General features: G+C 42.9%; 1 protein-coding gene across 1 annotated transcript; it reads left to right on the plus strand.

Moving 5' to 3' along the window:
* The first annotated feature begins 4,797 nt into the window (after positions 1-4,797).
* On the plus strand, positions 4,798-45,204 carry PPP1R14C (protein phosphatase 1 regulatory inhibitor subunit 14C). The gene is made up of 4 exons (XM_035108767.3): positions 4,798-5,273; positions 41,217-41,300; positions 41,710-41,742; positions 43,944-45,204. Exons 1-4 carry the CDS (start codon positions 5,004-5,006, stop codon positions 44,016-44,018), a joined length of 462 nt encoding a protein of 153 aa, XP_034964658.2. The 5' UTR covers positions 4,798-5,003; the 3' UTR covers positions 44,019-45,204.
* The last annotated feature ends 26,885 nt before the right edge of the window (positions 45,205-72,089 follow it).

Raw genomic sequence — 72,089 nt, forward strand, 5'->3', positions numbered from 1 at the left:
CCCTGCTGTCTTCCAAATGTGCACTTTGTGGCCACTTCAAAGAAAGAGGGGAAATGATTTTCCAATCAAGCATTTTTAAAAATGAGATTAGCCATGGACAATGCTTAGCAGGAAGAGAATAGAGATGGAGCTGCTGATTTCACACCGGAATCGCCTCATCATTTCAGGACATCCGCCGAAGTGTATCAGAATGTTTATAAAGGCTTCTTATGAGACTTTGGCATCAACAATGCCACTAGCCAGAAATCATAGCTAGGGAATGTTCCCTATTTAAAACAGTACACTGATATGCACTGGACTGGGCTGTAAGTATTCCAGCTTGTAAGTAGCTGATCAGGACATCCTGTGTTTTTTTCAGCCAACCACCACCTGTCCTTTGTAAAAAGGTGGGTTTTACAGCTCTGAGGTGAACAAACATGATGGCTTCTTTTGCTCTGAATGCCTGCCTTTGCTCATCAAAATTAATAGGGAGCTTCAAGCAATCTTATTTCTTAATGCTGCTTCTATATTACTTCTAATTTTCCTAGTACCGTAGTATCCTCATTATTAAATGTCATCCTTATTAACAAAGTGTGCTGCTTTATCCGAAACGCTGGTCTTAATGTTTCATCCATTAGAGTCGAATTTTAACAATGACAGAATGATCTCTATCTGTTTCACGGTCTACAACCACAGGCTTTTCATTTTTACCTTGTGGCTGTCTAGTTAGGAGACCAGACTGTCTCGACTCTGTCCCTCATGGGGAAGTTTTTCCAAAAGGGAAAATTCCCTTATGGAATTTTCCATGGACACCAGGCACTTATATCCACTGCAAAGTTGTCCTGAGTCAGCCCCATTGAAATGAATGTGCAGCTCCCATTTGTTTCAGTGGGGCAATCAGAAATGTCTTTTCAGTGGATTCTGCTCTGTGGTAAAAGTAACCATTTGATATCTTGGTAATTCCAAAATGTTGCCAGTCCCCATTAACAGCAGAAACACCCTGTTCAGTGACATAACATCAAAACGGAAGTGTAAGTGTGTGTGTGTGTGTGTGTGTGTGTGTGAGAGAGAGAGAGAGAGAGGGCACTTCCTCAGCTAACATTGGGTCCCATAACTAGCACTACAAGGGTGGGGAATGTAAATCAAATACTCAGCCACTTATTATTGAGGGGAAGTGTGTGGAACAGGTCTCGGTGTTTCGATTTCTGGGAATGGAGTTGAGAGATGACCTAACCTGGGGAGAAAACAGCAAAGACCTGATGAGGAGAGGACAGCAGAGGTTATACTTTCTGAGAATTCTCCGGAAAAGTAATCTCTCAAAGAACCTGTTGACGGCATTTTACCATAGTACTGTTGAGAGTGTATTAACTTATGGTCTGTGTGTACATGCACATGCACATGCACAGAATTGCACTCCACGAAAAGTAAGCATTATACACTAGAGCCACCATATTGTGCAATTTGGTATTCGGTGCATGCCGTGGAAACAAAACAATCCAATTACACTTTGGCTGGAGATATTTGGTGATAACAGGCAAATTATCTTTTCGGCAATTCATCTTCCATTACAGATCTTTGTATCACAGGATCTTTGGAATAATGTTGTTTGACAACAATTGCAGCAACATATTAAGAACATACAAAGAGGTTGCTACATCAGGCTACAGTGGCCAACCAGGTGCCTGTGGAAATCCTGCAAGCAAGACCTGAGTGCATGAACACTCTCTCCTCCTGTGGTTTTTGGCAACTGGTATTCAGAAACACTTCTGCCTCTGACCATGGAGGTGGAACTTAGCTGTTGAAGGGCAGTAGCTATTGACAACTTTCTGTTCCATGAATTTATCCAATACTCCCTTAATGCCTTTTTATATTTTCTGTGGCAGCTCCTAACCTGTGGAGCTCCGTCTGCATGGAAGTTCATCTGACACCTTCATTGTATAGCTTTCAACATATGCTGAAGACACAGCACTTTCCTCTGGCATTTGACCCCTGAGATTACTGTATATGGTAGGGCATATCTTACTCTTCTAATTTTAATTGTTTAAACTGATTTTAATCTTGTATTTTTTATTGTTGAAGGTGGGTAAGAAATCCAATTAATAATAATACACCAGATCTCAATTTATGATTCTGGTCATACTTTCCTGTTGCATTATCAGTATTTAAAAATAGATTTGACCCCAATCAGATTGGAGATCCAGTTGATCTGATTCTGTCAGTAGTTCAGTACACCTTACTAGAAGCAGTCCAACTAATTTTGCAAGGAATTAGTTGAAAAGAGCTGCAGCTGGTGTTAGAGGGCCTGCTCTGTAGCCATAAGGTCTGAGATTCAGTCTCTGCCATCTTCGGTTTATAATATTCTGTCTGAAGGGCTGGGAGATACCTCTTCTTAAGACCTTTGAGAGCTGCTGCCAGTCAGAGTGAATTGCAGTGGGCTAACATGAACCAGCAGGCTGACTCAGGATAAAGCAATGTCATATGTTCAATTAGCTTTTCCCCTTTTCTGCCAAGTGAAAGAATTGGTGGTGTCACCTTTCATTGAAGGCTCTTTCTCCTTTAATAATGCATTATTCACAGGTGTAGTATCATCGTTTACTGTCACTGGGTGCTAAACTCAGACCAACTGCCGGAAGAAATCACATTTACCCACTCATTTTGCAAAGGTTAATACAGTACAAATGTGTTTGGCAAAAATCTGTTGAGAACACAATAGAGTTCTCAATACTGCAGTTACTGGGGTAAGGGAGATGAGAAACATGGATGAAAAGGTAATGCAGGGTTTGCTTTGAGACCCAGTTTTATTCCCCAAGTATGTCCCTGGAACGTGTGATAAGAACACTTTTGAGCATGTGCAGAGTGCTTTCCCCTCATCACTAAGTACCCACATGTCTGGGACTAGTGGAAGCCAAGAACTTCCCAAAAACATGTTTCCAGGTCCAGCCCTGGGATGTATGAAATGGAATATTAGTGTCTTTGCACTGTTGTGCCAAAGGAGTGCAGACTGATCGATATTATTATCACCATTTCCAGACATCACCACCACTATTAAGATTGCTATTTATCATTAGTAAAATATTCCCTGTGGCAATATTCCTGGTATCATGTAGTCGTTTTGTAATTATATTCTACCAAGACATACACTAGATTGATCCCTGACTTGAACAGATCCTCCATTTAGGTTTTGCTGTTAGCATTTACTTATTGGTGGCAGTTCCTGGAATCTGCTTCAGAAATGGCCATCAAGCCCTAGAATCAATCTCTGTCCCATTTATGCACATTTAAGGCCCTCTCCTTCAAAAGGCTAAAGCTGTGTGAGAATAAAAAGTGTTATAAAAATCCTCATTAAAACGGGATAAAAGGGTACCAAACTACAATTGCATTTAATATATAACATCCTCCACCTGTGACCTGGCGTGCTATGGTCCATGGGGTCACGAAGAGTCCGACATGACTAAACGACTAAACAACAACAACAACCTGTGACCTACAAAATCCAGCTCAAACAGGTCTAACTGGAGATGTTCAGGCTTCAGGCCAGCCAGCATGTTACATTACTACAGTCATACCTCGGTTTAAGTACGCTTTGGTTTGAGTACTTTCAGTTTAAGTACTCTACTACAGACCGTCTGGAACGGATGAATCCATTTTACATTACTTTCAATGGGAAAGTTCGCTTCAGGTTAAGTACGCTTCAGGTTAAGTAAAGACTTACGGAACCAATTGTGTACTTAAACCGAGGTACCACTGTACTGTATTGTGTTTTATGGCATGCTAGGCATGCCTCTTTCTTAACAAAATCTCCTAAGCTGGGATCCTGGTGCTAGCAAGGCTTCTTAAAATACCCTCCTGCCTAATAGAAGCAGGAGGGTATTTTATGGGGTGATTAACTGTAGGGAAAAGGAGGGCATGGAGGAGAGTGCATTTAAATTCCTGTGCTCCCAGCAATAGTGGCTGTGTACACACCAGACATTTAAAGTACACCCCCCCCCCCGCAATCCTGGAAACTGTAGTGAGAGGTCACAGAGCTGCAATTCCCAGCAAACTACAATTCCCTGGTTTCCTTTGGGGGGAGGGTATGGGCTTTATTGCGTGTGCAGGACCAGCCAATTGCCCGATGCCATATTCCAGTATACGACTAGTGTTATTTCAGTGGTTCCCTATAGTGACTGGTGGTGGCTATCCACATATGAGCCTTCCTAGATTTAGCGCTGCAGGGCGTTCTGGTATCCTTAAGCGCTACATCTTGATGGAAGTTCCATCAGATGTAGCTTGTGTCATCACTGCTTTTGTTTTCCCAGTATAATTCTCCCATGTAATTCAGTCTCATCCTACCCCTGTTTACTTGAAAACCCTCTGGGTGTCAGTATTTTAAAGGAACAGGGTCTCTTTGAGAAGGACCCACCTGCATGAACAACTAAACAACTCTCTGACTTTTAGAAGACATTTGAAGGCAGCCCTGTTTAGGGAAGTTTTTAATGGTTGATGTTTTTATCTTGTTTTTAATATTCTGTTGGGAGCTGCCCAGAGTGGCTGGAGAAACTCAGCCAGATGGGCAGGGTATTATTCATAATAATAATAAACAGGTGGGAGGAAATTCAGCAGGTGAACCTTGGGCAAAGCTTCCAGCCTAGCCACCATGCAGTCACGAATCGTATCCCAAAGTGGTAGCCTTAATGCTTAGTTAAAGGCACAAGAGCAGTGGCAGGGGGGAACGCTGGTGACCCCAAGAAGAGCTTGAGGGGGGCGGGAACCTGCCTGACGTCAGGCGGGCGGCGAGTTGCGCCTTTAAGGCGCGCTCCCCGCCCCGTTTCCAGGCCGCCCCTCCTTCCAAGGCTGAACCGGCGGCGAGAGCAGCGCGATGAGAGGCTGTGAGCTGCAGGTGCAGGCAGGGCTGGCAGCGCGCTCTCGCACGGCGGCGTAGCGGGCATAGAGCACTTCGGTGGGCAGCCGTAGCAAGAGCCCCTTGCCAGCCCGAGACCCCCGGAGGATCGGGTCTCCCCGCGAAGCAGGGGCTGAAGCTGACCATGTCGGTGGCGACCGGGGGCAGCGAGCCGGGGCCCGCCACCACCGGAGGAGGCGGAGGGAACCGCGTTTTCTTCCAGAGCGGCGGCGGCTCGTCCCGGGAAGAGTCGGTGGCCCCGTCGGCGGCGGTGGTGCAAGTTCAGCAGCAGCAGCAGCAGCGGCGCCACCAGCAGGGCAAAGTGACGGTCAAATACGATCGCAAGGAGCTGCGGAAACGGCTCGTGCTGGAGGAGTGGATAGTGGAGCAGCTCGGACAGCTCTACGGCTGCGAGGTACTCCTGCCCCGCTCCTGGCTGGGGAACTGATCCCAGGAGGGAGGGAGCCTTCGGGGAGATCGGGGCCCGGATTCGAAAGGCAGAAGGGAAGGGCACCCTGTCGAGGCCCCCCGACACACCCCACAGCCCTCAGCGGCTCCCGGTTGGCCGGAGATTGCCCAGAAAGTAGGAGCCACAAGTACCGGTACTTTAAATCTGCCCTCCCTCCCTGCCTCAGGAAGCGGCATCCTGGCGAGCAGAGAGGCTGAGCAACTCGCTGCCTCTCCAGCGCCTTCTACAAAACCGCTTTCGTGGTTTGAGCGCAATTTTTTAAAATAAAAAAATAATTAACCTGCATGCCATTTTTAATCCTCTCATTTGCATATTGGGGATTCCTTTTCATCACGGTCGTTTTATAAATTGCACCGGAGTGTGAAGAGCTCCTGGCTGAGGGAAACGCCGGGAGTGTGTGTTTGTGTGTGTGTGTGAGAGAGAATCTGAATGAAGCCACCTCTAAATGACATTCCCGTGTTCTGTCTCTCCTTCAGCTTCGCCCTCTTAAGGGTGTGTATGTGTGTGAGAGAAAGAGAGAAAGAAAAAAGAAGCTTTGCAAGATTCCACTTCCCAAAACCAAATAAAAGGGCACGTTGTTGCCCCTTAAAACAAATCCGTGTATATTTTGCCATAGATGTGCTGAGTGGGGGTTCTGGGGGTTCCTGCATGCGGCGCTTCTCCTCGGGATCATGTGATGCTCATTACCCTCCTCGCTTCTGCCTACAGCGGCTTAGCTTAAATCCTCAGCCAGCAACGAGGAGGAGCGCACCCACCTCTATGAATGGTTTATTTGCTGCTTTTTCTTGGCTCTAAACCCCACCTGACTGCCATACCACGTACTGTTGGTAATAATATTCATTAGTGTACGCGGAGCTGTCGGCTTGCTAACCTCTCAGTGTAATCTCGGATCGCAGGTTTAAAGTGCAAAGAGATGGAAACTGTTTTAATATCTGAGGCCAACCTTAATTTGTTAGGCTAAGTGGGCTCTCCGCTTTCGGTTAATGCGTAAAATGGGGAGGACACAATGCAACCAGTGAGTGCTTCTGTTAGGCTTGCATACTATCTAGAGATCATATGTTACTACGTAGATGTTTCTGTAAGGAGAGGAGCTTGGGAGGTGGGGTGGAGTGATCAGATATATTTTTAAATCGTGAGCGTTGTCTACCTGCCTTAATCTTGTCTGTAGTCAACTTAGTGCCAGAGGGGGGGGGGAATAGATCAGTGCCTTTGGGGGTTTATTTCAACGTAGTTGGCAGTTCTTTTCTCCTACAGAGACTGTTTCATGTTGGAGTTTGGTGGAATGTGTCAAGGCTTGTGCTTGGACATGTTAAATAAGAATGTTGCGTATTCCCTTACTTACATGTTGGGAATTTTCCTGGTGAAAGAACAGTGAGTGACAGTTCAGTATGTATAATGGGGAAAGCAAGAATCTGCTTTCCTTCTGGGATGATGAGTTGTCCCTAAGGAAGCCAAGTGCTCATCAGGTTAGCAAATAGTATCTTGCACAATTTTTATTTGATTGGAAGAATGAATGATTGATTTCTAGCAGGATTGAATTGATTTTGGACTTGCGTTCTTTTGACTTTGCTATGAAAGTTAGCTTCTGTTGAAATAGCAAATTGGGGAAAGAGTGTTTGTGTTATTTGCAACTATAAATTGCTTAAAGAATTAAATGAGTAACTATATTACCTTCAGGAGACAACTGAAGGCAGCCCTATATAGGGAAGCTTTTTAAGGTTTAATGTTTTACTATGTCTTTATATATGCTGGAAGCCACCCAGAGTGGCTGGGGCAACCCAGTTAGATAGGCAGGGTACAAATAATAAATAATTATTACTATTACTATAAATAGCAGCTGGGAAGGGGGGTTATGATTTAGATCAAAACCTTGGTTGTTTGGGAAATGGAGACTTGCAACTCTGCACTATTTTCCCAATGAAAACGATCCCCCACTCTCGAGCTGCTATTTTCCCAATACCTTGTCAAGGGGGACACAGGTATCATACCTGTAATATTGTCCTATGAAACAAAGAAGCTTGTGGTTGATAGTAATTGGGATTAATGGTGCCAAGGTGGGGCAAAAAGGTCAAAACTCCTTTCCTCATCCCACCCCGAGCCCCATGGTCCAGATTCAATTCTCTTTCTTTTCCCCTCCCAAATTTGTGTGCTATTCAGTTGTTGCCGCTTTTAACAATTTAAGAAATGGGCTATTTACCGACCTCCCATATCTAGTTCTAGTGATGACCTTGGAAGTCTAGTTGTCATTGAGGTGGCAGACCTGAATCTCTGAAGTATTTCAAACTCAAGGTGAGAGCTCATTGAATGTAACTCCATACAAAAATCCTGTGGAAACAGAAAACTAAGTTAGGGCAAAGGGTGGTAGCTTAGTCAACTCACTGACATGCTAGTGTTTTGTAGCAGCATATCACCCTGCTGCAATGCTCCATGTACACACACTTAAAGACCTCCCCTTTTTTGTCTCACTGAGGGCCAAAGTGGAGGTAGTCGATTGTTCACACAGTCAGCATATTAATGGATAAAGGTCTACTTTTGTCACAAAAAGAAGTATGCTAGGAAAGAGACTTGAACTCTTTACACTTTGCCTCACAATAGTTTCAGGCACTTCCCTGCCTGTTTAACTCCAGTACATGACGTGAACTTGGCTGGAGAGAGCAGTCATTGAATGGAAGAAGGGTAAGACATTGGGGGAGGTTCAGAATTAGACTGCTTAACATGTGAATGAATTTAGCAGAAGAGCCTTGTATCAGGGTGAAGACCCAACAATCCAGTATCATGTTCTCACAGAAGCCTGCAGGCAGCACCTGAGGGCGATATTGCTTTCCCTACTTGTGATCCCCCAGCAACTGGCATTCAGAGGCAAGCTGCCTCTAACAGCGGAGGCAGAACATAGTCATTGTGTCCAGTAACCAATGATGGTCCTCCATTATGGCACTCCACAGGTAGCTATTTCTATAGCATCTAGAAATAGGCCAGAAAAAGCATTTGGGATGCATTCTCCTCTGTTTTATGTTTTAATGGCTTACTGGGCATCTAGCCTAACTGAAAGCTAGTAAAGAATTAAGAACCCGAGGGCAGGCTTCATTAGAGTTTCTTGCAGCACATGTTGAAGGAAAATTTCTAAATGTAGAATATACATCTTCCATTGTTTTAAGTGAAGTGTACTGTCGTAGCTGGAAGAAGCTTTGTCAGTAAATTGTGCCAATTTAGATCTTGTTCTGATGGTTTTGTCTAATTAGCTGGAGCTGCATAGTGCAACACATGCACAACTTGTCAGGGACATTATTCTATACAGTGGTACCTCAACGTATGAATTTAATCCGTTCCGAACGGACCTTCGTAAGTCGGAAAATTTGTAAGTCGAAGCCAATGGGGGGGAAAATTTTAAAAATTCGAAGTCGAAAAAATCCTATCTAAACCGCATCCAAAATGGCGGACGGAACTCTGTTCGTAACTTGAAACATTCATAAGTTGAGGTACCACTGTATAGCTATGGTTGAGTTAGGTATGGTGTTAAGTGCTTTTGCAAGACTGGTCAATGAATCACCTGAAGTTTGCAAGATGCGAACGTGAAATGTCGCTGTGTTCTTGCCTTCTAACTTGAGTGCTTCTGTTCAAGGTGCCAGCCAGCCATTCCCTCCTCAATGATGTGGAAAGCTCAAGTGGGAGAATTCATGTCCTCCTGCCCCATCTTCCACTAAAGACTCTGTGGCTCTCGGGAGAGACATTGAATGTTGCTCATTCCTCATTTGATCGTGGTTTTTTTTTTGAAATTTTGTTTAGCCCCTTTAGGTGCATCAAGGCAAGTGGTAATTGTACTGACCATTCAGGTTATAATAAGAAAAGTAAAATATAAATATATAATTAGGGCACAAGCATAATTAATTTCAGAGACAGGAAATGACTTTGGATTCATACATGTGTTAGGTATAATTATTGTAAAATAAATGGTTAATGAAGCTGCAAGTTCTTATGCCTGCAGGAAAGTGAATTCTCAAACAGATTGTGGTGATTAAATGCTCAAGCCAGAAACTTGTTCTGATTTCTTCTTCTTGGCATTCTCATGGGGGATGAGAAGATTGTAAAAACCTGTCCTATTCTATTCCAGATAATATTTTCAGCAAGAAAGGTAGCATTAAAGTTGTGCATTTTAACATGATGGTGCTTAAATAAGCAAGTTCTTTAATCTGAATTTAGAGCTGCAAAAGTTCATATGCTGCTTGTTGTCAGAAGGACTGGCAATAACACACATGTGAATATTTGCAGCCTCAAAGGATGTTGAGGCTAGAAAAGTATGCTAGAAAAACCTTGTTGATACTTGTAAGATCAGCTTGACTAGTCCTCTTATTATAAAGGTTGCGCTTTGATTTCTTGGATCAAAAGTGAATACTATACATTTGCTAGATTCTGATCAGCCCCGAGGCAACATAAAGAAATACTCATTGGCAGGGTTTGAGTAAACAATCACAACTGTATACAACAAAAAAATAAGACTATATGTATTGGAAAATTTTTGGGGAAACACGCAGGGTGAACAATATGGAAATAAAACAAAATGGGAATATGAGGAAAGTCCAGGGGAGGAGGGTGGAAATATGAAAAATTGTTAAAGATATATTGTTAGAAGAAGTATACGTACTTGGAAAAATAAAAATATATTTATTTATTTATTAAAAGAATCTGATCAGCCCCAGGCTTGCAATGCTGGAATAGGTTTGGCCCAGCCCAGCTCCACACAGGCACTGGCACCCACAGATCATGAGAATTGTACATAGGAGAATGGGTGAATGGGTGAGCATTCTGGTGTAGGACTTATTCACTTTGTCCCAGGTTAAAAAGGTAAAGGACCCCAGACAGTTGCGTCCAGTCGCAAACGACTCTGTGTTGCGGCGCTCATCTCGTTTTACTGGCCGAGGGAGCCAACGTTTGTCCGCAGACAGTTTTTCCGGGTCATGTGGCTAGCATGACTAAGCTGCTTCTGGCGAAACCAGAGCAGCGCACGGAAACGCCGTTTACCTTCCACTGGAGCTGTACCTATTTATCTACTTGCACTTTGAGGTGCTTTTGAACTGCTAGGTTGGCAGGAGCTGGGACTAAGCCATGGGAGCTCAAACCGCTGACCTTCCGATTAGCAAGCCCTAGGCTCAGTGGTTTAGACAACAGCGCCTTCTGTGTCCCTATTTGTCCCAGGTTAGGCACAACTAAATGTTAAGCTTACAGGTCATAGCCATGGTAGCTGGTTTATAACAATGTGAAGGCTTTATCAGGTGGACCATTCTATGATGGCCTGTTGTATGGTCTGCCTTATCTACACACATCAAAATACTTGTGGTGTTATTTTGGTACTTGAATACCTCTATTGACCTCAAATGCTTTTGGACTTGTTTTAGATAAGCCTCACTGGTATGCCACCTCTCCTTCTAGCTGACTTCAAGGGCAGATGTGGTGGTGGTGGATTCAGATGGCTAAGTTTTCATTGGTAACCAAGTCCAAATAAGCCTCAATTGAGCTACGGTACCTTTTTTGTGGAACTGGACACTTTCACAAAAAAAAGGAAAACATTATTCAGTGCTGGAAAATTGTATTAAAATCCCCAGTACCATTAAGACTTTTTGGGCTACCAAGGATGCCAGGGTGATGTAGTAAACTGGCTTGACATTATGCAGTGTCTACATTTGGGGGAAGCCTTGCGTGTGGATGAGAGAAGGATAAGGGCTCTTGTGCAAGGATCTGAGCCCACATGGTAACGATAGTTTAAGACCCTGTGCTATGGCTCTGCATATTAAGCTTGACTTGCATATGTTTTTGAGGGATCTCTTGACTTTCTTTCTAGCAACTTCAACAGCATAGAGATGCAGACCAGTGCTCAACAAGAAGCCAAGTTCACACAGTTCTATAGCTTGTCATAACCCTTGCCTAAAGCAGTAGCCTTTGCTCCGATGCGGAGTTGCTGGCTGGATCAGTGGCAGATTTGTGGACTCCAACTTAGAACAGCAACCTAGGCCCCAACAATGAAGGGCCAGCCCAATCATTAGTCCAGTGGCACTGGAGGACAACCCAGTTCCCAGCATCATGACCAAGTCTGAGCTCTGCAGATCAGGAGCAGTGAAACATGAGACTTCCCATCCCCCACAGGTCTCGGGAGTTTGTACCCTCTAAGCATCATCCCTTGAGGAACTACCCCCCAACATCAGGAGGGACCCACATCCCCAAATCACTTTGTCAATTCAGGGAGCACACCTGGATGGACTTCTCAGAAGGGCTCTAAACCAGAGGCAAAGCACTCCTTCTGGTCCCAAGATGCAGACAACAGCTAGTATCTCATAGAAACCACTTTTGGCCACGTTAAACCAGTTTCCTAGATGCTGCATCAATTGTTCCTGGTGGCCTCATCTGGCCGAATTTGAGAAACCGTGACTTAGACAAGATAAATGCATTGCAGAGCAAGGTTGATGACTAATGTTGTGACTGGCTAACTTTGCCCTCCAGAATCTTAAGTACAGGTCATTCCTCTTAATAGATTGTAGTGGGTCTGTGGATCACTCACGCAACACAACTCCTAGAAGCTGCACTTTTAATAGGTTTAGTTTACGACAAAGCAGTTTGCAATAAAGCTTGCAAACAAAGTGATGTTTAAAGCTATAAATATTTTCTGACTTGACTCTTCAGAGAATGGATCATATCTGGAAACTGTTGGGTAAAGACTTTAAAAGCATTCTTTATGGTGCCTGTTACTTTAAAAATCTTGAAACCTGATGTGAGTGAGATGATGATCTATATTTAGAACATAAATAAATCATTATTCAGGGAACCCTTGTCTTTTCTTTTTTTAAAGTAATGGATATGGTATAACAGAAGGAAGTGATTTCAGGATGGCTAGTTACTACAGTAAGAATGCAAATTAATTACTACAGGAAAAGGAAAATGTTCAGTTCAGCGTGTATATGTTGAAAACAGCCCCCCGTCTGATCAAAAGAATTTTGAAACTTGATGAGGTTCATTTTTAAGCCAAGTCTCATACACAATAGTGTGTGTGTGTTTTGAACAGAGTCAAATCAGAATACATATCAGCCTGTTTCTTCCAGGGACTCAAAATGGATTGGCTTGATAGAAAAAAGCAATCTATACTTCATACATTCATCATTGTCTAGCATTTTGAGGTGGGATTAATATACAATGAGAGTGTTCATATTGTAGCTAATAAAAGTGGAATATTGAAGCCACTACTGGATAACTATGTTGTTCAGCCTGCATACCAAAATAAAAAAACTTAGTTGGTCTTTAAGGTTCTGCTGGAAGGATTTTTTTTGTTTTGATTTGACTACGTCAGACCAACACGGCTACCTACCTGTAACTAGAACCAAGGTTACCTAGTGAGCTTCCTGGCTGACTGGGGATTGCTCAGCAGTCCAACCCCACTCACCTGTGCAGTGTACTGACTGGCTGAGCAGCTAGGATATTACAAAGGATCCTCCTACCTCTCTCTGTTGAACAGTCTTGTGGCTTAATTTTAAAAAGGAAAAAAGTTGGACACCAGATGATAGTGCAAATAATGCTTTTAGATAAAGGGGAAAAGCCATGGGGAGAAGGGCAAAACTGACAAGGACATCATCTTTTGGTGTTGAGACAGGTAAGTGTGTCTCTTGAAGCATGAAAGTTTGGTAGGCGTATTCACAGGAGTAAAAAAAACAAAACCCAACTGTGTTGACTGCTGTTCAGTTGTGTATGCCCTAAATTTCACACTGACGTGATGGGGGGATTTGGTTTAGCTTTGGGATTCCTTCCAACTCCAGAGCCTAGAATTTGTTGATAGTTCTGGCAAAATTGCCCACTTCTTTCCCTTTGTTCAGGAGATTAGCTGATGGCTGTCAATAGCTGACCTTAGCAGTGACTAAGAAAATAGCCGGAGACTACTGTATTTGGAGAAGAGAATCCTGCCTGTCTTCCTCCTTTGCCTGGGGGTGTTGTACTATATATGTGAAGACATGGCGGTTTGGGAGGAAGGCAAATGGGAGCTGAGTTGGCTTTGGAAGCGTTTTGAGGTGCTGGTTGTCCGTGATGTGGCGCTGAACATTGGAACATGTGGTAGAGCGTTTTTATCCCATTTATTTGTATATAAGCAAAAATATTACAAAACACTGCTGGCCTCATTCCACAGTAGAATCAAACTTGAGTAAGCACTGCACTCCTGAAACTTCTCACCACCCAGAAATTGGGGAGCATGTAATAACATGATTAGTTTCTGCTGGATATTTCATTATTTCACATAGTGCTCTCACAAATTGTATATCTGTGTTGATGACAATTAACTTGCAGAAATATTGTAAACCCAATTTCCAGTCGAAGTTGAGCACATGCTTGATAAGCTCCTGGGATATAAAAGTGCTTTACTTTGAATCTAACCTTCTTAGAACACAAGGTTGAAGTATAGTGCCTTGGGGCCCCTCCATATATCCTGTTAATTGGACATTCATGTTGATTTGTGTTTACAGTGCTAGCTACTGCAGTTATTACACGCAGTCCTGCATTCAATGCTATTTGCACATGCAAAGGTGTTGGGATGGTCACACTGATTCATTTCCAATCAGTGCATATTCTGTAACTTCCCACTGAGATCCTATCTCACTTTATTAGGGCTTTTTTCAGCCACAACTTGCTGGAACTCAGTTCTGGCACCTCTCAGGTGAGCGCCATTGCCATTATAAGAGAACAAGGGAGGCCTTTATGGTGAGTCCCTGCACCTCTTCTTCCAGAAAAATAGCACACCTCTTTATACCACAAATGTTTGCTTTATTTTAGGGCTGCTTTTGTTGCACTCTAGCCCCTCTGAACAGCAGCAATATGGTTGCACTGTGGAAGTATTGCTGAACAAGCTAAAGCAGGATAAATCCAGCACTAATTCTGTTATTGTGTCGAGAAGATGTTGCAGGATACACATGTAATAAAACAGGTGGGGAGAAGCCCTTGATTTAAAGACATCATACTGAAATGGCTAGGGAAATGTTTTGTTCAGGTGTTGGGAATGTTTGGCTCTCCAGGTGTTGCTGAAATACAACTCCCATCAGCTCCAGCAAGCATGACTAATTGCCTGGGATGATGGGATTGGGAGTTCAGCAATATCTGGAGGGTCAAAGGTTTTCCATACCTGGTTTTGTTGGGCAGGTGCTTCACCCAGCGGCGGAGCAAGCTGATTGGGTGCCTGGGGTGGCACGTGTGCCTTGCACAAATGGGTGGGGCCAGCCACCCACAGGGTGGGGCGAGCCTAGGCAGGACACTCCGTGGGGCCTCCGAGGAGTCTGCCTGCCTCCTCCCACTCAGCCACCCTACAGCTGAAGGGGAGGTGGTGAGCGGACCGTTTGGGGGACCACGGAGCCTGCGGACGCCCAAGCTACAATGTCACTCCCAGGAGAGACGCGTGGCTTGGGCGCGCTGCAGGCCCTGCATTGAGTGCCGCCTGGCATTTAGTCACCCCCTGAGTGGTGACACCTGGGGCGGGCCACCTCCACTACATCCCCCTTTCTCCGCCTCTGGCTTCACCCACTACAACGTATTTTTGGAGTCTGTGCCAAAATTGGAGTAATTGGAGGGTGCTCCTTGCACCCTCTTGCCAGTAAGAAAAGAATGTTTTTTGGTGCACTGTTTCAATACATGAAAAGAGTTTAGTTGCAGAAACTGAAGTGATTCTGAATAGCATATTCTGAATCAATAGCAGACAAATTGCCATTTGTGCAGATGTGTAGGCTTTGCTTACACCTACATTCAGAATCCAAAAGACTCATGAATTTGACTGGATACTACAGATTCTGTCATTCAACGTCTTGTGCTTGGAGGGCAATGCTTTTTGTGACCATTCATGTAAGATAAACAAGGAGGCAGCTGTCTAATTCAAAAGTATATGATAGAAAAGTGATTATTGTAAAAAGCATATGAATATTTTTTATCCATTATTTTTGTGTACTGTACTTTATGCAATAAGTATTGTACTGAGCTGTTTTCAGTTGGCAAGGCAGGGAAGGGGTTAACTAAGCCAACAAACTTAAAGCCCCCTCAGAAGTGGATACTCCTCCCAGTTTCAGGAATTATTTCCTGTCTGCTTCCTCATCAGTAATGTAAGGACAAGGGAAGCAGTATAAAGGAATGACAGTAATTGTTGTATGGGCTAGTAAGGGTAAAAAAATTGTTGTCTATACCTGGTTACCACAGAATCTGAAATGAACAGATACTGTTAGCTAGGGATGATGGGAGTTGTATTCCCAAACATCTGGAGGGCCGGAGTTTGCCTATGCCTGTGCTAAACAGATGAAAGTTTTCAAGATGACATCTTAATACACATGCTGTGGCAAGATCATGATTAGACAAGCCTTCATTTCCCTGTTCATACAACATTTGAGGGTGGCTCCAACAGTAAAGCTGTGGTTACGTATGCAACATCTGGAATTGGTGTCTGCCATGTTAAAAATCAAGTGAACAACTATTTGAGTGAAAACTGTCAATCACCTGCAACCAGTCCTTAAGTGGCACTTCATACTGAACAAATTCCTCAATGCTGCTGTTACAGATTGAAATCTGTAAAATCTGCTGTACTACGGTAGGTGTAGGTCTACTTCAAGTAGCAAGGTTCTCCAAGTTGACAGCATTCTTCAGACTTGGAAGTGGCTGTCAAAGCTACTTAACCCATAATTAATATTGGATTGAGTTTAAAGCATGTATTTCCTCCTCTGGCATTCGGAGCATGGCATGCAAGAATGAGGCTATGCAAACAGTATGAATGAATGGCTGCAGTTGTTCCTTAGATCAGAGGAGTATTTCAGGCTTGATCAGTCTCTAATAAAATTATACTATATTGTATATTCTCCATGTTGGGAAAGCTCCTTCATGACACATAATCTTCTTCAGAAATTCAGAATACTTGCCCTAGGCAGCAATCCACTCATTCCACTCTTCTCTTCTCTTCTCTTCTCTTCTCTTCTCTTCTCTTCTCTTCTCTTCTCTTCTCTTCTCTTCTCCCCCCTTCCCTTCTCTTCATGATGACCCTTCACCTGCCAATTGGGGTTACAGTCCAGGTTTGGGGAAATTAAACCTTGGTGGCTTATCTTTATTTAAGCAAGGCCCATCTTGTACTAGGGTAGAAAACATACATATACTATGCATAGTTAGTCTCATCAGGCTCCTCCTTTTATATATATATAAAAATACATCTTATTTTTCTGTTTAAAAATGTACACACGTAAATACTAAAACATAACATTAAAAAATGGGTCACTAGGAGGGTAAAATACTAAACATATTATTTCACAGTACATAATAATGAGGTGATGAGAGTAAACCAGTTTATTGAATTCTTCTATAAATCAACTTGGAAAACACAGAATAATATGCTCTTGCTACTTCATATGTTTGTATTAATATTTTGTAGTTGTTGCTATTTCTGTGTGCATAAGAGTAGAGAAGAGGAAAACTTGGGGATTACATTCCTGTACTCTCCAGGGATGGGAATCCTCCTCACTGCACAATTTAGTTGTCCTCATGGTATAATTTAGCCAGCAGAAGTCCTAAAGTGATTTATAGAAATTACAATATATCATCAAATAATGATTAAAACAATTTAACGGAGAACAAATATTCTGCAGTGTGTATTGCTGTTTCATCTTCAGTATTTGGTATGTAATGAATCGGAACCTCAAAAATGTGATAATACAGACATTAATTAAGAAATCTAAACATGCAAATGCACTCTTTTGGGGAACATGTACACTAAAGTTATTCTCCAACAAGATGCAGGATACCAACTCTTATAGAAAGAGGTGAGTTATATATTGTTGCTCGCCACCCCAAGATTTAAGCAGTGCAACATTCAAAAGGGATTCCAGGCAGTTACCCAGGGTTCTGTTTTCCTCCAGAATGTGATATAAGGTAGTGGATACTGTAGTGTCTTTAGTATATATGGTTTATTTTCACATATATACAACCTTAACCTATGATGGAGGGGCTCACAACATCAACAGCCCAAGAGGATCTTGTTGTCCCAAAGCCCCAGCCTTGGATTCAAGCAGAAATCATACATCCCTCTGGCTTTCTCTGACTTCCCAGCCTGCAGCTCCCCCCCCCCCAGCTTCTAGTGCACATTACTCAGCTCTCAACTCTGCCTTTGTTCTTCTAGCTACCCATGAGTTGAATGAGGGGCCCCTTCCCATTTGTCTTCTCATGCATAGCCCCTCCTTAATGGCCCATTACCTGGGCTATCACCTCACCAGGCATCTATTCCATGAATGAGAAGGGGAGCCAGCAATTCCGCCTACTATTCCCCCAAACTCAAAATAATGTCTTGCATGCTGCTACTTATAGCAAACTAAGCCCAAGGCATTTTGGCATTACAAATGTTGTGTTGCTAAGCATATCTTGAGAGCAGATTTCATTGAAGCTAAAGAGGCTTTCAGGTAAAGGCTTCATGTGTTACTGTGAAATGAACATTTTCCTTTCAAGTGTTGCGTCTTCACAGGTTTAATAGTGTATCAACATAGGCTGTATGGCTAGATGTTAATGGCACCCAAGTGTGTGTAAACTCATTTTGTGGCCTACTTTAAATCTGGCTTGTAGTGTTTTTTCCATCTCCTGGAATTTCATTCATGTTAGTCAATGACTGATGTATTAATATTAATATTTGTCTGCACCTACTTCAGTGAATGCTTCTCACCTGACTTATCTGCTGTGCACTTCAGAATTGAGCTGGTTGCCATGGTTACTTACAGTCCTGGTTCAGAGGCTGCATAAACAATGTGTCGCAGGCCTTTTGCAGCATTTAGGGTGGGTTCTCATGTACTAAAATCCTCCCTGAGTTTGGAAAATCTAAGTAATTACTGGCCAGTGGCCAGTTCCTGAACATGGTTCTTGAGCAAGTGGTTGCAGACCAGATCCAGGCGCTCTTGAAGGCAACTGATTTTCTAGATCCATTTCCGTTGGGGTTTAGGCCCCGTTTTAGCACAGAAAGTGCTTTCATTGCCTAGTAGGATGACCTCTGTTGAGAGAGAGATGGGCAAAATGTGTCCCTCTTAATTCTCCTTGACCTCTCAACAGCTTTCATACCATCAACCATGGTATCCTTCTAGAGTTGCTGTCCGAGTTAGGGGTGGGCGAAACTGCTTGGCATTGGTTCTGGCCCTACTTGGACAGTCATTTCCAGAGGGTGATGATTGGGAAGTGCTGTTCAGCCCCATTGGGCCTTCAGTGTGGGATTTCTCAGGGTTTGATTTTACCCCCATGCTGTTTAACATTTACATAAAACCACTAAGTGGGGTAATCTGGAGTTTTGGAGTACATGGTCAAGCAATATGTTGATGACACACAGCTCTGGTTCTCCTTTACATCGGCAGGGGTAGCAGTAGATTTGCTAGACGAGATGATGGACAAGATGAGAGCCAACAAACTGAGGCTCAGTCTAGATAAGACTGAGGCACTATTCGTGGATGGTCAGACTGGGTGGATGGGAGGTGGCCTACTCTTGATGGGGTTAAACTCCCTCTTGAACAGCTTAGGGGTGCTTCTGGTTCCATTGGAATGCTTTTCTCAGGCAGGCTCGCCTTTGTTACATATCTTTAGGCACCAGGCAAAACATTCCTCTTCTCCCAGGCTTTTGACTAAAATCTATGGCCTTTTAAACCGGAGAGGTATTGTTTTTGTTTGTTACTGGGTTATGTATTTTGGTGTTTTTATCTAGTATAAAAATTAAATAAATAAAAAAATGTACTGAGACATGCCCAATCTACTTGCTTTTCTTTGTGGTATTTGATAATATACACTGCGTCTGTCATGTAGTGTTGGCAACAGGTCAACACTGTGTGACAGTATGCAATGTTTTGCTTCCTGGGCTTTGGGAAGCAGGTGCCAGGGGAACAGTTAGGGGACTAGCTTAGTCCACTGACCACATGCTACTGATGGCTAGCATTCTTTCAGGCAGAGAAATCATGCATCCAGAAAACGTACTATCCCATTTCTCTTATGTAAACCTGATTCTAGTGATAGATAACGAGCGTGAAAGCAGTGTGATGCTTGAGCACGCTTGTAGTATTCATTCATTCATTTTTATTACATTGTTTTAACATTTTAATTTTGCTTCATATACTTAGATTTCTGTTTCTGTTTCCCAGCCCCCTCCCCAAACTGGCTATGACATGCACATTCACACGCACACACACAGTTACATGTTTGGCAGTTGAGGATTGAAAGAGCGCCATGCTCTGAAACATCTTACAAAAGCATGTTTTAACTATACTTTATGCAAAGTGCTTGTGAACTGTGTCAGATATCGCTCTTTTGGAGCACACCCACCAGCCCCATAGCTTTCTAGGATGCTCGAAACTCCTCTTTCATTTTTGTGCTAACACATACCTGAAACAAAAATAACCTGGTTAAAGCAGACATTTTTTGTATGTAATGATTCCCTGTGTTTCAGAAATAGGCACAGTTACTAGGGAAAGCTGAACAAGGCTCAGCCAATTGCAGAGTAGGTCAGGCCAGTTTCTCAATACTGTAGAAAGTTACTTAGAAATTGATATAACTTAGTTTACCTCCAAGGACTCATGGACAAAGGCTAACATTTATTAACAACTGACTTTGTTTTCATGCTTCTAAGTAAGAAAGCAAATATGTACAAAAATGGAAAACAAAAAGACAGGAGGGGGAGCCACACAACTCGAAAGGGCAGGGTGCCTCAAAGATGTTCCAGTGATGGCTCAATGATGGTCAAAACTCTTGGGACACTTGGACAACAGATATATTCCATTCAAAGGAAAACCAAACTTTTCTTCTACAACAGTAATTCCCGGAAGATCGTTTTGAGTCTAGGGACCTCTCAGAAATTGGATTAGTACTGCAATGTAAGCAGCTTGTCCCTGAAGGTAAATAAGTTACCCATTGGTCCATGAGAAAAAGTAATTCATTTGTTTCTCAAACAATTAGCAAGGATCATTTCCTACTGTTGACCAAATGTTGCTAGTCTGAGTACATATTACTGGGCTAAATGGACTAATAATATGACTTGTTATAGAGCCTGTTTATATGAGACTGATGCTGGGTAGACTGCTGAGTTCAGAAACCAGGGCACTGCTACAGAGAAGGCTCTGTCCTGAGTTGCCCCCCCCCCCTGGGTCATACACATTGGCACTGTTCATGGCTTTAGTACACCAGTATCGAAACCTTGAATGGTGTGGTAGCTTACAGGGAGTGCTGTGCTTTCAGGACCAGTGATGTATGCTCCCATCTAGCTACCCCACTCAATAATCTGCAGCTACATTCTTCAGTGGCTGCAGCTTCTGGACTAAGGGTAGCTCCATGTTGGGAGCATTGCAGTAGGCCAGTCATCATGAATTAGAACAGGGGTCAGCAAACTATTTCAGCAGGGGGCCGGTCCACTGTCCCTCAGACCTTGTAGGGGGGCGGACTATTTTTTTTGGGGGGGGCGGAATGAGCAAATTCCTATGCCCCACAAATAACCCAGAGATGCATTTTAAATAAAAGGACACATTCTACTCATGTAAAAACACCAGGCAGGCCCCACAAATAATCCAGAAATGCATTTTAAATAAAAGGACACATTCTACTCATGTAAAACATGTTGATTCCTGGACCTTCTGCGGGCCGGATTTAGAAGGCGATTGGGCCGCATCTGGCCCCCAGGCCTTAGTTTGGGGACTGCTGAATTAGAACCTGCTTGAGCTACATTCTTTCATTTGCTCAAATTTGCTCCCTTTGTCAGTAGGAACACTGTAATGTTAAATAGGGTGACCTGTTGAGAGACTAATAACAGCAGTTATCCTTTCTTCTGCTGCCTATGCCTACCAAAGGCTAGCCTCCAGAACAGGTGTGAGGAACTGTTGGCCTTCCAGGTGTTGGTGAACTACAGCTCCCATCATCACTGGCCATTGGCCATGCTTCTGGGGACTGATGGGAGTTGTAGCTCAGTAACATTTGGAGGGCCAAATGTTCCCCACACCCACTCTAGAAACTTGGACCTGGCTTTCTCTAACCTCATCTGCATTGCAGGGGGTTGGACTAGATGACCCTTGGGTACCTTCCAACTCTTAAGTTTCTATGATTCTAATTCAATTCAGCTAGGTTCTCATAGCTTCTGCTTTGCAACATAATGTTGCCAGTCCTTCCAGGGAAACAATTTGTCTCTAACAGTCGACTTGTTCATTGAGCAATGTACATTTGGAAGATTTAACATTTAAATTGAATTTCCTAAGGCACTGCAATACACCACATAGCTTGGTAAAATGTTGACTGCACACTTAAATTAGTTGGAGTAGAACAGGCAGAAGGTTCCTTGGAGATCAGTTAGCCTCCCATTCATAAGTCTATTGAACATATTAGGAAGCATTATGAAGGCTGAAGGTCATACCATTGATCTCATTATAAGCCTTGTCTGTTTTCCCTTTATCTTTTGCATGCATCACTAGCCGCTAATCACCTTGGGTCTGGAGAATGGGCGAGAGATTCTGAGAATTCAGGGAAAAAGATTCAGGGTATTATTCTTCTCAGTCACATCCTTGAATTGCTAGTAATCAACACAAGTGGATGCAACCACCTTTCTCTCCCCCCCCCCCTTAAGTAAGATGGATCTTTCCATGCTGCAGTTTATGATCAAGTAAAAACACAGTCCCCAAAGACCTGAGTGGATTGCTAATGGGAGGATTTTAAATTTTAGCATTGTGCTCAGGACTTTACAGAATGACAGCACAATCAGTGCCTCCTAGTGAAAATCCTCTTATCAGGCTCTCTCAACAGGATTACTCTGCGGTAACTATAAGCTTTGCTTTTGATTTAAATGTTAATAGGGTAATTGTAGTTCTATAATAGAAAAAATGGATTCAATCTCCTTTGTGGTGTAAACCTATTTCTACCTATGCTTCAAATGACAGGCTTAATTATAAGCTGTTACGCCCTGTCCCTTTCTTCATAGACACATACTAGTAGAAAGCATGGGTCTGTGCATTGAGGAATGTGTGAATCAGGACAGTGTTGTGCTCCACACTTGTTTGTGGTAGAGCCAAATTAGCTTGTCCTGGCCTCTCCCTATTCTCCCCGCTGCCCCCCCATGTGTGTGCGCAAACTACTGAAGAGTCTACACCAATGTTGGAACTGGCATCATAGCTGGCTGTTTCCAAATTTTGCCCTTTTAAAATGGAAGCCAACAATGTAAAAAAAACAGCTAAAACCTTAAGACGAACCATTGTATTAATGTTCTCCTCTGATATGTGCAAGAGAGAAATGTATAACATGCTTACATTTTGAATTTAGCTCCTAGTAGCACCTGCTGTTTCCTTCCCAGGCAAAGTAATAATGATCTGGCAAGACCTCTGTATTTCATGCTGTTGAAAAGCTTGATTTCGTTCAAGAGCCAAACATATTATCTTCTGTGGGTCTTGATAAGCCAGAATTCCGAATCATGTCTAGAAACTTCCTTTTGAATAGTTGATTAGAACTTAGTGCAATTTTAATAAAGACACTTAAGGTTTCAATAGAACAGCTTGAAATGTAAAACTAGTCAAGCGGCTATGTAGCCCATGAAGCTGAATCAGCTTCCTGTTGCCTCTGAGCAGATGATATCCTAAATTACATAGAAGTGTGCAGACTTCTACAGAGCTCAGTTGGTTAGAGTGTGTTGCTGATAACGCCAAGGTTGCAGGTTGGATCCTTGTATGGGACAGCTGCATATCTAGGTTGGACTGGATGAGCCTCAGGGTACCAATGATTTTAATCCTTTGCAAAAAAAGAGTTGTCTCAAAGGTGCATCCTCTGTGATTGCAATGTGCTGACTAGCAGCTGAGCCTTGCTTGAACATCTGTTTGCTGCGTGGGGTTACTCAGCAGAAGCAATTACTGGAGCCAAGCTGCGAGTTCCTTATTTGAGGAAGTTCAGCCTACTCCTATACCACCACATTTACATCTTTACAGTCAGCCACAGGGTTCTAATTAAGGTCAGGGCATGGAGACCTGCCGCTGTGAGTGATTTGGTTTTGCTAGTAGAGAGATGGAGCCCTGGATCTAGATAGTTTGGTAACCCATGGAAAAGGAAATTTGCAAGAGAGAGTGCTTGGGGTCACTTAAAAACTACTCTGCCTAGATTCTAGATGGTCCATGTGGTGCCTACTTAGAACATTAGCTGGTGCAGATTCTTAGCTCTGTTTTAACTTGGCAATATGCAGCCAATATTCTGCCCAAATTCAGTATGAAGCAAGTCAGCACCTGTATTTCTTCCAGCATTCCAGCCAGAGACTATAAGCTCCTGTTATGATTGTTACCTCTTCATTTGTACATGATTGACTGAACTTTGTAAACTGATTAGAATGGGATCTCTAAATGAGAGAACACCCCCAGGTTAAAGGAATGTTTCCTCATAGGTGGAAATTGGTTCTCAGAAACTATGTTGTTTCTCTATAACCATATAGCTATTATGCATTTAGTATCTATGGTATGCTACAGCCATTTCTGTATGTTCAGGTCTACTCCTTTGGGTGTTGAAATGACTGTGGACAAGCTAGGGGATGGCAGGCTCCACAGATACCAGCAAGGAGTATACAGGAAGAGGAGTCTGTCCCTAACACATTTGCAGACTGTGCAGAGTAGCCCTGAATGTGTGAAAATGGCTTGCAGATCTGGGTTACGAGACAGGTTAAGGATAAGGTAGACATGTTAGGCTTTTAGACTTCAGAATTTTAAAAATGCTTTTTGTTTGTTGTTAACTTGAAGCGCCAGGTTAATTTCAGTCTTGGATTTCGTAACTGGTAATATGGAGGCAGAAATATCCATGTACTGTATCATTTACAGCTCAAAGCCTTAAATTTCTGTGCCATCCAGGTGGGATCCTTTGTGAATGAGAATAGGTTGTTGACTTGTGTTCACAAAAGTCTGGTCCCTGGGGCTTTGTGCCAGTGTGAACGGAGACATTTCCTCTCCACTGTGTATTATTGTATCCTGTGTCTCAGCCTGTTTGCATTGGCCCCAAAATGGTGGTGGGCTGCTCAAGGTGGCCTGAGGCGAGATGGTAGGCAGCTACTTGGCTGAGAGAAAGAGGCTTACTTTCCACTTGGGGCTTGCTTAATAAGGCCTGGTCAGCCTATTTGCTAATTGATTCCCTGGGGGGCCATTCCTGACATCAGAACTGCAAGTGCAGCTTATTCTTTTGCCAATCCTTCTGTCATATGGTAACTACTTGCTGAAGCATAAGAAAATGAGACCTGCTTAGCTTATTCTTCCATCATTGATGGAGGCCAGCCAGCTCAGAGGCAACAGGTGCTGCCTGCAATCTGAACAGGCCCCACACCTGTTTGAAATAGGAGCCTAACTGAGCTCCCCGCAGCAGCACTGGGGCCTCTGGGTCATGCTCTCACTTGAGGTGGTAGCCTGGGCGGCCATGTTGGTGTGCATGGTAGCCTGGCTCCTTGTTTCATGCTACCTCCACAGAAAAAGCTAGATCGCCCTCCCTTCAGTCCTGAGAGCCCCCTGATTTCTTGCTAGATTGTTAACCCCACAGAAACTGGTCCCTCTATAGAGGGTGAGGCTCATGGCCTCTTGTTGTTCAATCATGAAGTACATCTGTGTATTGTGTTTCCAATGACTGATCTGATTTTTCAGATTCCAGATCAAGGGATGACCTGTGGCCCTCCAGTTGTTGTTGGACTTCAACTTCAGCCAGCATGGCCAATATTTAGGGACAATGGAAGTCATAGTTTATCAACATCTGGAGGGCTACTGGTTCCCCACCACTGCATTAGAGTGGTCTCTGCTTTTCAGGGCCAAGTAGGGTTTGGCCTGTTTGTCCAATATAGAGAGCTGTTGGCATTTGATGGCATACACAATGTTGGAAGATGAGCAATTAAATAGTCCTGAGATGGTATGTTTGATGTTGTTGGGGCCAGTAATGGTGTTGTCCGGGTGTATATGGCAGCGAAGTTGGCTTCTGGGTTTATTGCAGGCTCTGGTACCAGTGTCCATGTTAAGTCTGGTGGTTGTATTCTTGTGGATGAAGAGTTTTTAAAAAATGGGTGGCTGTAGGCAGTGAAAGGTCTTCCTCAGGAAATGAACTGAGGCGATAGGAACTTAAGACTCGGGACTGGATGGTCTTTTAGATAATGATGTGGATTACTTTAAAATGTTATAAGCTAGCACTGCTGTGCTTATGGGGTGGGGTCTTGCTGACTTTTTGCACCAAAGTCCTGTCCTGAAAGCACCACTGTAATCAGTAAGACTCAAGCACTTGAGAGCCATTATTTCCTACTGGGAATCACTAGTAGTAAGGCTTCTTTCTGCCCCTTCTCACTTCACTTCCAATGTTTCACATGCATATTCTGGTTCCCATTGGCATAGTCCACAGAAAAGAATTTGACCAAGGGGCTGAAGCTGAAAAGCCTTTGTAATATGGTGGGCAACCTGCATTTGGGGAGCTGGGGCGTAGCAACCCTAGAGGTGGCCATAACATCATTCTGAATCCTGTTGATAAAGTAACAATAGGCATCTTTGTATTGTTTTATATCTCCAGAAGCAGGTTAAATGGGCTTTCATGAAATAGGAAAGGAAATGTCAGTCTTTAGGCCCATACCTTAGAAATTCATGGCACTTGGCTTAAGGTTTCGTGACACTGGGTTTTCATTTAATACAAGCAAGATCTAATTTAGATAAAAATGGTGTATGTTTGACTCTTGTGCCTCAGCAATAGGATGGAATGTAATCATATTCTGCTGTGTGTTTCTCACTTAGGAGAAAATACTGTGTTTTGTAATCAAATGATGGTACTCCAACTAGTGTCCTTTGGCTCAACACTGAGATTAGTGCCAGTGATATCTGGCACTATTAAATGTGCAGTTTTTCTGTGCATTTGTTGTAATTAAAGGTAAAGTTGAAGATAAAGCTATATTGATTCATTTTCCATACAAAGGTGGTTGTTGTTTATACCATTTGAGTTTTCGTTTTAAAACGAAAACAATTACTCAACACGAAATTTATTCTTTGTAGCTTAGGCAGAAACCTAGCACTGTGTTGTGACAAACTATGTGCTTTGCACACCTAATGATCTGTGTGGTATTTTGCACACTGTGTGGTATTTTGCACATGTTTCTCATGTACAAATTTTGTAACCAGCCACTGCAGTATCCAGAACTGGTGACCCGGGAGTACTACAAAGTCATTTTCCGTCATGCTGCACCCAGCTTCAAAATGGTTTGCTTATGATTTGTAAGATCATGCTGAGAATGTTTTGGCAATGGGCTAATTAGAATAAAAGAGAGGTTTAAGGCAAGATGCAGCTGGGGAAAACTAAAAAAAAATCTCTTAATACTTTATTAAAATGAGTTGTGAAGAAGCAGGGCTTTCAATCACTTCGTGTTGGATTGTTTGTAAAGCTTGGGATGTAAAATGGTTGCTTTTTGCTTTAAAGGCACTTGAGCATTGTTGTTTAGTCGTGTCCGACTCTTCATGACCCCATGGACCAGAGCACACTAGGCACTCCTGTCTTCCACTGCCTCCCACAGTTTGGTCAAACTCATGTTGGTAGCTTCGAGAACACTGTCCAACCATCTTGTCCTCTGTCGTCCCCTTCTCCTTGTGCCCTCAATCTTTCCCAGCATCAGGGTCTTTCCCAGGGAGTCTCTCTTCTCATGAGGTGGCCAAAGTATTGGAGCCTCAGCTTCAGGATCTGTCCTTCCAGTGAGCACTCAGGGCTGATTTCCTTCAGAATGGATAGGTTTGATCTTCTTGCAGTCCATGGGACTCTCAAGAGTCTCCTCTAGCACCATAATTCAAAAGCATCAATTCTTTGGTGATCAGCCTTCTTCTTTAGCACTTGAGCATAGGAAAGTCAAAAGTTCTTAGGAAGGTTAAAAGCACAATAGATTGTTTTGCTTAGAAAGGTTTTCACAGGAGGGTCTAGCGTTCATCCTAAGAACTTAGGGTGGAATCCATCATAGCACTTATGCAATTGTGCTGTGAGAGCAAGGATTTCTGCTTGTGAAACAGAACGTTCTCCTCCTGCACACACCCCAAATCTGTTCTTGGAGTTGTCCCAACCCTCTGAAGCAGATTTGTGGGGTGTGTGGTACAAGCAGAAGAGGGGGGGAAAGTCCCACTATGCAAGCGGAAATATTTGCACTTATAGGGCCCATTAGCAGAATGCTGCCCCTTTCAATTAAGGGGAAATGGAAACTTACCGTAACTAAGACACCTCTCACCTCATGATTGACTAATGGGATGGGAGAGGAACTGAAAACATTGTACGGTATATAAGTCCAGCTGGTTGACCACTGCAGCAGGAAGAATCCTAGAGAAGAACTCAAAGGGCCCCAGAAACAGGAAGCACATTAATATATACGGTATATTGATTTTGTTAAGGAAACAGTATAAAATGTAACTGGATACATTAATCACTGTTTATTTTTTAAATCTGCCCTTATGTGTAGCTACTCACACTGTTCAACTTGTCGCCTTACTAAATTGTCCTGTTGGTTCCTTGTGCAACTACTGGTACAGATACAAAAAGTGACTAGATATATTGCTTGGTTGTGATAGAAAAGCCCCAAACATCCTTCAACTTCTTGTGAAGCGTAACTAGTTCAGAGCAAAAAGGTCACTCTTCTGTCAATCGCATTCAAAAGCTCTTCATTTCAGTGGTCTTTCTCAGTATTCTGAGCCATCTCCCTAGCTTTGTTGGGCACCATAGAGTTAATCCACCCCGCACCCCATGTTGCTTTTATTTACTCTCAAGTTGCCATTGATCTATACAAAAGTCTGGTAAGCTCTACGAACAGCCTTCTTTCACACACGCAGGTTGTCATGTTGAATAATCTACCCTGTCACAACTTTATAGAGCCCTTGTAGCTGTTGGCTCCGCAGGTGAGCAGGCTCTTCAGTGCGTTTCAGCTGTCCTTTGTTATGACTTTGATAGAAGTGGAGGACTGATATTGGTTTGACACTGTCAGGCAGAGAGGTTGAATGAATTATGGAAAAGAGTAAGAGCTTAATGTTAACTTTAAAGAAAAGGGAAGGAAAATGGAAGAGAGATAATACAGAAGCAAAGGGGGAATGGAAGGGGGCATACTTTCCCCCGCTCCTGACAACCTACCTATCTCATGGCACACATCCCCAAGAGCCATTATGGGCTCAAGCAAGCCAATTCTTCCCCATTTTCCTAAAACAACAACAACCCTACTCTTTCAGTGGCACTGTTTTGCTGCCAAACTGGGGCCATCAAATTGAGCCATCATTGCTCAGAATGCTGATCTCTATGTGGTACGGTACTCGAGCTTTTCATAATTTGTGTTCTGTGTGTATATTTGTGAACAAAGCAACTATTATAAAGTTGTCAGGAATCTGCAGGGGTAGCCAACATGGTGTTCTCCAAATAATCTTGAAGTCACATCTCCCATTGCTTCCAGCCAGCATAGCCAATGGTCAGAGATGATGGGGGCTGCAGTTCAGAATATCTAGAGGGCACTGCGTTGGTGACCTCTATGTGGCTTAACATTCGAAGCAAGCCAAATCAGGTAGTGCTCACGTCTCACTATTTGAGGAAATGAAGAATGAACTACAGAACAGAACCACAAAAGACCATATCTTCTCCAGATGTAAATTATTATTTTTGAACTCTATTTTTAGCTTGATAGTAAAATTTGTGCTTCAGGTTGAAAGTGTAAATGCTCCATTAGATTTAGGGGAAATAGGCAGTTTGCTGTTAAGGTGCTACACCCAATATGCCAGCAAGTTTGGAAAACTCAGCAATAGCCAGAGGATTGGAGAAGATCAGTCTACATCCCAATTCCAAAGAAGGGCAGTGCCAAAGAATGCTCCAACTACCACACAATTGCGCTCATTTCACACGCTAGCAAGGTTATGCTTAAAATTCTACAAGGCAGGCTTAGGGAGTATGTGGACCGAGAACTCCCAGAAGTGCAAGCTGGATTTCGAAAGGGCAGAGGAACCAGAGACCAAATAGCAAACATGCGCTGGATTATGGAGAAAGCTAGAGAGTTCCAGAAAAACGTCTACTTCTGCTTCATTGACTATGCAAAAGCCTTTGACTGTGTCAAACACAGCAAACTATGGCAAGTTCTTAAAGAAATGGGAGTGCCTGATCACCTCATCTGTCTCCTGAGAAATCTCTATGTGGGACAAGAAGCTACAGTTAGAACTGGATATGGAACAACTGACTGGTTCAAAATTGGGAAAGGAGTACGACAAGGTTGTATATTGTCTCCCTGCTTATTTAACTTATATGCAGAATTCATCATGCGAAAGGCTGGACTAGATGAATCCCAAGCCGGAATTAAGATTGCCGGAAGAAATATCAACAACCTCAGATATGCAGATGACACAACCTTGATGGCAGAAAGCGAGGAGGAATTAAAGAACCTTTTAATGAGGGTGAAAGAGGAGAGCGCAAAATATGGTCTGAAGCTCAACATCAAAAAAACCAAGATCATGGCCACTGGTCCCATCACCTCCTGGCAAATAGAAGGGGAAGAAATGGCAGTAAGAGATTTTACTTTTTTGGGCTCCTTGATCACTGCAGATGGTGACAGCAGTCACGAAATTAAAAGACGCCTGCTTCTTGGGAGAAAAGCAATGACAAACCTAGACAGCATCTTAAAAAGCAGAGACATCACCTTGCCGACAAAGGTCCGTATAGTTAAAGCTATGGTTTTCCCAGTAGTGATGTATGGAAGTGAGAGCTGGACCATAAAGAAGGCTGATCGCCGAAGAATTGATGCTTTTGAATTATGGTGCTGGAGGAGACTCTTGAGAGTCCCATGGACTGCTAGAAGATCAAACCTATCCATTCTGAAGGAAATCAGCCCTGAGTGCTCACTGGAAGGACAGATCGTGAAGCTGAGGCTCCAATACTTTGGCCACCTCATGAGAAGAGAAGAATCATTGGAAAAGACCCTGATGTTGGGAAAGATTGAGGGCACTAGGAGAAGGGGACGACAGAGGACGAGATGGTTGGACAGTGTTCTCGAAGCTATGAACATGAGTTTGACCAAACTGCGGGAGGCAGTGCAAGACAGGAGTGCCTGGCGTGCTATGGTCCATGGGGTCACGAAGAGTCGGACACGACTAAACAACTAAACAACAACAACAACAAAGGCAGTTTGAAAGATAGCTATTTCCTTGGTGTTTGATTATTCAGTTGTTGTTGTTGTTACTGGTCTCAAACATTCAGAACCTATTGTTAGTTCTAGTTACAGGTAGGTAGCCGTGTTGGTCTGAGTCAAAGCAAAATAAAAAAATTCCTTCAGTAGCACCTTAAAGACCAACTAAGTTTATATTTTGGTATGAGCTTTCGTGTGCATGCACACTACACGAAAGCTCATACCAAAATATAAACTTAGTTGGTCTTTAAGGTGCTACTGAAGGGATTTTTTTATTGTTAGTTGATAGACTTTAACATTAGAACCTTAAAAAACACTGCTACTGTCTTTTTGTGATTGATTTTAGACAACTATTTATGGAGTAGTAAAAGATTTTCTTCCTTTCATATTTCTGAGCTCAAATTTCAGATCTGGGTATGTGTCGTCTTAAGTGGCTGGTCTTGGCAGTTTAGTAGAGCTTATTGGCCATCTGTTCTGTCTAGTTCACCACATGGTGAACTTGAACTGAGCCAAAACATGACAGAACAGAATGTAGCAAGCAACTTGCTCAGGTAATGCATTTTATTCTGAATTAGATAATTACTCATTATATATATATATCTCTCCTCCCCCTTCTTCACACCAGTACTTCAGAAGTACTTGGGTGTTGCTGGAAACTTTGCATGGTGTAAAGGAGTGCAGTGCACTGCGGGAAACCAAAATTTCTATATATAGTCAGTGTGGACACCTCTAGTCTGTTTGTCGGCACCAACCCTCTTCCCAACGGGTGGGCACCAGAGCCAATTACAGCCTCTTGACTAGACTTCTCACTGCTGCTGCATCCTGCTGACTTATTAGGGTACTAAGAGCATTACCAGCTGTCCTTCAATTTGTACATTTTCTGTGTCAAGAAACAACGAATACAAAACTGATGTCACCCACCCCTAAAGGAAGAGACCATATTTCCCCTCCAGGGTTCAGAATTCCTGAAACCCGGTACCTCCAGTCAGAAGGTATTGCCCTCTGAAGTTCCAGAAGTGTTTTTGTTGCTCAGTAGAAATTGAAATGTATCTGTACTTTAAAATGTAGAATGCCTCAGGCTATTTAGAAGTCTCAAATACTGCAGGCAGGCAGCAGTTAAGTGGGCAGATCATGGGATTGGCATCACTGAAGACTTCCTAACACATCTGTAGTAGTAGGCAGGCTAAGGAGTAGTAGGCAGGCTAACTGCCCACCCACATCTTCCTAACAGCTCTGGGCCTTTGCTGGAGCTTGTGATTTTTCTGTGCATGTTGCAAAGTCTCTGTTGCAAAGTCTGACAATTTCAGGGGCTTTTGAGGTTGAGGACACTTTTTTTATGTACTCAGAAAGATTTATAAAAACTTAATCAAAAAGCTTTCTCAGGGCGGTGCACATAATAAAGCACAACTAAAATCCATGAAACTGTTAAACAAGTGTGCATAAAATAATTATCATTAAAACACAGATAAAAGCAGCAAAGCTTTCTAAAGGAATATAAGTAACTGAATGATGTCTGGCTTGTTGTTGTTTAGTCGTTTAGTTGTGTCCGACTCTTCATGACCCCATGGACGAAGAGTCTGGCTAGTCTTGCTGAAATAAAGCCCCAGCAGGCGTCTAAAACAATGTAGTGATCTCTTGATATTTATAGTGGCGTAGGCAAGTTAGCCTTGGAGCTTCCCCGCCAAAGACTGCTGCTCTCCCTGGAAACTAACACACAAAATACCACTATGTTAATAAAGCTTACAGGCTCTGAACCCAAACTGTCAGCCCACTCCAAGGGAAGTATCATTCAGAATCACAGGGAGCAGTAGCTAGAGGAATTCTGTAAGCTCATAGGAAGGTTAGAATAGGGACTGGTAGGGAAGTAAAAATGAATGATAGTAGCAACAGGGTGGCTTTGAAATCTGTTTAGATTTAGATTCTGGGCTTTATATAGCAGTAGCTAGGAAATTGGGTCACATGAACTGCAAACTCTGAGAAGCTAGAATAACAGAAGCTCGGGAGTCCCGAGTATAGGCAGCTTGGAGAAGTGGGCAACCATTGCATGGTGAGCAGGTGACTTGTTGTTTTGACTCTGCAGACTTGAAGATGATCAGCTAAGAAGCAAGCGAAGCATGGCTGTTAAGGCACGATTAGCACACACTGTGACACACAGACAGCTATTGTGGCTTGGAGTAGATTTACATGTTCATATGTATATTCATATCAGGGGGAGGTTAATACAAAAGCAGGCAGAATGTAGTCAGAATTCAATGAGAACAGCAAGTGTCATGAGCTCCCATTGGCCTCTGGAGTTGATACAGGTTTGTAATTAGTCCCTGCCTGCCTCTAGTTTTCATTACCACAGTTGTCTGTGCAGGTCCATTGGACTGATTTCCCTCTGTAGCCCAAGCAAGCCCTTAAAAGTGGTTTGTATAAATAGGGCTGCTTATATAAATAGGAATTGCGCCAATGGGACAAATGGCAGTCACTACATGTACTTTCTTATTCTCTCCCCCCGCCCCACGGTGCGGAAGCAGAACACTGGCAGTAGAATATCTGATTTCTGATGGAGATGTAGCTTCCCCCTGTGAAATGCTTGTTGATTGCATTGTGATGCAAGGAATTTGAAGTTGTGCTCCCCCCCCAATTCATTTTGAGATGGTGACACTGCTGCTATGATACAGCTGGTGTAATTCAATATGAAGCTGTCACCTTTGTGCCAGAGGCAGAACATCATGGCATGGGGCATAGCAGGCTTTCTGGTGTATGCAGTGCTGTAAGCAAATGAGTGACTTGAGACCTTATTGTGTGTGTGTATATATGTGTGTGCACATTTTCTCCTGTCTGGACCTATTAGATGTTATCTGCGACTTTGCGTATTTGTCTCCATTTACAAGGGTTGCAAATGCATCCTGTTCCATAGAGTCTCCACCCAAGCCACAGCATTCAGTTATTTTTCACAAACATACCCAAACAATCCAGAACTTAAGTTTTATCCTGCATAATACGTCAATTGTGGAAATGTCCTCACTGATAGCTGACCACTGTCAAGGTGCAGGTTTTTTAATCTCAAGATTTTTAAGAGAAGGGGGAAAGTATACCCTGAATTGCACACTCAACAAATGTGTGGAAAATACTTGGAAGACTTGGAAGATCAGAGTAATAGGATGTGGAAACAAGATCAAATGAGCAAACAAGCAGACAGTGGGACAATAATCACCTTTTCACCTAATTTTTCTTGAGATGGAGAGAGCAGGAGATGGAGTCGGCCCAGTGGTTTTCAACCAGTGTGCTGTGGCTCCTTGGGGTGCCTTGAATGATGCTCGGGGGTGCTGCGGGCAGCACTGGCCTCTGTCCCTCTTTCCCTCTTTCCTTCTCTCCCTCCCCTGATGCCCTCTCACATCTCTGCCTCCCAAAGACTTGCACAGCTGTTTGTTTCAGCATCCCTGGCTACACGCTCCCCAGGTGAATGATTCCTCTGGGACTGGTCGGGGGGGGGGGGGCTGGTTGGCAGAAGCTGAGGTGGCCTTGGAATAAGCAACCAAGCAGGCAAGGGAGCCCAGTCCGCCAGCCCTTGCTGTTGGGAATGGACACACTAGTGGGAGGCCGGGCAGGCAGGCAGGTCCCGCGATGGCTTTTCTTGTGTTAGCTGTGTGCAAGGCCTGCCTGGGAGCTGAGTGCCCAGTGCTGAAGGGGAGCCTTTCTGCCACACAGGCCCGGCAGCCCCTGCTGCTGCCACTGCTGCCTCCCAAGGTAATGTGCTGGTCTCACATTCACCTTTGGCCAGTCTCCATTGGGCCACTGAGGCTGGGGGTATCCTCATCCCAGGCCCCTATGTGGCAATGTGAGGAGGCACCTCTTTTGGGGGCAGGAGGGGCAGCTCAGACACCAGGGGCAGCAGCACCGGCTGCCAAGAGGACTCCCAAGGACAGGCATAGGCAACCTTTGGCTCCCAGATGTTTTGGAACTACAACTCCCATGATCCCTGACCACTGGCCCTGTTAGCTAGGGATCATGGGAGTTGTAGTTCCAAAACATCTGGGAGCCAAAGGTTGCCTATGGCATGCCTGCCCAAGGAGAAGGGAATGGAGAGGAAGCTGAGGAATCACTCCACAAGGGTGTTCAAAAAAGGGTGAGAAGCTGCATGGATTGGGGGCAGGTGGTTTTTGCATCGTTTTTTTCTTTTATAGCCCACAGCTGTTCTACCTTACCGTCCGTACAGGAAATATGTCTCTCCCTGGCAGAGAAGGTTCTATGACTTCTTGGTGATGTAAATGCTTCAGTGATTCATAATGTCATCCTTTTTGCTTTGGTGGCAAAAAAGAAAAAAGAAAGAAGACCCTGGACAAGATAGCAGTGAACTGTAAGGGAGACGCAGAGATCTAAATAGAGACCATTATTTGTGGCACGACACCCCTTTTGCTTGTACTTATTTTTGATTCAGATTTGTCATGGCCAATCAAGTTATTTGGATTGGATTGGTTGACAATACAATTTACTTAAAAGGGGACAAAGTTTTTAACCTTTAAAGGGTTCACCATTTCTTGTGCTAAATGTAAGTCAGTAATAATAATAATAATAATAATAATAATAATAATAATAATAATAATAATATATTATTTATACCCCGCCCATCTGGCTGGGTTTCCCCAGCCACTCTGGGCGGCTTACAACAGAAAAATGAAATAAAATAATTAAACATTAAAAGCCTCCCTAAACAGGGCTGCCTTCAGATGTCTTCTAAAAATCTGGTAGCTGTTTTTCTCTTTGACATCTGATGGGAGGGTGTTCCACAGGGCAGGCGCCACCACAGAGAAGGCCCTCTGCCTGGTTCCCTGCAACTTGGCTTCTCGCAACAAGGGAACCATCAGAAGGCCCTCAGTACTGGACCTCAGTGTCCGGGCAGAATGATGGGGGTGGAGACGCTCCTTCAGGTATATTGGACCGAGGCCATTTAGGGCTTTAAAGGTCAGCACCAATACTTTGAACTGTGCTCGGAAACGTACTGGGAGCCAATGTAGATATTTCAAGACCGGTGTTATGTGGTCTCGGCGGCCGCTCCCAGTCACCAGTCTAGCTGCCGCATTCTGGATTAGTTGTAGTTTCCGGGTCACCTTCAAAGGTAGCCCCATGTAGAGCGCATTGCAGTAGTCCAAGCGGGAGATAACCAGCGCATGCACCACTCTGGCAAGACAGTCTGCAGGCAGGTAGGGTCTCAGCCTGTGTACCAGATGGAGCTGATAGACAGCTGCCCTGGACAAAGAATTGACCTGTGCCTCCATGGTCCAGAATGACTCCCAGGCTGCGCACCTGGTCCTTCAGGGGCACAGTTACCCCATTCAGGACCAGGGAGTCCTCCACACCTGCCCGCCTCCTGTCCCCCACAAACAGTACTTCTGTCTTGTCAGGATTCAACCTCAATCTGTTAGCCACCATCCATCCTCATCTCACTTTTCAGGCCGAGGGAGTGGGCATCATGTGGGTCAGCTTTCCGGGTCTTGTGGCCAGCATGACTAAACCATTTCTGGCTCAATGAAACACCATGATGGAACCCAGAGTGCACGGTGCAAAGAATCCTGTGCTTCTAAAAAGTAAAGCTACTACAGAAGTCCTGGTGGTCTTTACTAAAGAAATAATTTAAATGAACATTTTCTAAATATTCCAGACTTTCCCACTTACCAGATTTGAATGTCACAGTTCATGGAAAAGGATTAAACTTTGATCAAGAGAACAAAAGCTCTTAATAATTCCACCCCATCCTAAATGGTAATCTTTCACCAATTAATTTTTCATTCTTCAAAATCTTTATAATATAAAGCACCCTTTTAGGTTTGGTACTAGAAAATGGTCTAAAAATAACCCTGGTTGTTAATAGTAAATACTTAATAGTAAATCCAGACATTCATTCACACAGCGACCTGCTTGCTGTTGCTTGCCCATGACAAAGTCTTTGAATGGAGCATAATGATTTGCAACTCCTGTCATAATTGCAGTCATTCACTGCAGCAAAGTGAAGTAATTGACTTTTCAGCTGTGCTGATCCTTTGCAGTAGTGGTTCTTGTAGCAGGAAAATGTGCATAGTACCGGTAGCTTGCTGAGGTGAAAGCTCTGATCTTTTTCTTCTAGCAGCCACAGGAGTAGCTTGGGACTAGCTGGGATGAGACAAAAGCCTGGATAGCCCAGTTGGTTAGGGTGTGGTGCTGATAGCGCCAAGGTTGCAGGTTTGAGCCCTGTATGGGACAGCTGTATTGCAGGGGGTTGGACTAGATGATCCTCAGGGTCCCTTCCAAATCCACGATTCTATGATTCTATGAAAATCCATCTTTGGACAAAGGAAAACACTTAAGCTCCGTCTCTGAGCAGACAGGCACATATGCTCCTTAACAATCAATCCATTTTTTCTGGCTACACAGAAAAAGCAAGGTTTTTTTTTCATATCAAGTGGCCCAAAGCAAGGTGTGTTTTATCTATTCAAAATGTGTGTGCAGAGTGCAAGTTCTCACCAATAAAGTGGGTGGGATGGTGGGGAGTAGAGAAACAGGAGGTGATGTAAATTAGTAAAATACGTTTTATTTAGGCATGAGCAGAGAATCTGTGGTCCTTAGGGTTGCCAGACTCAATAGTGGACAGGACTTCTGTGCCTTTAATTGCCCTGCTCTCTTTTGAGCCTGGAAACCTTAAAGAGAAACCAGCAGACCCTTTGCTTGGAAATTTAACAAAGGGTCTGCTGGTTTCTCTTTAAGGTTTCCAGACTCAAAAGAGAGCAGGGCAATTAAAGGCACAGAGGTCCTGTCCTCTATTGAGTCTGGCAACCCTAGTGGTCCTCCATAGGTTGTTTTGCTACAACTGTCCTTCCTCCCCCAGATAGCATTGCTAGTGATAACCTGGAGGGCCACAGGTTGACCACCTGTGGCTTGGGTCCAAAGTCTTGGATGAAAAGAAGGCCACTTCTGCTGGACAACAGGCAAGTTCCTAGTTTCAGATTCACCATTGCTCACTGCATCCCCATCTGTTGCATCACTTTTAGTTCTGGAGTGTCACCTGACCTCTTGAGGAATAGCTTTTTGAGGAGCAGCAATGGGAAGGAGTTCAGGAAAGCCCAGTTGTGTGAATGGAACTCTATCCAGATCCAAATTAGAATAATCTCATGGGGGGGCAGTGATCAGTGGAAAGGTCAACACTTCCTTTGAAGTAGAGGGAAGTGATACTTCTCAAATACTGTGGTTTTGCTTTTGCTGGCATGAGTAGGCTTGCTAAGACAATGATTGGTGTCAGTTGTGCACACTTTGGTTTTTTATTTCATGTTTTTAAAAATAGGCTTATGCCAAACATCATACATTAAACTTTGCCATTAAAAGCCTAATTAAAATTCTATAAACGAATCTCTTCCCCCAAAGTGGTATGAGGAGAGCTACAGTAACTGGCTATTGTGAAGAAAGGGTATTTCCTTTCAGTCGGATGAATAATCAAAGTAGAGTGGTAAACAGAAGAGACATTTCTTTGCTAAACAAATGTCTATATTTGTGTCTGGATACCATCAGACCTCTAAAAAAAGATGCATGTAATTTAGAAACTGTGTTGTTATGAAAGACTTGTCAGCATGCTGTAGCAGCAGTGGTAGAAGCTGTCATTCTGTAGAACAGTTTAAAATTGTAAATGGGCCACAGACAAGCTACTTTTGTTTCCTTATGAGAAGAAGGAATTGCGTCATATAGCACAGGTTGAGACGATAAAGAAACTAGGTATTAATAGTGCTCGGTGCAACATAATATTTTGATCAACAATTCCTATTTCAATATGAACATTGCATGACAATTTTAGTACAGTATATAATATAATATAATAGGTAGCTGACACTGCATGTGGGTCTCCAAATATCCAATATGCAAATAAATTATTATCTACTGTGTCCCAGATGATGCTCATCAACAGCTCTCAACATTCCTGACGATTGACCACGCTGGCTGGGCTGGTGGGAGTTGGAGCCAAAAAACACCTGGCTCTGGTTTACTCCATAAAATATAAAGTGCCACACTCCTAAGAGGGACCTTTCCCTTGGCTTGGTGAATTGCCTGGTGGCAGCTGAGCTTCCAAGTAACCAGCGCCTGATTCAAGTAACTAGCAACTTGGAATAACTACTTTTTCAACTGGATGCAACTGACTTTTATTGGGAGATGTTCATAAAACTTGTACATTTTATAAAAGTGCAAATGCATGAGCAAATGGTAATCCAAAATACAAGACAACATACAACTCAGATGCAGGATTGTTATGGGTTGAAATCTGTTAGCCACCTTTGGGGAAAACCCCTGATTAGAGCTGAAGCCTTGATCAAAGGGTCAAGATGCAGCATTATTTGGTGCTTTCTTAAATACGGTAGTATGGGGACGCGGGTGGTGCTGTGGTCTAAACCACTGAGCCTAGGGCTTGCTGATCAGAATGTTGGCAGTTCGAATCCCCGCGATACTTTACAAAACTGAAAAAGTACTGCCTCAACAAATCCTCAAATTTAAGAATCCTCTTAACACAATCTGTCAAGAAGTATGGTTTACTGTATGTTTCCTCTCCCTGCTTCTAAACAACTCCTACAAACTCCACCACGTGTCTTTCATGCTTTCCTTATGCCTTTAATTTTAAAGAGTTGTGTTTGAAGTTAATTGCCAAGCACTTCAGAGGGAGCAAATTGTAAATATTTCTGGTGGGCCCCAAAGCCCTTGGATTCAGAATAATTGCAGCCATCTCTACAATTGCAGGAGTATTCAGAGTAGCCCAAGAGGGACTGAAGTAAAGGAGTTGATTGCAAAAGGGATGGATGAACTTATATTAGTCTTGGAAAACAGAGTAATGCCAAAAAGTGTTTTTTTTAAAAAAGTCATTACCTCCCCTTCAGTGATGCTGAGAGGACTACAACAAGAATTACAGTTAATGTCATCTTCTTACCAAACATTTGAGCAAACTAAACAAACCTTCAAACCACCATCATACTATTTTTGTTGTTGTAAGATTACTGACTCCTTTTTATAACCCTTTTTTAATGACAGGGCAGATGTCTTGATAGACTAGCATGCTGTCATCTCTCAGATGTAGTCAGTCTTGACATTTTTATTTTTTTAACTTATGAAAACAGAGCTATTGGGGGGAGGCATACAGACGACAGTTTGTAAACTAAGGGTATGGTCCAGCTTCTGTTAATGCCTGTTGGGCATATGGGAAGTTTGTCTCAAGGTTGAGCGAAATGAAATGGAGTTTGCGCCTTGGTACCAGCTGGGTTGCACCCAAGAGTGACTTTTAGGCAAATAATGTTATGACTTGTTTTGAATCGGTTTAATGGATTCAAAGTCTTTATATCTTCTTTAAATAATAAAAAATAATAAAAAAGCTGCCCATCTGTTGGTGTAGAGGAGCTCACACCGACATACAGGCTGTTTCAAACTGTCTCGTTCTTGTACTAAGGGGCAGACCTGATCAGCCCACAGATGTGGAGAAACATGAAGATCCCTCCAGATGCAAGTGTTTGAAGGCTTGTGGGAAATCTTCAGTCACAAAGACTAGAATTGTAGCCTTTTTCTCCACAGTTTACCTTGACTTTTGTGTGTGCATTTATTTGGCTTTCTTGGCTGGTTTTTTTTCGTAGTTAGTCCTACAGAACAAATATTTACCATACTAATGATTTCTTTTCTGCCTTGAAGTATTCCACAGATTGTCTGTTGTGAAAAGAATTTGGCCACACAAGAGCTCTAGCCTTTTGGTGGCTTCCTGGTGTCTAATCAATTACTACCAGGGTGCTTTTTCCTGTTTATAATGGTAGGTAAGAGAAGGGAAAGAAAGGAATTGAGTTTCTACCTCCATGGTAGACCGATGGTCACACAGCTGAACAAATCTCTCTTTTAGCTCATGTCCCAATTCTTCAATGAAACCCAACTCTCCCCAATGCCATGTTTATGGCAACTTCCTTGCCAGCCTGGTCTCTCTTCATAGGGCTGGTAAATGCCCTCTTCACAACCACAATGTGCTCTGATAGCAACACATTTAGATTAGCATTAACAGGCAAAACTAATCCTTTAGCTTCAAAGGTGTAAAATTAAATGTCCTAACCAGCTGTTGTGACCTCTAATTAGGCTTAAATGTATCCTTTTAGGATCTGAATTCATGTTCCCAACATTTGATTTAGGAATTATTGCTGGAGTTTATTGCTGATTTGAATGATTTACATAGCTTAACGTTTTTATTGATAATTTTATTGTTTTATTCTCTTTGTAAATCGCTTTGAGGATTATTATTTTTTTACAATCAAGTGGTATATAAATTTTATGAAGTTTAATATATATATTTTGGAAAGTGGTTTCAAAAAAATTCATGGGCAGCCCCTGAACATTATCAGCTAGTATTAAATAAAATAATAAAAATCATGCTGTAGGAATTATCAAAATGGAAATACATTTTCTCTCTCTAGTTAAGCTGCTCCCATAATGTAGGTATGCAAATCTAATAAATAATATAAGTAAAATAAAAAGTCACATTTTTTTCTGGAGCTGAAATGAAGCGGGAAAAGGGAGGTAACCCTCTTGAATACTTTGCAGGTCTCTCCTTTAGTCTGCTTCTCTTTACACCTGCAAAATTGCATTATTTTTTTTACCAGGGCTAAACAGGGCTGCCTTCAGCAGATGGTAGAATGAGGTGTCAATGTATGTGTGAGAGATTGCCATTCAGCTTTTTAACCTGGCTAAAATGAAATTGAATGATATAGTTTTGAACTTCCCTTTTTTCCCAGGAAGAAGAGATGCCCGATGTAGAAATTGACATTGATGACCTTCTTGATGCTGCTAATGAAGAGGAGAGAGCACTCAAATTACAAGTTAGTTTGATTTTACCAACTTGGGACAGCAATTAAGATACATGGGCCACCTAATTAGATCTTCACTGTCTGAATCGCAAACCTAGAATAATTTTCTGTACAGAGTTTTTGGGGTAGGTGTGGAGGTTACTGCTGCAATGTAGAATAGTCTTTTACCTCAATCCCATTCTAGGTATAACTTGTGAGAAATGAAAGATAAACCCTTAATTGTGGAGTAAAGTAATATGAATCCAGGCATTGATTGCAGTAGGTAGAACTTGTTTAACTGTTTCCCCTAGACTATGAAATACTGACATAGAAAATGTCTATTCCTCAGCAAGTGGTGGTTACTTTGAAAGTGTCCAATCCTTAGATGCAAGAAGGAAGACTGCCCTTATAAAAACCACTGATGCTCTTATTTTATTTCTAGGAAGCGCTTGTAGATTGCTACAAACCCACAGAGGTAAACCAATCTTATACTGTTTTAAATTTAAGAACATGACAATAGTCTAGTGTGTACAAATCAACTTGTCTTACCCAAATGAATAAACCTGCACAGATAGCTATAATCTAGTTCCATGTTAATGGCGTTGTTTGAATACTTTGCCGTTATACTTTTGGCTAGATAGTTGGATCTCAAATTGTGTTAAACCACACTGCCCAATGATCTCCTCTGCCAGGTTTCAAATCCTTATTAACTCAGGGCAGCTTCACATGTGGCTGTGAGAAGCACTGGTGTTCTTCCTGCAACAAGCACATGCTGGGCAGACATTGCACACATATTTAAAATGGGTGTGTATGCTCATCACTGTAGTTGCATGGGGAACGTGAATAGATTTTCCATAAATGTGTGCAGTGTTGGTCCATGTCGACATGTGTTTAACATGTAACCTGTTTGTTAAAAGCAACAGTAGTGGACTACTGATGGTCTTCCTGCAACAATCCTCTGTTGCAGTTACTAAGTACAAATATTTGCATCTACCTGGCCTTGAATTGATCCTTGATGTAAAGGGTAAGGGGATGAAGGTACCGTATGTAGCAAATAGAATTTTCCTAGTTGTTCCTTGTTTAAGGCAACTGTAAATTTAGCATGAGCCTTTTGTTGAGTCTTATGAAATCTACCACCTGAAAAATATAACAAACAGAACAATCCCTGTGGAATGAAAAATTAACTGTTGTGGAAGGGCCATGAAGCTTGTGTTGTGCATCCTTCAGTTTCAATCCCTGGCATCTCCAGGTAAGGCTGGAAAACATCTCCTGCCTGAATTCCTGGTGAACTAATCAGCATAGTCAATATTGAGCTGGATGGGTCAGTGGTCCAAATTATTATATAGCAGCTTCCTGTGTTTAGTAACTTGAAAGTGTGTTGTGCAGCTGCACATAGCTGCTTGGGTGTTTTCCGTGTATTGTAAAATAAGGGCATTTGAGACACCAGCTTTTATACTGTGCTAAACAAGCAGACTGTATATACTTGTCAGGTTGTTCACTGCTTCCATGATTCCTTTGTTGCTTTCTAGCCTTTTTGACAGAGGGAGAAAGAGTCTCTCTCTCTCTCTCTCTCTCTCTCTCTCTCTCTCTCTCTCTCTCTCTCTCTCTCTCTCTCTCTCTCTCTGTCTCTCTCTGTCTCTCTCTGTCTCTCTCTGTCTCTCTCTCTGTCTCTCCCCCCCCCCAGCAGTTAGTCATCTGTAAGAAATGAATGACACAATGTTTTGATGTGGCTGCCTTATCTTAAAAGTAAGCTTGTTTAGTGGATGCCAGCAGCTAAAAATACCTTTCTGGGCATGTGGCATCAACCTGGGGAAAAACATACTTTGCAAGCAGCAGGGAAAATCTCTGACCTTCTGTGTGTATGTGAGCAGATTCAGTCAGACTGAAACAGCCAATCTTTCATACTACAGTATTGGAGTATTGCACTAAACTTTGCCACATAAATCTGTTGCCTAGAAAGAGGCACTCTGGCTTTACAAGCCTCCAGGAAATGTTTGGGTATTGTAAATGACTAATGCCTCTGTACTATTAATACACACACTGTCCTTTTCCCAGTAAGCAGGCTAGAAATAGAACTCTCTGAAACTTCACAGCAAAGCAGAGAGTGTTTAGTGATGCAGGTGCCATTCATGTTTGAGCAGGAGATGTATACAGTAGTCTTTTGATTTATTCAGATGGAACTCCAAATGGGGGACAGAAACTGGCTCCTTTAGAAGTCAGTGCTCATGTTTCAAAATGCATCTCCACAGCAGGAATATACGGAGATGGCTAGAAACTTAGTGAATGTTCTCCGCTGGCAGGTGGGAGGGAAGTGTGTGTGTGTGTGTGTGAATGGGATCAATTTCCCTCTGCCACCATTGTGATTGAGAGAAATGGAGTGGGGAGGAGGCATTAGGTCTGGGCAAAGTATGCCCTTTGGTTGCAAGTGGGGTCACTAGGGGAGACGTTCCCCTCTTCTGCCACTGACAGTCTTTTTCTGGGTTCCCGCTTGTGCAACTGTACTCAATCCGGATCCCTGGGATTTTGAAAGCAGCCTTTTGTTAAAACATGCATTTCGGAGTCCATGGCCTTTCTTGCTTTGAATGTTGTGTTAGAATGAATGCATGGGTAGGGGTTGCGCTTTCTTGGTGTTTTTTTTTCTAATGACACGTTTCCTCCAATTCTTTGTTTTTGTAGGATTTTATCAAAGAACTGCTAACTCGGATAAGAGGGATGAGAAAATTGAGCCCTCCTCAGAAGAAGAGTATATAACTGGAAGCAGAGCCCTCTTGAGAGATGTGGCTGCTAAAGTGGGACTTTCGATAGATCAACTTCTAGTTCTTTATGAGCAATTTATTACTTTTTGGTTGAGTTCTGACATTTTAATGAATTTGACGACTTCTGTTTTTCAGGCTTTTTTTTAAAGTGTCAGTTGTTTTTTTATATATATCATGGATATCAACAATATGGATGCTGCTTTTACTACCTGAGGATGCTCAAAGTGGGTGGGGAAACGCCAAATTTAGAAAGACTTCCGCTGTCCCAGACAGCAATCCTACCTGATGAGTTCTGTATAAAACTACTAGGGGGTGCTCTTCCTTGGCGACCATTTGGGTTGTTTCATTAAGTTGTGCACCAGACTCATGGATGTTAAGGTTCTTGTGCTTATGTACATAAATTATCGAGTGAGTGTTACGTTTTGCTTCACATGGTTGGAAGGGAAATGTGGTCTAGTTAACAATTTAAATGAAAGTTGTAGCAGATGTGATGTTGGTGGTGGGGGAGGGAGGCAATTTGTTAAGTCAATGCTGGCACTGTTTCTAAATGCATTTAAAGCATTGGGGTGAATAGACTCATTCACAAAGCAACATATGAGCAAGCTAGGGGGTTTCAAGGGCTTAATTTTGTAGACTTTGAACTTATTTTTATTGACTTTTGATGCTTAGCCAGATCATCTCCTCTTCACCTCATGGTCTGTTAGGATTGTGTTAACCTACTGCCTAAGGGTCCGATGCAACAGTGAGGGAAGGGTAGATGCCATTTGAAGGTTTCCACATGAGGAAATGCAAGTGAAACCAAACAAAACAGTGTAATATTGGCCCAATGCAGTTTCTTCCCACCCTCTCTTCTTGTGACAAGAATATTAGACTGATTCTCCAACTTTGGCATCAAACTTGGTAGGGTGTGTGGGTGGTACTGGTTCTTAGTTGTGAAAGCCGGAATCCCAAACACTTCAGGAAAACATTCTAAATGTTTCACAAGCCACCATCTGCTGGTAGATGCTAGTCTGGCATTTTATATCAAGGGTGCTCTGAACATATTATTTTTTAAAAGAATAAATACATGTTTGTGGACTTTATGTAAACTGGCAAGCTTTTTAAAATGTATTTAATTTTGTAATGTTTTATCAATGACTTTATTTACCAGATATTTACTCAAATAAATGCAACAAATTGGGGCTTCGTTTTACGTGTATTTTAACCAATGGCAGAAGTGAAAGGTGTTCTTACTTTGCCAATCTGTTTTGAGTACAGAAGCAACCTGATAAAGTTGTGTTAACTCAAGTTTCCTTACAGCATTCCATTGAAAGAAACTATTGACCAACTTACTTTAAGGCGAAAGATTCCAGTGTGCCCAGGAAAGGTGTGAAGAATGGACCTTAATTGCTTTTTAATGTATAGCGGTGATTTTTCTTCAGATTTAATTTTTAAGATTTAAAAAAATGGCATATGCCTATTACAAAGGAAATATGCCAGTACGTTTAGTACATTATAAATAGCTTACATGGTCATAATTGACCCACAGGGCAACAAGATGTTATACTTTTTTAAAGGAATGATTGCTACCTCATGCCACATGTATAGTAGTCCTCTTAAAGTGTGCATTGAGGGCCTGGGGTGTATGTCCAACCCCTTATCTTCCATGTTGAGACACCTACATGGTTAAGGCTCCTCCACACATCATTTTATTGTGCCTTCATGATGAGTTGTGCTCTTGATGGTGTTGGGCCTGTTTTACACGATCCTAATTTCAATACTGTTTATGCCTGCTAAAGATTGAGAGCAGTGATGCTGCTTCGTTTGCAGTCAGTGCATGTTCCATTGCTTCCTGCTGAAATCCTGCGGCTCTTTATGCCACAAATATTCTGGTTTTTGTCCCTTTATTGTTGCTGTCAATGACCGGCACCAAGGAAGCAAAATAAAAAGCACATAAAACGCAGTCTTAAATGTGGATTAATAGAGTAAAAGAGGATAAAATAAAATAAAAGAATGAGGTAAATAAGAGTAGCATAGAGTGGAACAAAAAGGCATCAACAACTTAAAAGATGTAATCATGTCATGAACTCCAAAGAGGAAGATTACAAAGTGGCTGGGAGCAGTTCACACTGCGAGTGATAGATGTATTTTGAACCAAAAGGAGTAGAAGGACATAGAATGCATCTGCTCATCCTGCTAGATTTGATAAGAAAGGTTCAATAAAGATTTCAGTAGGATTATGACAAAAGGAAGAGGACATGGGTCACTGACTTGACCTGTGTCAAGTCTAGGGGGCACTTGCCTTCATGGTAGGTTTTTTTTTTTTTTAAGTATCTTCCTTCCAGGACTGCTGGGGAGAATGCGTTTAAATGTGCCAGCATGAAGCCTTGGCAATGCTTTTGGACTGAGTATACAGAAAGATAGTTAGCTGATTTGCTGGACGTGGAGTGATGTGGCAGAGGGATGAGAGCCTAAAGAGAATCTATATAGCTGGAGGTTTTGGGGGTTTTTTTTAGGAAGGCATGTTTCCATACAGACTGAAAGCCATCCTGATTAGTCAACCCTAACCCCTTCATACAGCAATAATATAATGACACTGGGGAAGTATCACAAAACTAATAAAAAGGAAGGATGGTCCCGTATAAATCTACCACAAATGTGCTATTATTGCATCAATGCCATGTTGCTGAATACATCTACAAAACAAGGCACCACAGTCTGGAGAGGCCCTTAGACAGTTTATAACACCTGCGGAGTAAAACGAACCTTTCTTTTTCAGCACATGTTCATTATCTGAACTTGATAATTTCACTAAAGAATGTTGGAATTGGACCCTGAACTGAATTGGATGGGGGCGGGGAATTAAATATGGCATTCTCACGGTTGAAAGGGGTTCTTAAAAGTTAAACATATATGCACACACACTTTCCCATATTGGTTTATTGCAAGCTGAAATTAAAGGGGTGCTAAACATTAAGTATTTTTATTATTTGCAACTCCTAACGTACTGTAGGAGGAGAATTTATTATTCATTACAATTAAATCTTTCATTTCGGGATGAAAGGGACATTAAACTACACAACAAAAACAACAACAACAACAACAAGTTGCAGGACAGTAACTGAGGACAGGTTGCACTTGGGCGGGGGGGTCTGGTTGTCCCTTTTGTACTGCTTTACAATTCCATGTTCAGAACATTGTGGTTCTTTATCACATGAGAGTAAAAGTAGAAGGGCAAAGTTTGGATTACCACGCCCAGGCTCACTTCCAGTCAACCTGTTTTGAATATTCTGGTTTGCTTGGAGGGAGGTTATGTAGTGTTGCATCATTCATTATCCCACATATCTTTCATCATAGCAAAATATCCACTGGGGGTGGGGGGTGGGTGGGTTTGTTGTGCAAGTGCACCAAGCTAGCTTTCATTGCGTTTGCATTCAATCTGAAAATAGCACCACTCTGGAAGCCCACTAAGTCAGTCTGGGCTGGAAATAGGGACTTCAAAAAGATTCTTACGACTGAACAATGGATGGAAAGAGGGAAAGCTAGTCTCCCCCAGCCCATAGTGATGGCAGCTAAGCAAAGTGTCTTAAGTAGCTTTCCGGTTCATTAAGTAATTTGGGTCTTTTAAAAATGGAAGCCAGACAGTAAGACAACCCACTATAAGTCATGTTCATCATATGAAAATATGACAAATTTCCTGACATCTGAATAATTTGTTAATACTTGGCAGTAAAACAAAAGAAACATTGACAGTTAGCTAGGCATCTTCACTTGTTCTTCAACTCTGAAATCATCACATAGCACAACATAAAGCTTTACCTAAAATGTATTTTAAAAAACAACACCCTGCAGTTTCTTGGAGGTTAACCAAGTTGGTGCTATTGGCTCTGAATTGCACAGCAAAGTGGTTGCTGAAAATGGCATCCTTTAAGAAACTTGTTTCAGAAAAGATTCCCACCACCCACCCACTAGAAACACGAGAAGCTCTGAGCTAAAAAGCAGTATCTGTTTGCATCCAGTCTCATGCGTGAGCATAAAACAGTTAGTGTTGTGGTTTGCACTCCTACAGATTACACATGCTGAAAATTCCTTTGTCCATTTACAATGTATCTGAGAGCGGAACTGAATTTTAAATCATTTCTTGGCTGGTTTTGCTTCTGGTTTTGCACCCCCAGTGGTGTAACGTCAGTGATCTAACAGAATTACTTCTGATGTTTTTGTAAGATGAGAATTGGACCCACTGAGTTGAGATCTCATTGTGATTCACCTCTTTTATGCTGTGTGGGTGTTCCTCTAGCAATGGAGTGACATTTCAATAGCACACCGTGAACTAAAACAGCAAGAAACCAGATCTCCAGCCTAGGCTCTTTAGGTGGGAAAAGTAGCATGAACAGAGTCGTGTTTGGCACAGTATAATTTCATTTACCTTCAGAAATTGGGAGTGCCATTAAACCTAATCCTATCTAGGAATGAATGTGCATGCTCTCAAGCCCATTTCTGGCATTTCCTTTTAAAATAGGACTGAGGGAGAAGAGCCAGCAGGAGGGTTTTGAGTACACATTATTGATCTCCACTTGTTGGGACTTTGGCTTGGATGGGTGGGCTTCAGAGTGAGGCCAGAGTAATTCTAGCTTTCATACTCCTTCCACTTCAGTCATTGTTTGTATTACACTCTCAGACCCAGGGGAATTAATCAGTGCACAATATGATCAAAACACAGGTTAAGTGAGTGTGGATGAGCCCTTAATTCCAGTGTCCTCCCTGCTGAAGAGGTGGGACTTGTAAAAGCCAATAGGCCATTATTATTATTATTATTATTATTATTATTATTATTATTATTATTATTATTATTATTACAATCCACCTCTTTTAAGCAGACCCTGAATTTAGAAAATGTTGGGGGTTATTATTATGAGAATGTTAATATTTCAGGTCAAGAGCTATCAAACTATGCTGTGAACCACACTGAGATCTTTGGATGAAGGGTGGTATACAAATTTTATAAATAATAATAACTATAGCATGGTGTTTCCCAGGAAGGTGCTAGACATTTGGGAGGTATGATTTCTATGATACGTAAGTTACTTTCATTCCAACAGCAAAAGTTTAGCATTGCAGTCACAAAAACTCCAGTGGTAGTAGCCATCAGACTTGAAAGGAAGCTGGGAGCATCTGGGAGTTTAGGCCTGCAGCAGCTTCCTTCCCTCCTTCCGTGGTGGCTGGCTGGATTTAGAAGAGGACATAGAATAGATGCTCTGTCCTTCTTGTCTTGTGTTGAGATTACTGTCCCAGTTGAGATTATTACATGCCCAGCAGGGAGCTGTGCAAGGAAGAGAAGAGACAGAGAGAGGGTTGGGAGGTTTAGAAATGAAGGTTGAGGGTTGGGCTGAAGGCTAAAATTAGAAAGCGACTTGAGTTGACATTCAAGACAGTGGCTTGAGTCATCTGTGTCCTGGAGATGGGGATCCAACATTGATTCTGACATGCTATATTCTAGCCCCACCATTGTGAGACCAATTTTAGACCGGCAAATGGCATCAGGTGAAGTGTGCAGCTGCTTGCTTGTTCCAGTCTCAACATGCCAGCCTTTTTCTCCTGTTTGCACACAAAGTTAAAATGGTAAGAAATACTGTTTAGCCTTTTACCATAAATACTGGTATCTGAATTGTCAGTCTTCAAAAGTGAGATCTGATGTCTACCGGCTACAAACGAAATGAAACACAATGCTGTCCGTAGGAGCAGGCTACATCTGTAGCAATGTCTAATATTTATTACTGTTAGAGGGCCTGGCTTGTGTTAAGTGTAGGACTCCATTAGTCTATGTCTGATTAGGGAGGAAATGGCATTCTTAAACCTTCCACTTTGTGCACTGGCTGGGGAAACAGGGCTGAGCATACTGTTCTTTAAGCAAGTCAAGCTCCTATGTTGAAATCATCCTAATTCTTTGCCAGCAATAGCTGGGTTTTGCTACTGTCTATATTAGTAAAGGTAAAGGGACCCCTGACCATTAGGTCCAGTCATGACCGACTCTGGGGTTGTGGCGCTCATCTCGCGTTATTGGCCGAGGGAGCCGGCGTATAGCTTCAAGGTCATGTGGCCAGCATGACAAAGCTGCTTCCAGCAAAAACAGAGCAGCACACGGAAGCGCTGTTTACCTTACCGCTGTAGCGGTACCTATTTATCTACTTGCACTTTGATGTGCTTTCGAACTGCTAGGTTGGCAGGAGCAGGGACCGAGTAACAGGAGCTCACTGCGTCGCGGGGATTCAGACCGCTGACCTTCTGATTGGCAAGCCCTAGGCTCAGTGGTTTAACCCACAACGCCACCTGCGTAATGTATTAGTATTAAGTACCAAAGAACTATAAACCCTGGCATGTTTAATATGAATTTCAATAAGGACCCATGAACCACTTTTTCACTTAATTAAATAGAAGTTAAGTCACATTCAGGGACTGCAAATAGCCTTGCCATTCTCTGACTTGTGGACAGAAGAATCAGTGGAACTTTTCCTCACTTGGAACTCCTTAAGAATTGGATGCAGGCCATTGTTGAAAGGCATCTTCTAGTTTCTGGTGCTTGCAAACTCTTTAAGAACTGCTCAAGGTAAGATTTATGCTGCGGCTGATCACTTCCTGTTTGTAACTACCGTATGCTGTAGAAGACTGGCTTGAAAGCCCATGGAAAGTTCTGTAAGCTTGCAAGATTCATGTCTCCAAATGACAAAAGCCCTTCTCCTGGTTGCCATAACAACAGTTTACTGGACCAGTGAATGTGTATAATGCTGGAGTCCTTAAGATGTCAATTTTTTTTATCAAGTGCTCTCTCTTTGTCCTCCGCTGTGCTCCTGGCATGGGCTTGAATCAGTTGTATTGACTTGCTTCTTGGCCTTAGTGTCTGTGCATAGAGCTTAATCCCAACGCTCTCCTCTTTCAGGCTAGGTCTTCTGTTGTTGGGACAAAGAAAAGTTTATGTTGAGAGCAGGCTGATTTGTCTCTTAGATGCATGGAATCCTAGATCTTTGTAGAGGTAGAAGATCAATCTAATGGCTTTAACAGAATGGAGCAACACAGGGCAGTGAATCTAAGTTTGGCCTCATTGAGGGGCAGTATTTCAATATGAGTAGGAAAATGAGAGCACTCCTTTTAAAGCACTGGATATGAGCGTGCAGGTTTTCAATCATCCTCACCACTTTGCTGTGGGATGTTGGTGGCGCTGTGGTGTAAACCACTGAGCCTAGGGCTTGCCGATCGGAAGGTCGGTGGTTCGAATCCCTGCAACGGGGTGCTCGGTCCCTGCTCCTGCCAACCTAGCAGTTCAAAAGCATGTCAAAGTGCAAGTATATAAATAGGTACCGCTCCAGCGAGAAGGTAAACGGCGTTTCTGTGTGTTGCTGTGTGTTTGCCAGAAGCGGCTTACTTATGCTGGCCACATGACCCGGAAAAACTGTCTGTGGACAAACGCCGGCTCCCTCGGCCAGTAAAGTGAGATGAGCGCTGCAACCCCAGAGTCATTCGTGACTGGACTTAACTGTCAGGGGTCCTTTGCCTTTTTAACCACTTTGCTGAATTACTCCTTTGTTCCTGTGTCAAGGCTGCGACTGGCAGCCAATTAAGTCAAAGGAATGATTTCACTCTCCTGTGTGAAGTTTTTACCAGGAAGTGTTAGACAATAAGCTCATTTCAGAGTGCATATTTTCAGGACCCTTTGAGGGATTGGTGAGAAAAAAGGAGTTTACAGCCTTTAACAGCTTTGAGTTTTTTCGCAACAGTTTCAAATGGTTAACTCCCCCCCCCCTTGAGTCACAAAATAAGTGGTTCTGTAATTATCAGGGTTACAGAACACACCCTAATCTACATACCGATATGAGCATGGTGTTTCTTCTGTCCCCCCTCCTTTGTTTCTTCTGTCCCCCCTCCTTTGTTTGTTTTTAAAGTTCTTTCACCAAAAGCTAACCAACCATGTTCGCACTTAACAATATAAAATCTAGTTAGGTTTTTTTAAAAAATAAAATAAAAATAAAGTGACTAACTGAGGACTGCTGAGGCCTTTGTACTGTACAGATATTGGGAATAAATAAATCATGTCTGGGCTTAGCTTTCTTCATTGTGTTTTGTGCTTGAAGTGATGTGGTTTTTATGCTGAAAATGCTGAATTTCTCACTGGGCTGTTTTGCAAGAAAAACAAAAACAAAGATTGAGTTACCACACTGTCCCCTGAGTTTAGTTTCTACACTAAAATATATGATCCCTGTGACTGCCAGATCTTATTGGTGGACTGACGGAAAAACCTGTTTGCAAAGTTTCAAAGGAAATGTCATCAAGGAATACCTTTCTGTTGGATGCAATTGGATGTCGGAGCTGAAGAAAGAAGGCTCTTTTTGCCTTCCCCAGCCGATCTCTCTCAATCCAGTATTACACACCTAAATTCATATTATGTTATTGGTTTGGGTAATAGGTAGAGTCTAGAAGGATCAGTGACCCCCAGGCCGCTTGAGTAGGATTTCTTTCCTGGTCCCTGTTCTGCTACTGGACTTGAAGAGAATTTTAAGAGTGCATTCCTTGAGGATAAAAAAAAATTGGTTTCACCAACACTAACAGAAACATACTTGCCATGGGCTTAAACAGGTGTATATCACATTCACATTTTACTCAGGTGGGTACAAGTAATGGTTGTAAATATGAAAATTGGGTAAGTACCATTTAATTACATTTAAGAATGCACTATGAATCTTAGACTAAAGTTACTACCACTGTTTATTTAGTATATCCTTGCTCTTGCAATAATATGTACCTGTCCAATATTCATCAATACCTGCATGCTCTGTTCTTTTTTTCCATGTGAATTAAGTCACTACAATGCATAGCAATATTGTACAACCTGACAGTTCTGATAAATTCTACTGTGGGCAGTGTGTGTGTGTGAGAGAGAGAGAGAGAGAGAGAGAGTAGTGTAGTGTAGTGTAGTGTAGTGTAGTGTAGTGTAGTGTAGTGTAACACATTTCTGAGTGATAAGTGTAGCAAAGGTCTAGAACTATGTAATATTCAGCTGAACGTTGCTTGAACAAAGGACATATGTGAGAGAGATGTACTTGCTGCTGAGGCACCATGTACGCAGCAGATGGAAGCAGAAGTGCAGCTTTCTGTATGAAGTCTAAAGGCCTCAAAGGAACTCTTCATCTTCATGAAGACAAAATTGAAGTGAATCTAGATGTGGGGGGACCCATTTCATCAAAATGTACTATGTGAAAGAGCAACTCTGGAGAGAAGAGACTGAATAAAGATATGTTGGGGAACAAAATTGTAAGTGGGTGCAATAAATTGTTTGTTCCATTGGTGGTGTGCTTTGTTCCATTGCAGCAGAAGAAAACTGTAATTGTGAAGTGCCGCAAAAGATTCAGAACTGGTAAAACAGTACTGGCTTAATCCTATTTCCAGCTGGCTGCTTGCTGGATGCATCCTGTCAGATGATTTTTGTCCAGCTGACTGACTTTATTGAAAGCCACACGGTTGTTAAACTAAACCATTCTCTCCACACACACCTCTCTCTTTTTTTTGCAGATAATTCTTTTTAGCGTAAAAGTCAAAACATAAACCGTAAGAATGCAATGGTGAAACATATCATGCAAAAGAAACATTATGTGGTTTTGTGTGTGTGGCAAGTAGCAAAATCCTTCCTGGTGTGCTGCAAAGAGAGAAGCATTTATGCTTTTGCAGAAAGACTCCCCCACCTCATGATAAAGTTGCTGTACTCAGTGACCAACCCACATGCCAAACAAAATGCCAGAGCAGCCTCAGGGGAGTCCTGTGTTTTACTATGCATGTATCACATACTGGTGGCGGCTTTAGATGAATCTACATGCTATGCATATCAAAAGGCAATTACTCTTCCATGACTCTTGCGTTTGACCTTAATGCAGGAGCTCTGATCTGGAGCTTCTCAGAGGAATCAATCCCAGTGGGGCTCATATTTGGTGCCAAATTTAAAAAGTGCTAAATGCAATTCCAACTCGCACAGGAGCAATCTGGAGTGCACTCTGACACTCTTTCTTGTTCCTTTGCAGTCACAGATTTACCTGCTCCACACCTGACTTCAGATATGGGACAGGTGCTGGGGCTGAGGAAAGCTGTCTTATGTACCAAATTAGAATGCCTGGTGGGCCTAATCTGGCCCCTGGGCTCCAGTTCCCCATGTCTAGCAAACAACACCCATGCAAAATGGCAGGCACGTTGGTAATCAAGTCTTTATGGAGATCTTGTGGGAGTTTTAGCATTAAGGCAGCTTGTGAGGAATTTACAAATTTTCCATTTTGTCACAATTACTTACACCGTTTGTCCCCAAATGCATAGCTGCCAAGTATCCCGTATCCGCCGGGAAAACCCCTTTTTTCTTACCGTTTCCCGGCGGTCTCCCGTTTAGGTTAAAATCCCGGTATTGTCCCTTAAATCGGCTTCGGCCCCGCGGCCATTTTTCTGGTGCCGCTTTGCCCTTCTATGGGCACCAGAAAATGGCGGTGCCGGCGCCGGAAGTCGCTTCCGTGCATGACCGGAAGTCGCTTCCGTGCATGACCGGAAGTCGCTTCCGTGCATGACCGGAAGTTGCGTGACGCGACTTCCGGTGGCGATTTGCCCTTCTATGGGCATCAGAAAATGGCGGCGCCGGTGCCGGAAGTCGCTTTTACGTGTTTCCGGTCATGACTTCTGTTTCAGTGTATCTGAAGAAGTGTGCATGCACATGAAAGCTCATACCTATGACAAACTTAGTTGGTCTCTAAGGTGCTACTGGAAGGAATTTTTTTAAAAAAAATTTGAAAAATTCTTGACTGCGTCAGACCAACACGGCTACCTACCTGTAACTAGCTTATGGTGTGTCTGGAATAAAAGGAGGCATGCTCCCAGATTTGTAGGTAACACTAAGCCAAACTATGCCTTAGCCCTGGATAGCAGAGCAGCAGCATGGCCAGGCGAGGAGCACAGTGGTCATGATCTTCATTCTGAGAACCCACACATTTGCTTGTTTGCGCTCAACCATTGTTTGGTTACATGCATGAATGACATTAACCAAATGCATATACTCAACTTCAAAATTGCTATTTGCCTACATGTGGATTTCTTTTTTTTGGAAGGGGAGAAGTAAGGATAGTGGAGAGGCTATAATGGGTGGGGGGGGGGGTTACATGGACAGTGGAGTAATAGCTGGAGGAACAAGGGACCTCCCTGAACGTTCAGCACTGATGGCTCTGAGCACTTTCTATGCTAATCCATATTCAAGCATCTCTGCAGGCATGATAGACACTTCTCCTTTAATCTATCAGATTACTTAATAGTCTATTATGCCCCCATCCTGCAATATTTTTAGACCTGCTGTTGGCCCTTTGCCACCCTTTACTTACATGCGACTCAGGCCCCTTCCATGACAGCTGCCAGGTTTGTCTACATATGTGAGTGGTACAAAGAGTGTACTTGGCACCCAGAGCTGCAAAACGCAGAAGCTGGGCAGGTTCTGGAAAATTGAACCAGAGAGGCCTTTGTTGATGTTTAGTCGTTTAGTCGTGTCCGATTCTTCGTGACCCCATGGACCAGAGCATGCCAGGCACTCCTGTCTTCCACTGCCTCCCGCAGTTTGGTCAAACTCATGTTCGTAGCTTCGAGAACACTGTCCAACCATCTCGTCCTCTGTCATCCCCTTCTTCTAGTGCCCTCAATCTTTCCCAACATCAGGGAGTCTTCTCTTCTCATGAGGTGGCCAAAGTATTGGAGCCTCAGCTTCACGATCTGTCCTTCCAGTGAGCACTCAGGGCTGATTTCCTTCAGAATGTATAGGTTTGTTCTTCTAGCAGTCCATGGGACTCTCAAGAGTCTCCTCCAGCACCACAATTCAAAAGCATCAATTCTTCGGCGATCAGCCTTCTTTATGGTCCAGCTCTCACTTCCATACATCACTACTGGGAAAACCATAGCTTTAACTATACGGACCTTTGTCGGCAAGGTGATGTCTCTGCTTTTTAAGATGCTGTCTAGGTTTGTCATGGCTTTTCTCCCAAGAAGCAGGCGTCTTTTAATTTCGGGACTGCTGTCACCATCTGCAGTGATCAAGGAGCCCAAGAAAGTAAAATCTCTCACTGCCTCCATTTCTTCCCCTTCTATTTACAAGTGGAGGAAAAAGCAAACTTTGCTAATTGAAAAAGTGATACTATTCTAGAACAAAGTTTCTCAGTTTTTACTGGCATTCTTTGGACCTTTTAGATCATGTCTCCTTTTCCAATTTAAAAAAATATGCTGACTCTATTTCATTGCAAGGGTGCTAAAAAAATTATTTTTGAGGGTGGAGAAGCTTATATGCTGGATGAGTAAAATCAAACTAGTGAATAATTATCAGCAGCTGCATCGTGACATGAGCTGAAGCTAAACAGGTTTGCATTTGTTCAGTTCATGGACATGATGAAAGGAAAATGCCATATATATATATATATATATATATATATATATATATATATATATGTTTTAGTATATTGTATTATTAGGTTTTGTACGAAAGATTACCATAATCAAGGACAAAAGTGGTAAGGACCTAACAGAAGCAGAAGACATCAAGAAGAGGTGGCAAGAATACACAGAGGAATTATACCAGAAAGACATGGAGGTTTCGTACACCTCAGGTAGTGTGGTTGCTGACCTTGAGCCAGACATCTTGGAGAGTGAAGTAAAATGGGCCTTAGAAAGCACTGCTAATAACAAGGCCAGTGGAAGTGATGATATTCCAGCTGAACTATTTAAAATTTTAAAAGATGATGCTGTTAAGGTGCTACACCCAATATGCCAGCAAGTTTGGAAAACTCAGCAATGGCCAGAGGATTGGAGAAGATCAGTCTACATCCCAATTCCAAAGAAGGGCAGTGCCAAAGAATGCTCCAACTACCGCACAATTGCGCTCATTTCACACGCTAGTAAGGTTATGCTTAAAATTCTACAAGGCAGGCTTAGGCAGTATGTGGACCGAGAACTCCCAGAAGTGCAAGCTGGATTTCAAAAGGGCAGAGGAACCAGAGACCAAATAGCAAACATGCGCTGGATTATGGAGAAAGCTAGAGAGTTCCAGAAAAACGTCTACTTCTGCTTCATTGACTATGCAAAAGCCTTTGACTGTGTCGACCACAGCAAACTATGGCAAGTTCTTAAAGAAATGGGAGTGCCTAATCACCTCATCTGTCTCCTGAGAAATCTCTATGTGGGACAAGAAGCTACAGTTAGAACTGGATATGGAACAACTGAGTGGTTCAAAATTGGGAAAGGAGTACGACAAGGTTGTATATTGTCTCCCTGCTTATTTAACTTATATGCAGAATTCATAATGCGAAAGGCTGGACTAGATGAATCCCAAGCCGGAATTAAGATTGCCGGAAGAAATATCAACAACCTCAGATATGCAGATGACACAACTTTGATGGCAGAAAGCGAGGAGGAATTAAAGAACCTTTTAATGAGGGTGAAAGAGGAGAGCGCAAATTATGGTCTGAAGCTCAACATCAAAAAAACCAAGATCATGGCCACTGGTCCCATCACCTCCTGGCAAATAGAAGGGGAAGAAATGGAGGCAGTGAGAGATTTTACCTTCTTGGGCTCCTTGATCACTGCAGATGGTGACAGCAGTCACGAAATTAAAAGACGCCTGCTTCTTGGGAGAAAAGCAATGACAAACCTAGACAGCATCATAAAAAGCAGAGACATCACCTTGCCGACAAAGGTCCGTATAGTTAAAGCTATGGTTTTCCCAGTAGTGATGTATGGAAGTGAGAGCTGGACCATAAAGAAGGCTGATCACCGAAGAATTGATGCTTTTGAATTATGGTGCTGGAGGAGACTCTTGAGAGTCCCATGGACTGCTAGAAGATCAAACCTATCCATTCTTAAAGAAATCAGCCCTGAGTGCTCCCTGGAAGGACAGATCGTGAAGCTGAGGCTCCAATACTTTGGCCACCTCATGAGAAGAGAAGAATCCTTGGAAAAGACCCTGATGTTGGGAAAGATTGAGGGCACTAGGAGAAGGGGACGTCAGAGGACAAGATGGTTGGACAGTGTTCTCGAAGCTACCAACATGAGTTTGACCAAACTGCGGGAGGCAGTGGAAGACAGGAGTGCCTGGCGTGCTATGGTCCATGGGGTCACGAAGAGTCGGACACGACTAAACGACTAAACAACAACATTATTAGGTTTTAAATCATTCATTGCCTATATTATGGTACACAACCCTGGAATCTTATTTGATTGAAGGTGGCATAGAAATGTTAAATTAATAATCAATGTGTTATGAAATGCAATGTAACGTGTGACTTAATGGCACAACCCTGTATGTGTCTACTCAGAAGAAGCAAGTCCTAAGGCATTCAGTGGGACTTCCTCCCTATAAAGAGGGTATAGGATTTAAACCTAATTCTCCATTTAGACAACAGCTACTCTCAGTACAGGCTCCTTTCAGCTCGCTCACTCCCAGTGTTGGGTCCCTGAAACATCTGTCCAGCTGGGACCACTTCTAACCTATGTCCCGGTGCCTGCCACCACACACGAATGTCACAAGCTCATGCCTACATGTAGTGCATGTGATGTCACACTCTGTCACACTCCACGCCCAAGCCCCACCCCCTAGAAAAGGATGCCTTGCTTGTTGGCTGCGGAGGACGGAGCTGAGCTGCTTCTCTCCTGCTGGCTTTTTTCATTGACTTTGTGGGTGCCTGGCCCCCAGAATTATACTATTGTGGGTGCCCAAGCACCCACAGCCCCCTGGAGTTGACTCCTACACTATGTCCTATTCCCATTTTGAAAAGCAAATGGCAGTGGGTTCTCAGTCACAAGCCTCATGACCTTGAAAAGCACTATATTTGCAAAGGAATGTTCTAAAAATCTAGCCAGCGGCATACAAGAGTCTGAATGCAATGCCATTCCCACAACTGTGCACCACCTAATTAAAGACACAATAACATTTTGCCTTTTTTGTCATGTACTAATCCCATTTGGGTTGGAGAGATACTATCACTGAGCCCTATGCTATGAACTGGCCTGAGTGAAAGCTGCTTAGCCATTTGGTTTAGACATAGAACAAACGAAACCACTCTCCCCCATATCACAATGGTCTGGGTTATTTTTAACTCTTGCAGGAGTGCTGGGCATATAAGGCTAATGCTAACGACAGGAGATGCTTTACATTTCATCCGCCAGCAAGAGAGTTCGGGTTACTGAGCTAAACCGGAATAACAAGCTACTGTGCTAATCCTGCTGTTTCTATTTTAAGATACTAAATGTATTTGACGATCACTATTATCCTGACCCTGCCTACTAACACCTACATACAACAGCCAACACTGGCCTAAGGGCTTCTTCCCCTTTCCAGGCTCCAGCCAATTTAAATACGATCACCCACCACTTTCCCTTCAAAAAAAAGAAAACAAAACACCCTTGTTCTGCACTTGTTAGTGTCACTTTAAAAATCCTTTGTCATTCTTAACAGCTTGTATCCCATGTGTATTTTTCACTGGCCTGGCATCTTCCCTTCCATACTCCAAATATTATCTAAATTCTACCGTTTATTAATTTATAACATTCACCAACTTTAGCAGTTATAGGTGCCCTTATACACCCAAACTGTTACCCCAAATTTGTAACTAAATATATTATTTATGCATTTGCTGAATATACGATGGTCTCCTGCATTCATGGAACATGCTTCACACAACTGAACAGGGCTAACATTTTCCTTTGGATTTGAAAAAATGTTCCCCATCTTCAACATAATGAACTCTCACTACCATAATTCTGCTTGTGGTTATCTTACCTAGCACATTTTTCTGCCTTCCAGACTACAACTCCCATCAGCCCCAGCCCAGCACAAGCCTGTCCAAAAACTCAAGTCCAAAAAGATCTAGAGAGACCATGTTGGAGGCAGATGCGTAGCAAGGGGGGTGCCCCGGGCTCCACTCGGGGGGGGGGCCTCTACTCCGGGCGCCCCTCTCTACCACAGCTGCCAAGTATCCCGTATCTGCCGGGAAAAGCCCTTTTTTCTCACCGTTTCCCGGCGGTCTCCCGCTTGGCGAAAAATCCCGGCATTGTCCCTTAAATTTGCTTCTTCCCGGCAGCCATTTTTCTGGTGCCGCTTTGCCCTTCTATGGGCACCAGAAAATGGCGGCGCCGGCGCCGGAAGTCGCTTCCGCGCATGACTGGAAGTTGCGTGACGCGACTTCCGTTGGCGCTTCGCCCTTCTATGGGCATCAGAAAATGGCGGCGCCGGCGCCGGAAGTCGCTTTTACGTGTTTCCGGTCATGCGCGGAAGCGACTTCCGGCGCCGGCGCCACCATTTTCTGGTGCCCATAGAAGCGCCACCATTTTCTGGTGCTCTCCACCCCTTGCCTCCACCCGCGTGTGCCGTACGGACATACGCGGTCCGTACGGGCTGCCCCACGAGCAGCAGCCCATTACAGGCTGCTGTGTGCGAGCGGCGGCCCATGGGGCTGCCGTGCGCCAGAGGCAGTGCATACTGGCTGCGCATGTGCAGCATCCCGTGTGTGCACACTCCATACTGTGCATGTGCAGCATCCCGTGTGTGCACAATGCACCATCCCGTATGGAGTGTGCATGTGCCAGGACGCCGCACATGCGCAGTCAGTACACGCTGCTGCTGGCGCACAGTGGCCCACGAGCCGCTGCTCACACACAGCGGCCCGTAACTGTGGCAGCCAAGCAGCATCGTTCGCTACTGGTTGGAGGAAGCTTCCCTAGTGGGAAATTTATGAGATAATACAGCTGCTGCAAAATGTTATCAAATATATTGATGAAAATTCCCAGTTTGAAACTATGGCATGCAGCCTAGGCATTTTCTATGCTTCCGTTGTCAGCAAGAAAGGCTCTGTGGTGAAGGCTATATTTGCACATCTGTCCTGGTGAAAGCCTAAAGAATTGGAAGTGTCTTGATTTCTAACAAACTCTAAGGTAACTACAATACGTGGCGCAATTAAAGTCTGCTTTAATATGGAAGCCTCTTGAATAAATGTTCTGTAAAATGTGTCATCCTTCGGTTTTAATGTGAGTTGCTTTTAATGGCCAATGAGTGACTCTCCAACGTTACGAGGTTATTATAGAAATTAGCTGCATATGTTTATGGGGACTCAAGCACATCAGCAGGAGACAGGTAGTTATGAGCAACTGTTACAAACATTTTTATTGCCCCAGATGTCTCTCTAAGTATCTGTAGCAATAAGTAGCCATTTATTAACACAGCTATTAATACCTTTAATAAGTTTTTAAGAAAATATGTATTAATACTAATAAAATGTGGCCCATAAAAAGAACCTGAAGAGACATTTATAGAAAATGCAAGGAGTATCTGCCTTTGTCTGCCTTTTATCTTTTTACTGGCAATAAAAAATGAGTACTCCTAAATTCAGCCTGCAGTTTTTACTTTTATTTATTCTTTGATACATAATTAAATTACAAAAGGAGCAAAAAGTCTGGTTTTAAACATAGTCCTGGATCATTGTTGAGAACATCTCTGCCCTGTATGAGATAAAGGCCCCTCCTTGAGCTTGACACTGTTGGAGACACTCTGCCTCTGTGTGTCAGTTGCTGTATGCAAGAACAGAATGCTGCCCTAGCTGGGCCTTTGGTCTGATCCAACAATGCTGATTCAGCAATGCTCTTCTAGTGCCTATGTGACTATTTAAACCTCATAGGTTGCTTGAGGTGTGAGTGCAAGGGGCTTTGGCCTCAGCTACAAGACTGGCCTGGCAGAACCTGGAGGAGATGATTGGAGACATCTGGGGCTTCTTGCAGACACCCCCACCCCGGGAACTTGTTGGAGATTCATTCCCCGTGTCTGCAGTCATGGGGTTGTTGTCTATCATATGATGGTGTATGTTTTCATTCGACAGAGTGGGAAGTGACGAAGACAGGATGTTTGTGTTACTGTGTGCCGTGAAGTGGGACTATTGTCCTTCGTTCTCGCTCTTTGTTGCCTGATGCTAGAGAGAGAGGGAGCCATGTTGCAGTGCTCCATGTATGTTTATATGTAGATTAGCCAAAATGCTGAGTTGCTGAGTTCTGTTATGCAACTGCGCAAACTCTGCGGATCCCTGAGTGTGCTGATGTTTCTTGGCATCAGTCGCTGTGATGTTCGGACTGACGAAAGGTTTTGAAGCTCCTGAACGATCGACCAGGAGGGAGACAACATGCCAGTTGGGCATGTGTCTCTGCCAGGGTCCTACTCATGTGTAGGAGATCCTAACACCTATAAGCAAGTGCTGCCACTGATCACAGCTGATGCAGCAGGTGTGCACACCCTCCAACATTTCTCTGATGAAAATAGGGATGTCCCATTCCACAATGATAATTTTACTATTTGTACCCCACACATCTTACTGGGTTGCCCCAGCCACTCTGGGCAGCTTCCAACATATCTAAAAATATAATAAAATATTAAACATTAAAAAAGCTACCCTCTACAGGATTGCCTTCAGACAGCTCGGGGGTCGGATAACTCCATACCCTCCAACATTTCTCCAATGAAAACAGGGACATCCTAAGGAAAACGGACATTCCAGGATCAAATCAGAAACCGGGACAATTTCTCTAAATCAGGGACATCCCTGGAAAATAGGGACACTTGGAGGGTCTGGGTATGTTCTTAGTACAAGTTAACATACAACTCCATCATAATATTCCTTTGTGACAACAATCTAAGCAGGGTTTTTTTCTTAGAAGGAATTCAGGGGAACTGAGGCCCTTACCGTTTAAAAATTAAATAATAATATTTTATTTTGGTTGCGGGGGAGGGGGAAGGGGAGGGGAGGCTGCCAGGAAGAAGCACTCCACTGCTGTTTAATTCCAACTCCCTGCAGCAACATTCATTCTTTGATGTGACTTAGCTGAGAATTTACTGGCTAGTACACATAGTTGTCTGCTCTCTGACATACAATTTCAAATTGAAAAATTGAAGATGACTAAATTATACAGTACTTTAATTTCTGAAGAAAATGTTGATAAGAATCCTTTTAAAGCCTTCTTAATACCCTTTCCCCAAGTGGCTGCATGAATTCCAAATATAACTCTTATGCTTTTCCTTCCTTCCGTCATTATTTTCTAATTGTGAAAAGGCTTCCATTTATACTCTTCCCCACCCATACGTCATCTTCTTGTCTTATTCTACCCACCCATAATCTTTCTGGTAACATGACAGCAACTTCTATAGCAAGATCACTTCAAATGCTAAAAATATCTGTATCTAAATTGTGCTTTTCTGCTCTAAAATGAAGTATTGATGTGCCTCATTTTTAGGCAGAAACACATTGTATGGAATACACCAAATTTTAATAATGGATTCTACATAATATGCTGGAAAAAGTGGGGTTCCCCCTCCTCCAAATGAAGTAGTGTGTCTGGTCCAAGGACTGTTCAGGACCAAAGCAGATGTAGTATTAAATGCATCTTTGCATTCAATATGCAGCTTTTTAAAATATGCAAATAGCACCAGTACTTGTTCATACAGCGCATAGTTAAACAATTGACTTTGCTCATTTAAGATGTAGTGGTGACCACCAACTTGGATGGCTTTAAAAGAGGATTAGACACATTCATTGAGAATTTTATGTTTTTAATTACCTTTCATTAGTTATAACTTTTCCACCTTTTCAGCTTCTCCAAACACCTCCTGTTTAGGGTTGTGCTGTCAGTGTGGCCCTTTTAAATGACTCCTTGTTCCAATTTTTCAAGCGTTGCTGTCTTTGCAGTGGCCCTTCAACTAATGTGTAAATTAATGAACTGACTTGTTGACCAAGTAACCTTACAGTTTCCAAGCAAGATAATAGTTCTTTTGTTTGGCCATCTTCAACAGCGCCTTGTCTCTATGCAATTCATTCCATGAATGGAGCCAGCTGTTTTTGTGTTTGTTTGTTTGGTTTTTGCTCACGTGGGAGTTATGTCGCCGTTCCTCCACAGCGTTTTATTTCAGTTTTTTTTTTGTTCCATGAACCATGTGAGCATGCAGAAATATGAGGAAAGCCGATTATGAGCATAATGGAAAAACACACAGCTATTGACAGTGGAATAAGGAAGGGAATGCCCTTCATCCCAGAATGCATAGCAAACCAACTTGCGTATTGGCTGAAATTTGATACTTTACTTTGCCTCCAGCATCAGAATTCGGGTGGACCTGCATGTGACAAGTCAGGGCTGCCAATGTGCAGCCCCTTGTGGGCCACAGAATCTCCTGCTCCTCCTCCCACAGAAGTTAGAAAGAAGGCTTGATATAGACATTATACCGCAGCCAATAGAAAAGGTATCCTTATTAGGGTGTGTGTAACCCATGATAATTTTGTTGGTTTGTAAATGTGCCCACCAGTCCAAAAATGTTGATTGCCTTTGTTAAAAATAGCTCTGACTGAAAATGGAAGCCCAGTTCCATTCTTCTCCTTAGTCATATGTAGTACGATATAACCATATCCTGGTTTCCTGTGAGTATCCCCTTCCTTTCCTTATCATTGACATTTGGACATTTGATTTGGAATCTTTTGGAACAAGAAGAGCCTGTTGAATCTGGATAATGGCCCATCCAAGTCAACATCCTGTTCTCACAGTGGCCAACCAGATGCATGTGAGTAGTCTGCAAACATGTGCACAACAGCTAACTGATGCCTTAAAACTCATTCTAGTCTAAATTACTACTCCTTTCTGGGTTGTGGCTTCATACACACACACTGGCCTGAATGTGAATGCTTTTATGCCTCTGTGGCTTCTTGACTGCTATGCTCCCTCCTTTATTTGGCAGCTGTTGTGGAGCTTGATGCTTCAGAGGAACTGGGCTCAGGGAAAACCATTTGTGAGGGTCTGAGTTCAGGCTCTGCAAGTTCACAGTGGTCAACCACACATTCAGCAACACAGTGATATGGTGGACAAAGCATCAGCCAACTCCTCCGCCATCTCCCAGCTTCAGCGATGCTCAAGAATGGAGCCATGACACAAGGCTATGCCTCCTGAATGGTGAATGGTGAAGCTGCTAGTGGATAAGGAGAGTAAATAAAGAGATGGGAAGAAAGATGGGAAGTTCAGATGACATACTGTATGTTAAATGAATATGAACCATTTTAGGGGTGCCCAAACTTTTTTCAAAGAGGGCCAAATTTGATGAAGTGAACAAGTGTGAGGGGTATCCAAAGTTGTTCAGCTTTTCTTACAATTTTACCCCAAAGTTGTTGGGCTTTTTTAAGGATTGAAGTTGTTGAGCTTTTTTTTTAAGGATTTAACCGCAGCACCAGTTTATGCCCCCGGATTATGCCCAGATTATGCCCCTGAAACGGACTTTGGACATGCCTGATCTAAGTAGAAATCAGAAAGGCACTTCGAGATGCAGGGCTGGAAGGTGTAGGGTAGAAATGTAGGATTGGATGCCATCAGCATTTAGGTGGTACTGAAAGCCATGGGCACAATGAAGTCTCCCAGGGACAGCGTATAGAGAAAGCACAGCAGGCAGCCAAGAACCGAGCCCTGAGGCATCCCATCAGTAAGAGTTAAGTAAAAGCTTCCCTTATGGAACTGAGTGATTAAGCAGGTAGGAAGAAAATAACAGGACAGACTCACAAGAAGCCTAGGGCAAAAAGAGAATCTGGCAAAACAAAGTGATCAACTAAGCAGAGGCTTTTGGATTCGGCAGTGAGGCAATTATTGGTGACTTTGGCAAGGTCAGTTTTAGCAGAGTGCTGAGAGATAGGATGGCAGATTAGAAGGGTTCAAGAATAAAGAGGAAAGTAAAGATGGTGGGAATAAGTAGCACACACTCCAGGAGCTTGGAGATAAAGAGGAGAAGGGAATGGTTTGCATTTGTTCATGACCCAGCACACATCAGAAAGAACTCTCAAATGATGTGTTGTGGTTTTTAATGAAGGCAGTCACAACTATTCAGCTATGAACCATCAAGTGTTATGTAGTCCAAGTGCATTGTCTATATCAGAGGTAGGCAACCTAAGGCCCATGGGCCGGAAGCAGCCCATGAGGGTCGCTTAACTGGCCCATGAGCTGCCCCTGAACCAAGCCGCCTGCTTGGCGAGTCCTGCATGCTGTGCTAAACCGGCACAGCGCGGTGCGGGGACTCTTTTCTGTGGCTCCGGAAAGCGCTTCTGCGCATGCCCAGACGCTGAAAATCACTTCTGTGCAGGCACAATTTTCGGCGTCTGGTCATGCACAGAAGTGATTTCTGGTGCTGCGGACACGGGAGTTTCCACGGGAGTGATCCAGCCCGTGCCTGGTAAGCCTTGCCGACCCTTCATCTATATTAGCCCTTGCCTATGGATTATATTTCTTCAGGGCTTGCAAGTCCCATTTTTCTTCCCACCTTCTGTAGATGATCATTGATGGTCTGGGCCACTGCTAAAAGTTTTCTTCTGCCCAAGGCTGTATTGTACTATAAGTATAATAATAATAATAATAATAATAATAATAATAATAATAATAATACCTGTACCCTTCCTATCTGACTGTGTTGCCCCAGCCACTAAGGGCAGCTGTAGAAATGGCTAGAAATGTTTGTTGATAATATGAAAAGTATTCAAGATATTTTTATGGTGGTGGGGAAGCACAGTATGCTATCTTTTAATTGCAAGGGAGGAACACACAGATTCTGCAGGGAAAACCACAGAAGATTAAGCTAAATATTAAAAAATAACATTTACTTTTAAATCTCTTTGAAGCTGTGCAGCACAAGATACATTTCTCTAAGGACACACAATCAGTAGCTAGTAAACTCTCTCAGCTGAGAATGAATAGCTGTCTCTTTTTCTTTTAATGTGATACTTAACCCCCCCCCAAATTTTTCTTTTAAACATGACTATGGGTGGTGCTGTGGTGTAAACCACTAAGCCTAGGGCTTGCCGATCGGAAGGTCGGCGGTTCAAATCCCTGCGACAGGGTGAGCTCCCATTGTTCGGTCCCAGATTCTGCCAACCTAGAAGTTCAAAAGCACATCAAAGTGCAAGTAAGGTAAAAGGTAAAGGGACCCCTGACCATTAGGTCCAGTCGTGACCGACTCTGGGGTTGCGCGCTCATCTCGCATTATTGGCCGAGGGAGCCGGCGTATAGCTTCCGGGTCATGTGGCCAGCATGACAAAGCCGCTTCTGGCGAACCAGAGCAGCACACGGAAACACCGTTTACCTTCCCGCTGTAGCGGTTCCTATTTATCTACTTGCATTTTGACGTGCTTTCGAACTGCTAGGTTGGCAGGAGCTGGGACCAAGCAACAGAAGCTCACCCCGTCACAGAGATTCGAACTGCCGACCTTCTGATCAGCAAGCCCTAGGCTCAGTGGTTTAACCACAGCGCCACCTGGGTCAAGTACCAGTAGATAAATAGGTACAGCTCCAGCGGGAAGGTAAATGGTGTTTCCGTGCACTATTCTGGTTTCGCCAGAAGTGGCTTAGTCATGCTGGCCACATGACCTGAAAAAACTGTCTGCGGACAAATGTCTGCTCCAGCGAGATGAGCGCTGCAACACAGAGTTGTTCGCAACTGGACTTAACTGTCAGGGGTCCTATACCTTTATGGCAGGGACAATCCTACCACTAAGTGGAGCAAGGGAGATGCTTTAGGTAACCGATTTTTGGAGGTGGAGGTCATGGAAAGGCTGCAAATTGTTAATTATTCAAGGCTAAAGAAAGACAATCAACATATAGGAACGACTGGAAGTCACCAGGGTGGAGGGCAAGGGGGAGGGTAATTAAGCTTTTTTAACAGAGTTAATGGTTAAGATGAATTGGACCAGAGTCCGAAAGAATCAGGGCGTTGAGTATGAATGACTATCTGAAGGAAGACATGATTTGTCTATTTCTGTTTTTACTATAAATTTTCTTATCTTCTGTTTGATGATTAAGATCTTTATGTTAGCTTTTTTGTTATAATTATGATTTGGATACATTACAAATATTATTTGGTTTATGTTATTATGTTACAAATAGTATTTTGTTTAAGTTATTGTTATTTCTTTTTTTCTTTTTTCTTAGTTCTGTTCTCTTTATTTTAACGTTATATGTGTACATGTATGTCTGTGAGTCTTTCTGTTTAAACAATTCTAAATAGAGTTAATTATTCAAGGTATCATTGTTGAGTTTTTACCTACCAGGGAAGGGAGAGGCATTTGTGCCAAAATAAGTGCATGCAGATGGTTGGTGGTCTAATCATAGCTGTCAACTTTCGGATTTGAAAATAAGGGATCAGCAGCCTCACCTGTCCACTTTCAGATTTGAAAATAAGGGATCAGCAGCCTCACCTGTCCACTTTCAGATTTGAAAATAAGGGACCAGCAGCCTCACCTGTCCCAGGGACAGTCAGTATATCTAACAATCCAGGATAACAGTGGGAAATGGCGCTGGAATAAGGGAATTTCCAGCAAAAAAGGGGAAGGTTAACAACTGTGGCTTGGAATAAGGGAGTTTAATCCAAGGCATCTTCATCAAAGGGTAATGTAGAACAAACCCTGCCTGGGACCCTGAAGTAGAGGCTCTAGATCAGCCTTTCACAACCTTGGGTCCCCAGCTGTTCTTGGACTACAACTCTCATCATCCCTGGCCAATATGATCAATGATCAGGGATGATGGGAGTTGTAGTCCAACAACATCTGAGAAAGGCTGATCTAAACAGTACTGGTCTAGTATAAGAATCTCTCTCTCTCTCTCCCCCCCCTGTAATATATATATTACCGCAAGTAGTTTTGTTTTGTAACTGCTCTTGCTTGAGAGGAGCAGTTGCTAGCCTAGTGAGAAATTCAATCCAGTTCATATTTAAAGGTAAAAGTAAAGGTAAAGGGACCCCTGACCATTAGGTCCAGTTGTGACCGACTCTGGGGTTGCAGCGCTCATCTCGTATTATTGGCCAAGGGAGCTGGCGTATAGCTTCCAGGTCATGTGGCCAGAGAAGTGCATGGAAACGCCGTTTACCATCCCACTGTGGCGGTACCTATTTATCTACTTGCACTTTGACGTGCTTTCAAACTGCTAGGTTGGCAGGAGTAGGGACCGAGCAACGGGAGCTCACCCTGTCATGGGGATTGCCGACCTTCTGATCAGCAAGCTCTAGGCTCTGTGGTTTAACCCACAGTGCCACCCGCGTCCCTATATTTAAAGGAAAACCTTACTAATTCACACTTTCTGAAGCAATACAAGAACTGAAACACAGCCATTCTTCAAAATTGTCATGTCTCTGAATTTTGCAATGCAGTTGTCTAGCCGAGTCACGTGTGCAAAAATGCATATACAGTGGTACCTCGGTTTAAGTACACAATTGGTTCCTGAAGTTTGTACTTAACCTGAAGTGTAGTTAACCTGAAGCGAACTTTCCCATTGAAGGTAATGGGAAATGGATTAATCCGTTCCAGACGGTCCACGAAGTACTTAAACTGAAGCGTACTTAACCTGAAGTGAAATTTCCCAGTACTTAACCTGAAGCGTACTTAACATGAAGTGAACTTTCCCATTGAAAGTAATGGAAAGTGGATTAATCCATTCCAGACGGGTCCGCGGAGTACTTAAACTGAAAGTACTCAAACCGAGGCGTACTTAAACCGAGGTATGACTGTAATGGGGTAAGAGGTCTATAAAAATATTAATAAAGTAGTGAAAATAACATACACAATGCACTTCTTTATAAACCTCTTTGAGATTATATTACTGTCAAGTCGTACATAAATGTTGTGAATTCATAAATTTATTTTAGGGGAAATTGATTTGCAAAAATGTGCATATTAGGCAAAATTGCATGTATGTTATAAGGACTTTAAAAATAAATCAATCATATATGGAGAACTGAATGGAAGATTGGAGAAAGTGAATGAAACCAAATTTGGCTTCAGAGACTAAATATCTAGGTGCTATTTGAAAGCAAAAGGTATTTATCTCTGGTCAAAGGCTAGGAAACAAAATTCAAGACCTATCATCATAGTATAAACCTAAACAAATAATTAGGAGTAGCAGCAGCAGCTCTGATCCCAAGATGAGAGGAGCCAGAATCAGATATTTAAAAGAGAGAGGCCGTTAGCAGTCATATGTTAGCAGGGTGACAGCTGGAATTGTTCTTGCTGAAGACAGTGCCAATTGTGATGCAAGGCAACATCTACACACATGAAACCCTCCTATTTTAACATATCCTTTCTGTTTTATATGGGCCACCGGCAAGCCCCAGACTGGTAGCCTTTACCTTCTTTGATCGTGACTGGATTTGAACCCGTAGTTTCCCCACTGAATAGGCATCACCTTGAAATATAAAAACCCTGATATTTTATACTATATTCTAGCAGCCTTTGTTACTTTTCTGGCTATCATCTTTATTTAATCATCCTGCTTCTGCAAACTAATTAATGCTGGAGAAAAGCCTGACTTTGCCTTTGGTCACTGGACTGCACCACAATGCAGCACTCGGGAAAACAAAAGACTCCTGTAGAATGGCTTGTTTCTCATTGAGAAAAGGAGTCTGATATGGACATCATGTGTTCTCTCTGCCTGTGTCAGCCTTCATGCGGCTGAACACTCTCTTCTGCAACGCTGAGAGGCTGGCAATGGCTGTGAAGACGGTTCCTTCTGAGCAAAACCCTTTTCAGTGCCTCTTATCTTCGAGAAGGAATAGCAACCAGTGCTGAAGCCAAGGTGATTCTGGAATTAATATGACTTTTAGGGGTGGAAAGCCAATGTAACAGGAGAAATATGTGCAAGTGAAGCTTTCACTAGAAATGACAGCCCTGTTTCAAGTTCTCCCCTCCACCTCTGTAACACCTATTTGTTTTATGGATTTGTGCTTTAAATCTATGTGCCCTCCTTCAATAAATAAATAAAAAATCAAGTCAGCTTACAAATAAAACATGAGAGGTTATTTTAAAATTACATACAAAAGCGTAACAAAACATTGCAGAAAAAGTAGAGAGTGAAAAGGCTTCGGGGCTGGGGTGAGCAAGGTCCTTCCCTGGTGCCTGGTGCCAAAAAAATACGAGTAGATATCTTGTAAGCTTCCCCAGAGAAAAAAAAATCCACAAGTGGGGTGCCACCACTGTAAAAGAAGACTCTTTTCCTGTCAGCACTGCCTCACCTCAGAAGGCAACTAGAGGAGGGCCTCCTAAGATGGTCTCATTATATGGACATATTCCTATTGGAGAAGGTAGTCCTGCAGGTATGCAATCCTCAAATGTTCTGAGGCTTTAAAGGCAAGTGGGGCCAGATTAAGACAAGCTAAGGCCCCTAAATCATGTCAGATTTAAGCGGCCTCATTGCCCGAATCGGACCTCAGCTGCCCCCAGTACTGTTCTACAACTAATGGACTCCAGCCCTAAAGAAATGTTGGACCAGTTACCTCTTCACACGTTTACCTACACAGTGTGATAAATAGCTGTGCAGCCATTATATATGTTTTTGTCATATCCAAATGATCTCTGTTTTAGAGTCTGTTTTCCCTGACTCCTTCATTTCTTTAGCTAATTACTGTATATAAAAGCTTAGCGCCCCCCCCGGTATTTACAGGCCTCTCATAATATATGAGGCCCTAAACTGTATCTTACTTAGCTTCTATGTAAATCTGGCTCTAAAGGCAAGCATATAAAATAATAATATATATATATATATATATATATATATATATATATATATATATATATATATCTGCTTATTCTATGTCTCGATGCCATTACCTTGTAAGTATCCTTGTCCACATCCTTGGCTTCTTGGCTTCTCTAGGAAAGGACAGGGAAACACACACAGCACAGTAACATCAGGCCATGGGATCAATGGTATGGCTTGCTATTACAGAGGGGAAGTGGAGAAGTTTATATGTGTCTCCATTTTGGGTGACAGTCCCTGATTCTTGCAGTCCTTAGTGGAAGGTGTGCTTGTGCAAGCGGGTGGGGGGAGGTATCCAGGTTTGGGGCAAGTACTCTTTGGTTAAAGAACCCCAGCAGAGTTTTAAAATCACAAAATAAACAGCAAAGTAAAGCATGGAAATATAGGCTTTTAGACCATTAAAATATGCCCTTCTAAGTTCCTTCCAAAGTTTCCCATTTCCTCTAGCATAGAAAAAGCCCACAATTGT

This window comes from Zootoca vivipara, chromosome 3, assembly GCF_965207765.1.
Source record: "Zootoca vivipara chromosome 3, rZooViv2.hap1.1, whole genome shotgun sequence".
Lineage (NCBI taxonomy): Eukaryota > Metazoa > Chordata > Lepidosauria > Squamata > Lacertidae > Zootoca > Zootoca vivipara.

Bases quoted from the DNA above. Each gene is read 5' to 3' on its own strand.
- PPP1R14C (XM_035108767.3), top strand. From the start codon at position 5,004: ATGTCGGTGGCGACCGGGGGCAGCGAGCCGGGGCCCGCCACCACCGGA. The intron at 5,274-41,216 runs GTACTCCTGCCC...CTTTTTTCCCAG, and splicing joins GACAGCTCTACGGCTGCGAG to GAAGAAGAGATGCCCGATGT. The intron at 41,301-41,709 runs GTTAGTTTGATT...TTTTATTTCTAG, and splicing joins AGAGAGCACTCAAATTACAA to GAAGCGCTTGTAGATTGCTA.